The sequence below is a fragment of the Triticum urartu genome, chromosome 3, assembly GCF_003073215.2.
Source record: "Triticum urartu cultivar G1812 chromosome 3, Tu2.1, whole genome shotgun sequence".
NCBI lineage: Eukaryota > Viridiplantae > Streptophyta > Magnoliopsida > Poales > Poaceae > Triticum > Triticum urartu.
The window spans coordinates 686,744,884-686,800,950 of NC_053024.1; the positions used below are offsets into that span (position 1 = coordinate 686,744,884).

General features: G+C 45.7%; 2 protein-coding genes across 2 annotated transcripts; both read left to right on the top strand.

The window, feature by feature from the left end:
• Window positions 1-12,544: 12,544 nt before the first annotated feature.
• LOC125545928 (50S ribosomal protein L27, chloroplastic-like) lies at window positions 12,545-14,721 on the top strand. Its single transcript, XM_048709983.1, has 3 exons — window positions 12,545-12,889; window positions 14,245-14,346; window positions 14,428-14,721. Exons 1-3 carry the CDS (start codon window positions 12,611-12,613, stop codon window positions 14,602-14,604), a joined length of 558 nt encoding a protein of 185 aa, XP_048565940.1. The 5' UTR covers window positions 12,545-12,610; the 3' UTR covers window positions 14,605-14,721.
• A 4,021-nt stretch (window positions 14,722-18,742) lies between these two features.
• LOC125545929 lies at window positions 18,743-19,734 on the top strand. Its single transcript, XM_048709984.1, has one exon. The coding sequence runs from the start codon at window positions 18,837-18,839 to the stop codon at window positions 19,407-19,409; it is 573 nt and encodes a 190-aa protein (XP_048565941.1). The 5' UTR covers window positions 18,743-18,836; the 3' UTR covers window positions 19,410-19,734.
• The last annotated feature ends 36,333 nt before the right edge of the window (window positions 19,735-56,067 follow it).

Below are 56,067 nucleotides of genomic sequence, written 5' to 3' on the forward strand. Positions count from 1 at the left end.
TGCTCTGCAGGGTGGCACTACTTTCGAGTATCTATTCGATCGTTTCCTGATTATTCAGCGCTTCAATTGTTTGGTTGTGTTTGCTATGTCCTTGCCCCACATGAACACACCAAACTGACTGCTCAGTCCGTTGTGTGTGTCTTCTTATGATACAACGATGAGCATAAGGGTATTGCTATTGGGAACATGTAGGTCATCTGATGCCTATTTCTCGGGATATAACTTCTGATGAGTCTCGTCCCTACTAGCCTCGTCCATCTTCCTCGATGTTTTCAGCGAAGTATTTCCATAATTTTCCCGACACTCCTATCACTCCTGTTGGGCCCAAATCCATTCGCCGTACTGCTCCTGGTTCTCCGATTATTGCAGATCCAATGCCATCATCCCTATGATTTCCTCACCTCGCTTATCATGGGATTCTACAACATCATCACCGAAGGCTTCCTTGTTGTCTCCATCACCTTAGTTTATCCCGATGATTCCAGCACGTGTTCCTCCATCTTTTCCTCACTTTTATACACATCGTCCGCATGTTGTGGATGTGTCTACTGATGCGCCATCTTATCGTAAGGTTGTTTATCCCGAATGGCTGCATGTGATGGCATCGAAGATTGATGCTCTTGCCCGCATCGGCATGTGGAATCTCATTTCCCTCCTTGTGCTCGTCTCATCACTTGTAAGTGGGTCTACAAGATTAAGACTGGTGATTCTCTTGAGCGTTACAAAGCTTGTCTAGTGGTGAGAACATGGTCATGACTACGATGAGACATTTGCTCCTATATGGCCCACATGACCACTCTTTGCACACTTCTCAATGTGGCTTCTGTTCATCAATGGTTTGTCTCTCTTGATGTCAAAAATGCCTACACGTAGCCACCACCTGGGTTCTCTTTCTGATGGCATGGTTTGTCATCTTCATCACTCTCTATATGGACATAAGCAAACCCCTCGTGCCTAGTTTGAGTGCTTCCCCTCAGTTGTGCTTGCGGCTGGTTTTTGGAGAGTGCTCATGATCCTGCACTTTCGGTCCACCATTCAACTTCTGGTCGAACACTTCTACATGTCGATCATCACTAGCAACGACTCAAGTACATTGCCTTTGTGAAGCCTCGTCATAGTGAATTTCTTATGTATGATCTTGGTCCTCTTCGCTACTTCCTTAGACTGAGGTTTCTTCTACCTCTAATGGCTTCTTTATTTCCCGCACTTCGGTCCACCATTCAACTTGTGGCCGAACACTTCTACATGTCGATCATCACTGGCGATGAAGTACATTGCCTTTGTGAGGGCTCATTAAAGTGAATTTCTTATGCATGATCTTGGTCCTCTTCGCTACTTCCTTGAGATCGCACTATTGAGACTCCTATGAAGTCAACATCCACCTTTGTGTCCACCTCCGCTCCCTGCCTGTCTGGATGGACATCTTTTACCTTGCTGCGGATTGCTATGGGCCCTGTCTCAATCCCACATCCCGTGTTTCCTTGTTGTGCGACACCATAACCTCATGATCGAGCACAACCAATGGTGAGTAGGAGCTCGGACAGTCGACGCGTACCTGGATTATGCACGGAACGAGCCGAGGGCAGGCGCTACCTAAAGCCGGGGCCAAGGGCGCATAGTAGGAGAACCTGGGGTGCTTAATAAACTGCGTTCCCACAACCCGCAAGCAAGAGAAGAACACCAATCCGGATCGACAGGGTACAGAGAGTGCACAGGCACGTGGGATGCTGGATCAAGTCCCTCTTCTGCCACCGCCGCCAGTCTCTGCCTCTGTTGCCTTGTCTACCAATTATTTTCAGCAGTGGCGTCATCGCCTCGGGTCAGTTGTGATCTCTCATCCTTAGTTTGACGTGGTCTGCTTGGATTCGTACCCGACGATGTCTCTAAACCGTCAAGGTTGTCGGCTTGGTAAACAGGCCCAATTACCTTGTACTCATAGCAAGACAGTGTCTCAGCCACCTTTCGACCTTCTTCACTCTGATGTCGGTGGTCCATCTCCCTTTGCCTCCAAAGGAAGTCATTACTTGGATATATATATACTTTATTTCTTCTCGTAGTGAGGTTTATCTAAAGCATTTTGTTGCCATGCTTCATACTCAATTCTATACGTCTATTCGTGTGTTCTGTGATGAGTCTAGTGGAGAGTATATCTCCCAAGCTGTTGCCTGGAATCCTTGTTGAGCAGGGTACTCTTGCATTCGGTTCTCTTATCCATGTGCACATGCTCAGAATGGCGCGGCTGAGCACAAGCATCGTCAACTTCTTGAGACGGCTCGTCCGTTGATGGTCACTACCTCTCTTCCCTCGCACTTTTGGGCCGAGTCTGTCTCCACTTCCATCTATCTCATCAACCTTCAGCAAGTGCTCTGCAGGGTGGCACTACTTTCGAGTATCTATTCGATCGTTTCCTGATTATTCAGCGCTTCAATTGTTTGGTTGTGTTTGCTATGTCCTTGCCCCACGTGAACGCACCAAACTGACTGCTCAGTCCGTTGCATGTGTCTTCTTAGGATACAACGATGAGCATAAGGGATATCGCTATTGGGAACATGTAGGTCATCTGATGCCTATTTCTTGGGATATAACTTCTGATGAGTCTCGTCCCTACCAGCCTCGTCCATCTTCCTCGATGTTTTCAGTGAAGTATTTCCATAATTTTCCCGGCGCTCCTATCACTCCTGTTGGGCCCAAATCCATTCGTCGTACTGCTCTTGCTTCTCCGATTATTGCAGATCCAATGCTATCATCTCCTATGATTTCCTCACCTCGCTTATCATGGGATTCTACAGCATCATCACCGATGGCTTCCTTGTTGTCTCCATCACCTTAGTTTATCCCGATGATTCCAGCACGTATTCCTCCATCTTTTCCTGACTTTTATACACATCGTCCACATGTTGTGGATGTGTTTACTGATGAGCCATCTTATCGTAAGGTTGTTTATCCCGGATGGCTGCATGTGATGGCATCGAAGATTGATGCTCTTGCCAGCATCGACACGTGGAATCTCATTTCCCTCCTTGTGCTCGTCTCATCACTTGAAAGTGGGTCTACAAGATTAAGACTGGTGATTCTCTTGAGCGTTACAAAGCTTGTCTAGTGGTGAGAACATGGTCATGACTACGATGAGACATTTGCTCCTATATGGCCCACATGACCACTCTTCGCACACTTCTCAATGTGGCTTCTGTTCGTCAATGGTTTGTCTCTCTTGATGTCAAAAATGCCTACACGTAGCCACCACCTAGGTTCTCTTCCTGATGGCATGGTTTGTCATCTTCATCACTCTCTATATGGACATAAGCAAACCCCTCGTGCCTAGTTTGAGTGCTTCCCCTCAGTTGTGATTGCGGCTTGTTTTTGGAGAGTGCTCATGATCCTGCACTTTCGGTCCACCATTCAACTTCTGGTCGAACACTTCTACATGTCGATCATCACTGGCAACGACTCAAGTACATTGCCTTTGTGAAGGCTCATCATAGTGAATTTCTTATGTATGATCTTGGTCCTCTTCGCTACTTCCTTGAGATTTGAGGTTTCTTCTACCTCTAATGGCTTCTTTATTTCCTGCACTTTCGGTCCACCATTCAACTTGTGGTCGAACACTTCAACATGTCGATCATTACTGGCGATGATTGTAAGTACATTGCCTTTGTGAAGGCTCATCATAGTGAATTTCTTATTTCTTCGTCATAGTTCTTCGTCCTCTTCGCTACTTCCTTAAGATCTTCTTGCTTGTGCTGCTCATGCTGCTCTTACTGATGAGTGCACTATTAAGACTCCTATGAAGTCAACATCCACCTTTGTGTCAACCTCCGCTCCCTATCAGTCTGGATGAGCATCCTTTGCCTTGCTACGGGTTGCTATGGCTCTGTCTCAATCCCACATCCCGTGTTCCCTTGTTGTGCGACACCATAACCACACGCTCGAGCACCACCAATGGTGAGCAGGAGCTTGGACAGTCGACGCGTACCTGGATTATGCACGGGACGAGCCGAGGACAGGCGCTACCTAAAGCCGGGGCCAAGGGTGCACAGTAGGAGAACCTGGGGTGCTTAATCAAGTGCGTGTCCCGGAACCCGAAAACAAGAGAAGAACACCAATCCAGATCGGCAGGGTGCGAAGAGTGCACAGGCACGTGGGATGCTGGATCAAGTCCCTCTGCTGCCACCACCGCCAGTCACTGCCTTTGTTGCCTTGTCTACCAATTATTTCGAGCAGTGGCATCATTGCCTTGGGTCACTTGTGATCTCTCATCCTTAATTTGGCATGGTCTTCTTGGATTCGTATCCGACGATGACTCTAAACCGTCAAGGTTGTCGGCTTGGTAATCATGTCCAATTACCTTATACTCATAGGCAGACAGTGTCTCAGCCACCTTTCGACCTTGTTCACTCTGATGTCGGTGGTCCTTCTCCCTTTGCCTCCAAAGGAGGTCATCACTGGTGACCTCTCTCGACACACCTCTTCTCGTAGTGAGGTCTTATCTATAAGTGTTCTGCTACCATGGTTCATACTCGGTTCTATACGCATATTCCCGTGTTCCGTGATCTCTCTGGTGGAGAGTATATCTCCCAAGTTGTTGTGTGGAATCCTTGTTGATCAGGGTACTCTTATTCGGTTCTCTTATCCAGGTGACATGCTTAGAATGGCATGGCTGAGCACAAGGATCGCCACCTTCTTGAGAAGACTCGTCTGTTGATGGCCACTGCCTCTCTTCCCTCACACTTTTGGGCCGAGGTTGTCTCCACTTCCATCCATCACATCAACCTTCAGCAATCACTGCTATGCAGAGTGGTGCTACTTTTGAGCATCTATATCCTTTCATGATTATTCGGCGCTTCAATTGTTTGGTTGTGTTGCTATGTCCTCCTTGCCCCACGTGAACGCAACAAACTAACTACTCAGTCCGTTGCGTGTCTTTTTAGGATACAATGATGAGCATAAGGGATATCACTGTTGGTCTTCGGATGCCTATTTCTCGGAATATAACTTCTGATGAGTCTCGTCCCTACCAGCCTCGTCCATCTTCCTCAACATGTTCAGTGGAGTCTTTCCACAATTTTCCCAACACTACTATCACTCATGTTGAGCCCTTATCCATTCGTCGTACTGCTCCTGCTTCTCCGATTATTGCAGATCCAACGCCATCATCTCCTATGATTTCCTCACCTCGCTTATCACAGGATTCTACAGCATCATCACCGGTGACTTCCTTATCCGCATCACCTTAGTTTATCCCGATGATTCCAACTCATATTCTTACATCTTTTCCTCACTTTTATACACATTGTCCGCATGTTGTGGATGCGTCTACTGATGTGCCATCTTCCCCATCTCGGCCTACTTATGGCTTGCTTCCTTGTCTGCTTCCACCTGTTGACCGCCTTGGTCTTCCAGCGCTGGCGCTATTGTTCTTGAGCCGACTTCTTATCGTGATGATGTTCATACCAAGTGGCACATTGCGATGGCAGAGGAGATTGCTGCTCTTGAGCGCATCGGCAAGTGGGATATTGTTTCTCTTCCCCGTGTTCGTCCCATCACTTGGTGGGTCTAGACTCGCTCTGATGGTTCTCTTGAGCGTTACAAAGCTGTTATGACTCGCTTTGATGGTTCTCTTGGGCGTTACAAAGCTCGTCTTGTGGCTCGTAGCTTTCAGCTAGAGCATGGTCCTGATTATGAGTCCTGATTACTATGAGGCTTTTTGCTCGTGCAGACCATATGACCACTGCTCGCACACTTCTCTTGTGGCCTCTATTGGCCACGGGTCTATCTCGGCTTGATGTTAAGAATGCCTTTCTTAATGGTGAACTACATGAGGAGGATTACATGCAACCACCACTTGGGTATTATGCTCCTGACGACATGCTTCGTCGTCTTCATCGCTCTCTCTATGGCTTTAAGCAAGCCCCTCAAGCCTAGTTTGAGTGTTCTGCCTCTAGGGTGATTGCCGCTGGTTTTCAGCGAGTGCTCATGATCCTACGTTGTTTGTCCACCTTTCTGCTCTTGGTAGGAGTCCTCTATATGTTGATGATATGATCATCGCCGGCAAAGACCCTGAGTATATTGCCTTTGTGACGGCACATTTTAGTAAGGAGTTTCCTATGTCTGATCTTGGCCCTGCTACTTTCTTGGGTTTCAGGTCTCTTCTTTCTCAAAATTAATACTTGCCCTTGTTGCTCTTACTGATGAGCGCACTGTTGAGACTCTCATGGAGCTCAATGTTCACCTCGGTGCTACTGATGGTGACCCTTTGTCTGATCTAACGCTTTATCGTCATCTTGTTGGGAGTCTTGTCTATCTGGCTGCCACTCGCCTAGAAGAAGAAACAGACTGCAGTGCCCCCATTCTAGTGCACCTCCTCCTACAGCGTAATCGTTGCCAAGATTGTGGCAAACTCGCTAGAGTTGATGCCTCTCACACGATGTTGCGAGAGCCTTCAGCTTATCAAGTGGCATGAACGGCCTAAGGGGACATGCCGCCAAGGCTGCTAGCATTCCCTGTCTTGAATCGTGAAGTGTTTGGGAGTGAGACTAGGAGAAATACGGAAAAGGAGACGATGACTAGCGTATTAGGGGAATGAGGCCTAAACAGAAGTGTCGAGATAAGTTATAGGCCCGCTGCCAGAATGGTAGGTGTATTCTTCTCCAAAGTGGGCCACACCTTTGATGCAAGACATGACTGAGTGGGATATAGTCATATATCAAACCCAAATGATAATCTTGTCTTTCAGGCAAACTCTAACCCCTTCTTGCAAATAATAATTTGACCCAAACACTAAAAATAGCTTTGACCCAAACACCTGGATATACTTTATTTCTTCTCGTAGTGAGGTCTTATCTATAAGCGTTTTGCTGTCATGGTTCATACTCTGTTCTCTACGCCTATTCGTGTGTTCTTTGATGACTTTGGTGGAGAGTATATCTCCCAAGTTGTTGCGTATCCTTGATGAGCAAGATACTCTTGCATTTGTTCTCTTATCCAGGTGCACATGCTCATAATGGCATGGTTGAGCGTAAGCGTCGTCACCTTCTTGAGACGGCTCGTCCGTTGATGGCCACTGCCTCTCTTCCCTTGCACTTTTGGGCCGAGGCTGTCTCCACTTCCATCTATCTCATCAACCTTCAGCAATCCACTGCTCTGAAGGGTGGCGCTACTTTCGAGCATCTATTCGATCGTTTCCTGATTATTTGGCGCTTCAATTATTTGGTTGTGTTTTGCTATGTCCTTCTTGCCCCCACGTGAATGCACCAAACTGACTGCTCAGTTCGTTGCGTGTGTCTTCTTAGGATACAACGATGAGCATAAGGGATATCACTATTGGGATCATGTTGGTCTTCGCATACCTATTTCTCAGGGGATGACTTTTGATGAGTCTCGTCCCTATAACCCACGTCCATCTTCCTCGACCATTTCAATGGAGTATATCTCTTTCCACAATTTTCCCGACACTCCTACCAGTCCTATTGAGCCATTATGCATTTGATGTACTGCTCCTGCTTCCCTGATTATTGTAGAACCAACGCCATCATCTCCTATGATTTTCTCACCTCGCTTATCACATGATTCTACACCTTGTGGCTTCCTTGCCTCCATCACCTAAGTTTATTCCGATCATTCCTACTCATACTCTTTCATCTTTTTTCCTAACTTATGTCTTATATACACGGCATCTGCGTGTTGTGGATGCGTCTACTGATGTGCCATGTTCCCCGTCTCCGCCTACTTATGGCTTGCATATTCTAATGCTTTGGCCTGTTAACCACCTTGGTCTTCCAAGTGTTGGCGTTGTTGTTCTTGAGCCGACTTCTTATAGTGATGTTGTTCAAACCAGATGGCATATTGCGATGGCAGAGGAGACTGTTGCTCTTGAGCGCATCGGCACGGGGGGTATTGTTTTTGCTCCTCCTCGTGTTCGTCCCATCACTTGGTGGGTCTACAAGTTTAAGACTCACTCTGATGGTTCTCTTGAGCCTTACAAAGTTCGTCTTGTGGCTCGTGGCTTTCAGAAAGAGCATGGTCCTGATTACAATGAGACTTTTTCTCTCGCAAACCGTCTGACCATTGTCGCACACTTCTTATTGTGGCCTCTGTTCGCCACTAGTCTATGTCCCAGCTTGATGTTAAGAATGCCTCCATTGGTCTGTGTATCGGCTTGTTATTAAGAAAGCCTTTCTTAATGGTGAGCTGCATGAGGAGGTTTACATGCAGCAACCACCTGGGTATCATGCTTTGTCATCTTCATCCCTCTCCCTATAGCTTTAAGCAATCCCCTCGCGCCTGGTTTGAGCATTTTGCCTCTATGGTGGCTGCCGCTGGTTTCAACAAGTGCTCGTGATCCTACGTTGTTTGTCCACTTTTCTGCTCTTGGTAGGACTCTTCTTCTATATGTTGATGACATGATCATCACCAGGCGAAGACCGTGAGTATATTACCTTTGTGTAGGCACGTCTTAGCTACCAATTTCTTAAGTCTTATCTTGGCCCTCCTCGCTAAATTCTTGGGATTGAGGTCCCTTCTTGCTAAAAAATAATCCATGATCTTCTTACTCGTGCTGCTCTTACTGATGAGCGCACTCTTGAGACTCCCATGGAGCTTGATGTTCACCTCCCTGCTAATGATGTTGACCCATTGTCTGATCCAACGCTTTATCGATATTTTGTTGGGAGTCTTGTCTATATGCCAGTCACTCGCCCGGAAGAAGAAACAGACTACAGTGCCCCTGTTCGAGTGCACCTCCTCCCGCGGCGTCATTGCTCCACTTTGCTACTCTACCCTCCACTATATACTCAACGGCATTGTCGTCGTGGCTAGGATGGTGGCAAACTCGCCAGTGCCGATGCCTTTCACATGAGCCTTCATCCTCTCAAGTGGCATGAACGACCGAAGGGGACAATGCCATGGTTGTTGGTATTCCCTCTGTCGGATCGTGAAGTGTTTGGGAGTGAGACTAAGAGAAATACGGAAAAGGAGACGATGACTAGCGTATTTGAGGAATGGGTAATTACATGAAGTGCTTATAATGCATGAGATGGACATGGACCATGTCACTCCGTTATCAAACCAAGCAAGAAAATAAGGATAATAGGAGTAAATGGCCCGAGGTTAAGCCTTTAAAGCTTCTAGGAGAATGTAAACAGTATTTGTGTTAATGTTGCATACCTCCTCAACATAAAGAGGTTTGGATCATGAACTGCATCTATTTTCTCAGTTGGCTGGTACACCTGAAAAATAAGGCAATGACTGATAATGCATACAAAGGTCAACCGGATTATTGTGAAGTATGTGCATCATCTTAATGAAAACTGGATTCATAAAGAGAGACGGAACTTTGAAGAAGTTTAATGAAATCACGAACCATGATAAGATAATTTGTACTTTCCTTGCAGATAGCCAAAACCACATATTTTACAGATGGATATCCATGGTTACAATTAATATTTAATTCATTTTTATTACACGGACTGCAAAATAAGTGGGGTTTGTAGCCCCATCATGGGGTAGTACCACCCAGGCAAGGACTAGTGCACTGCCTTCCTAATTCCTGCCAACATACTGCCATCAGCAGTCTCATTGCATTCGTTTATAAGGGTGTACCATATTCCAGCCACTGCAACCTACTAAACTAAAGACATGCATCATGGTACAAGTTGACTTCCGTGATAATACAATCTATTGTTTCCGAACCAAGATTTCAATAGTAAAAATCTATTCTAGAGGAATTACAACTTCCATGCCACAACAGAGATAACAAGTACCTTCCATATCTTGTTATTGTTGACCTGAAATAGCTAAGTCCAGCATCACCTTGTGATAACTCAACCTAAAAAAAGGAAAAATTGAAAAATTCAAGATCAAATTGGCAGAACATAAAAAACCCTTTCAGAAAAATAAAAAAACCCTAACAGTATTTACAGTGAATTCAACTTTGATTTTAAGTTGCCAATCAAATCAGAAAACGTACTGCCTTTTGGCAATCATATAATGTGAAACAGCGCCTGATAAACAAAGGTTATTGCAGGACATGTTTACAGACACATAAAAGCGGCTGCAAGCACAAAATTTGGTGCAAACAACCTCATTGTGTGTAGCTTGGTGAAAAGCAACTCAATGTTATCGGACCTTGCAGTTCTGGCAAAGGAATGTCAGTGTCTCATAATAAAAAATGTCAGACATCTGCAAGTAAAAAGGAAGCTCAAGATGATCAATACTCCCATGCAATGTAGTAGTAAATAAATAGGAAAACATTAAAAAAAAGGTGCCTGACCTGGTTGCTGTAAATGCGGGATGTGCTTTGTAAGGCGAAGTTTTGAAGGATCATCCATACCAAGATGCTGTGCAACTTTCTCAACAACATATATGTGGAACGTTTTGATCTACAAGTATGAAAGTAAAATCAGTTATCAGTACTTTTTTATGTGAGAAGTCAATGTGTTAAATGAAGGTTCAGAGATTCCTGACACATACAGTTCTAGAGAGTTATCAAGCAATCTGAAATGCAAAACCTATAGATAGCAGCAATCATTTTTTTCTCAGTAAAAAAAAACCATTATACAACAACTGTAATGAGCTTTTGAAAATAAGTAAAATAAAACAGCCTCGTGTATATATGACAATCACTATTGAAGGAACATCAAACACCAGACTAGCACACAACTACAAGTGGCACACAAATTAAGAGATCACACAGAATTAAGAATCGCCTATCTTCCCTGAATCAACTAGATTAAAAACGTAATGTTCCACTCCTCTGCTCTACTACTACGAATCATAGTAAGGGCCCGTTCAGAAGCAGTCCACGAGCTGGCTTCCGAAAATCGCTCCGAGAAGCCGCACCAAACGGCTCCACTTCGAGAATCTGGCTCCGCGGAGACGAGGATTCGGCAGTGCAAAAATCACGGAGACGAGAAGCTGCCCTGGTGCACTGCCGAACGGCTCATTTCGGAAGCCAGCGAGCTTTCGAACGGGGCCTAAATAGTATGATTAACATTAATAAAGGGAAAGGTTTGAAATACTATCTTGGTAAAACAAAATGCCATCCATTTTGTGACAAGAAACTTATTCTACAGTATCACCCTGCACAGAAAAGCACCGTCTTTTTTGCAATTCGGGGAGCATGTCAGTCTCAACTGGAGCTGGATTTCCAACATACAACTTCCTTGCCCCACTTGAAGCTGCTACACTAGCTTGGTAAAACAAAAAGTCTTCCATTTTGTGACTATACCTGGCCATACCTCGGGCCGGGCCGGGCCTAGCCAAGCCCGACGAAAAAAACCCAGGCCCGAGCCCAGCCCGGCCCGGCCATCGGGCCTGTTTTCTGGGCTCGATCCCGGCCCGAACACGTAAAAGCCCGTCAGGCTTCGGGCCGGCCCAGCCCGACCTTCAGAGAAATGCAAAAACGACGGGCCCAGGCCGGGCCGGCCCGGCCTTCGGGCTCAAAATCTAGGCCCGAGCCTGGCCTGGGGGCAGCGTCGGGCTGGGCCGGGTCGGGATTTTTCGGGCCGGGCCAGCCGGGCCGGGCTTTCCATGGCCAGGTATATTTGTGACAAGAAACTTATTCTACAGCATCACCCTGCACAAAAAAGCAGAGTCTGTTTTGCAATGTGGGGAGCATGCCGGTCTCAATTGGAGCTGGATTTCCAACATACAACTTCCTTGGCCCACCTGAAGCTGCTACACTACACTTGAAGAAGCGCCACCGGTTGACCAAGAAGCAGGATTTAGGTTGGATCGGGCGGTCCAGATTGCATACCTATTGGTTCAGATGCGTTCAGGCGGCGCCGGCGGCTTTGGGGCTTGCCGCTGAGCTGGCTCCGGTGATCCTTGCTCCTCGGGAAGGCGTCCAAGAGATTTGCCTTGAGTCGGCGATTCCGTTTCTATCCTGGGAGACGTCGGTGGTGTTCTCTGGCGTCGGCTGGGCTCTGTCGAAGCTGTGGCGGCGCCGACGAGTACTCCAGCTCGATTTGGAGCTCGGATTCGAGAGGTTCGGCTTGACCGGCGGTTCCGTTGCTCTCCTTGGAAACGGCGGTGGTGATCTCTGGCGTCGGCTGGGCTCGGCCGGAGCTGTGGCGGTGGCGGCGGCAGCGGCACCGCAAGAAATTGGAGCTGTGGCGGTGGCGGCGGCAGCGGCACCGCAAGAAATTGGAGCTCGGATTCGACGGGTTTCGAGGGCTGCGGACTCGGGTCGAGGTGCGGTGGAGCGCCTCCATTCATGCAGGGATCGAGAGGCGGCGCGGGGCTACACGGCGAGGCGGTGCTCGGGCCGGACTCCGCCATGGAGGTGGACACCGGCTCGGGGTCGGGGATGACATGCCGGTCCGGGCGTCAGCGGGAGAGGGGGTATGGTTCAATGACGGGTGGGATCAAGGGCTGGCGTCATTGCTGACGTGCGCGCTTGGGGACGGACTCGGTCTTGCTGGCCAGGGCCTGCTGGGTTGCAGCTGCGCGCGCAGCGCTCTTCACACCAGGCTCAAACTTAGCGAGCAGCCCAGTACATTCAGCCCACTGACGGCCCACGACCCCACCCTTATCACCTCATCTTCTTTCCCCTGCGCAGAGTGTCTGCTGCCGTTGCTGGCTTGCTGCTGCTGCGTTTCTCCGAGCGACAGAAATGGCGTTCACGCTGGTGGGAGCCTTCAAGGGCCTGTCCCTCGCGTCCTCCTCCTCCTTCCTCCGCGGCGACCGCGCCGCGCTCCCCGGCGGCACCACCGGGGGCGTGGGCGTGGCGACGCTGCCGGCGCGCGGGCTGACCATCCAGATGGCGCACAAGAAGGGGGCCGGAAGCACCAAGAACGGCAGGGACTCCAAGGGCCAGCGCCTCGGGGTCAAGATTTACGGCGACCAGCTCGCCAAGCCCGGCGCCATCATCATCCGCCAGCGCGGCACCAAGGTCTCCCTCTCTGCTCCTGTCTGTCTGTACGCCCCGTCCATTCTCCCTCCCGCTTGCTCTCGGCTCCTGTCAGTGAGTAAGGCGCTTCTGACTGGTGCACAATGGGGAATTCCGGTGAAATGCTAGTGTACATAACTAAAAACTAAATACTGTGCGGTACTAGTACTTCGGGATACGAAATTGATTTTCAGTGCTAGGGGATTTGTGGAGATTGGATTGTGGTGAGGCAAGACTGTGTATACTACAGGTCAGGGAATGACAGGGCTTAGATTAGGTGTGCTTGTCATCGTCGTTGCGGCGCTCAGCGGTTCCTGCTGGCTCTGGCATTGTCCACATTTTCAGTTTTTTCTGTCAGACAAAAGTACGAACCTACTTGTTCAGAGTATAATGTTTGGTCCCTGTTTTAGCTGTATACTACTGCAAGCATCATCCATTCATTTCAAAAGGAACTCACACCTGTGATCTGTAGTCACTAGTCAGCTAATCATTTTGCAGGTAGCAGCTTAGAAGCTGCTATATTCATGTTATCTTGGTTGAATGCTTACTTCATACTCCCTCCGTTCCAAAATAGATGACTCAACTTTGTTAAGTTAGTACAAAGTTGAGCCATCTATTTTGGAACAGAGGGAGTACTTGTGAATGGCATGAGTGCATGACTATGTGGTGGTAAATTGGCAATGACCATGTTGTGAGTGGCATGACTATTCATTCGTTTAGATAAAACCATGGCGATGACCATGTTGTAAAGAGACTTTAATTGCTACTCCCTCCGCTCAAGCTGGGACACTTTCTTCCGATCGGAGGGAGTATGTCACTCTTTACATGGCCACATGTAGTACAAGCTTGCAAGTATGGTGGCCTCTAGTTATGCTCTTTCAGAAGCCGTGGGTACCGATATCCACCAAGTCTAAATTCTGAAAGGGCAGACAATAGTACTTTCGGAGCGCATAGTACTCCTGTAATAAATTGGCTTTATGCATCATCGATGCAGAGCCGGGGCAATAAAGCTTCCACTTTCTAGAAAAAGGAATTACTACACTCTTCAGAAGCAATGGGCACTGATATCTACCAAGTCTAAATTCTGCAAGGGCAGAAAAAAAGGGAGTACTTTCTGTGTACATAGTAATTTTATCTGTTCCGAGTGATCATTCAGTGTGCAAATGCAATTTCCTTCCCAACTTTTGTGCTATTTACCTGAACCGTGAGTTTAACATGACTTTCGGTCTTTTGAGACCATGCACTATTCATAAAGTAGGTTCACATTGGTGTACGAAAAGTGCACATTTTATAAGCCGCAACCAAACGTGTCTCCATGTTTTGCGTTTTCTTATTTGCATGTATGCTGAACTTTTCAGGTTTATCCTGGAAATAATGTTGGAATGGGCAAGGATCACACCCTCTTTTCCTTGATTGATGGACTTGTCAAGTTTGAGAAATATGGACCGGACAGGAAAAAGGTCAGAGTCACTAGTTACTGGATCTAGTTGGGTTTCAGCGGAATACCAGATATATGAATATGCTGTTATTTTCTTTTACAGGTAAGCGTCTACCCATATGAGAAACAGCCTGAGAACCCAAACAGTTACAGAGCAAGGAAGAGAGAGAACTTCCGCTTGCAGCGCGAACGCTTGAAGGCCAGAGCAGAGGGAACTTATGAACCAGAATTGGTATTGGCAGCTGCAGATGCAAGTGTTGAGGTCAATGCAGACTGCTGATAGGTTTACTGTAATGTATTTCTCTTTTTACAAAATCCATGCTTGACAAATCTTTCTCAAATGTAAATCATCAACTGCAAGATGAATGCAAGTTCAGCACTCCAGCTTCATTTTAAATTTTAGCTGTGTCCTGTCTATATTGTGTTTTCGGGATATTACACTTCCGGGAACAGTTAGGCCAACTTCCCACAAACTCCACGTAATATTGTGATGGTGCCAATGAATCCAAACAATCATTACTGGGGTGTGTTATCTGGTTAAGGTCGTATTAGGAGTGACTTTCCAGAGGCTCCCTTTGCAGAAAAGTTTCTTTTGGTGTGTAGGGATCTAAACGGTTTTAGTCTAGTTGGTGCATGCAAGACAACCAGATTCCCTGCATTTATGTCTATTATGGCTACCTTGAGAAACATAAATTTCTGATAAAGTAAATTGATTTGTCAATATTTAGAGATGGTAACATTACATTTGGTGAAAACAAAAAGGCAAAAATAGTAGTAGCAGACACTAGTTCTGCTAAGTATTAGAGAGAAAACAAGGAAGTTTAGGTTTTGTTTTATGGAACCTTATGGATTAGGTGCTAATTATCTATCCAACAAAGAAATATAGTAAGGGTGCATTTCTTTAGTATTTTGGCCTCTCTTTTGTGTCTCATAGGGCAGCAAATACGCCACACACCTAATTATTAGAGATAAAACAAGGAAGTTTAGGTTTTGTTTTATGGAACCTTATGGATTAGGTGCTGATTATCTGCCCAACAAGAAATATAGAAAGGGGCATTTCTATAGTGTTTTGGCCCCTCTTTTGTGTCTCATGGTTTAGTCTATCAGCCATGCTCAAGCAAAGCATGGAGGGGCATGATAGAGCTCAGGTGGGCTTTTTGTCAAATAAAATTGGCCTACCAAAGGGTAGATGGGACCCTTTTGTTGCCTTCTCGACTCTAAGGCCACAAGTCTTCATCAAAGAAACAACACAAAGAAAAGGAAAGGGCAATGGAATCAAGAAGCATGATCCTTGTTTACTCTCTCTTCTCTGTGCCATCCTATAACCCAGGAGCTAGCAGCAATGGTGAACGATGGTGCCAAGACAAGCATTATTGAGAGCCCACCATGTTTTTCGACAAGCTTTGTGCAAGTTGGATGATGGAGAGGGACACAAAGTATGTCAATTACTGGATCTTTTTGCTCTTTCAGTGTCCCCATATGCTTCTCGCGTGTGGAATCTTGAAAAGGAATCAGTATTGGCATTGCATGGTACCAATAAGTCTAAAATCATGTGTCGTGGTCTCTTTTGACACCCAAAGATTACCATGCTGACAGGGCCTATTAACACAGTATTGGGAGCCATCTGACACATTTTAAGTCACAGTTTGTTTTCCCAGTTACATATGCCGATGATAATGATGCAACTTGCAGAATAAAATACTGCTTCATTACCCTCACCCTTGGCATCAAAGTTCATTAAAGTAATGCAACAATATGATCTGTTGCCATACATTGGGTCAATAACCTTAGGAAACCAATAACTTTAGATGAGTTAAGCATGTGCAGTGTCTGAAATGGCTGTACTGCAGATTCACCGAGCCCTTGGTGCCATCTCTTTATCTCTTGTCACATTTCTAGGACCTTTCAAATGTTCTTTTCATGATGGTTGATTTCTAGAATGCATATCCATCAGTGATTTTGCGTGATCTACTTTGTTGAGTAGATTATTACTGAGATCTAAGCGTATTATCCATATATTTTTTCTCATAAATATCAGAATTGACCTGGCAAGCATGAGTTTTTCTACTATGATTCTGTAAACCAAATTCATGAAAATGGTTGTCTGTTCACGGTGTAGAAGACAGTGTTGACCTGCTCGATGCAACTTTATTGAATTAATTTCAGTCATTTCTTGCTGACAGTAATACATAGTGGGCATAAAAACTAAAACCCATACATATTTTTTGCAAGAATCCCATTTGCATAATTCCATTTGTTTGCTGTATAGAGCTGCTTAACACTGGATTTTAGTGTAAAACTACAAATAAGGAATGAGATGAAGAATTCCTTGATGTGCCCCTGTCTATTTTCTTGTAACTACCTTAGTCCCCCTAGATAATGTATATAACAAAGTGTAGATACGGGCTTGCAGCCTTGCACCAATAGCTAAAGCACTTGAAGAATCATCTGTTAGGTGCAGATCCTGCGTCTGAAGCTCGTGAGATCTCAAGGATCTTCTAATTGGGGGATGGAACTTCTCTGCATTGTTGAAAGAGCCTTGTTCATCTAAAGAGAGCGGGCAAAGCTAATAACCAAGAAAGCACTTCCAACCTTCACCCCATGAATGGACTTCAAGAGAGAACTTTGTGTTTCAGGGTAGGAGGGCACCAATGGAATCATCCAGCCATCACCCATGCAGCCATGCTTACCTCAAGTTCTTCCTTTTCACACAGACTCCACACTCCACACCACATAATAGTAAAGCTAATATGGATCCACCAACTGCTAATAATAATCTTTTGTCAAGCATTGGGCTCCTTTCATCTGCTCAATTATGAGAGTAAAGCGCATTTTGCTGGTGTGGAGACCATAATTCCAGAACCATTCCTGTCTTGCAATGCATGGCATATTGCCATGACAGGCAAATTGCAGGGACAAACAAACACCTTTGTGGTGCCTACTTGGTGGCTTGCCCAATGCCCAAGAGTCAAGACTGATCAGTCACACTGGCACACTTGCACTCAATTAACAGGCACCTCACCAGTCTTGTTAAAGAGAGAAGCTGGGTCCTTGGGGGAAGGAGATAATGGGCACTACTGCACTGCACTAGTGTTTGTTGGACTGGACTGAAGTGAGCCTAACCCCATCTTTCCTTAGCCATCAAGTCTTCGGTTATTTGACGCAAGCGGTAGTTGCAACTTGCAGACTGTTTTGGTATAAGACGACAAGTTTGTGTTGGATGTTCCGTGTTCGAACGATGCGACGGTCATAGATAGAAGACATCCTTTCTATGAAATTAGGAGAGTATACAGTTCTTAATCCTCACCTCCTCAGTTTACCTTTGATTTGATATAGAAACACAAGATCTCAGGATCTAACTTGAACCCCCGTGTTGCATTAGTTTACTAGAGGAAAACATGGAACATGGTTACTGAAAGGCTACTATATGATTCAGATGGTCCTAGTGCAAACATATTCGGGTAGAAACTTTTTAGCGTCGTAGACTGTTGTGTATTAATCTTGGCTTCTTGCTTAACCGGTCTTTTGTTTCTTTAGGCCACCAGTTAATTGAAAGCCATTGCCCTTTTATCACATGATGATCCCTTTCGGTCAGAGTTTACTACGCAACTTGGTACTATTTATGCGACTCGGTACGATCGTCTGCTTTCATAGCAAATTCACTAAAGTTGCTAATTACCAACTTGTTGGGTTTGAGTTCCAGACTGGAAGTACAGTTGAGCACTTGGTCATGGCAACATGACCTCCTGACACAAGGACCTCTTCTAGAGAATCCAAACCAACAACTTCATGTGCACTTGCACCAACTGTACGTCTGTACCACCAGGGTCTAGTTTCTAGAATGCATACCACATGAGCAGAAAGTTTCAGCAACCCTTGCCACTACTGGTTCTGAAGGTGAATCATCCATCCTCTACCATGAGTTCATAACTGCCAGAGAGGTCATACTTGCCAACTATTGGTACATGACATAGCTGTGGCCTGTGAAGCTTATCCATGTCCATTTAAGTGATTAATTCTACATGTTTTGTGACAGCTTGTTACTGTAGATCATCTGCAGTGAGCAAGAGCTTGAATACATGGAGTTTTGGAGGCATCCAAAGTTGTATAAATCCAGGTCACCAAAAGTCCAGGGATCAGGATCATGAGAGAGCAAAGGGGGCCAAAAGCAGAGCAAGGGAGGGAAAGGAAAAGAGAGGGGCAAGAGAAGGCAGACAGCCACCATATATCTTTTTTGACAGAGAAATGCCCCCACCCACAACACACCAATTTCATTCATTTGTTTATGAAATCCCAAAGTGCAAAAGCATCATGCATCTCTACCACCAGTAGGATAGAGATCTATGTCCCTGCATGGTTGGTTGGCCCCTCTCTTCTGCCTTTCCATGGCCAGCCCCCCTCTCAAGCCACATATAAAACCCTTCACCACCCTGCCTCCCCCTCAGGCCTCCACACCAGCTTCTTCAGCTGCATACATTTTCCATTGCAGGAGCTTGACTGCTGTCCAAAGAAATGGACCCCATCAGCATAGAGAAGATCAGGGCCATGAGGAAGTACAGGAGGAACAGGAAGCAGCAGCGGCTGCTCCCTGCCCTGGCACCTTACCTGGTGGCCACCTGTGGCGTCCTCTGCCTGCTGCTCACCAGCCCTGCCTGGTTCCCCAGGCTGTGCTCTCTCCTCGTCTCCTTCATCCTCACCACCCTCCCGGACCTGGCCACCGCCTTCCTGCTCAGCCCCAAGTGCCTCTTCGTCGTCGGCAACCTCATCGTCGCCTTCCTCATCGCCCAGTCTAGGCTATCTCCGAAGAGCCAGCTCGCTTCCGATGTGGATGTCGACGACGTCCACGAGGAGTACGTGAAGAGGAGCGTCGCACCGATGACCGCTAAGGCGACAGCTACCACGGTGGTGTTCACCGATCATGGCACCTCGGTTGAAGGAGTTTGGGAGGGAGAGAAGGAGAAGGAGGAGGAGGAGGGGGAGGAGCAGGGAGAGGAGGAGCTGGAGAAGAGAGTGGATGACTTCATTGCTAGGGTGAAGAGGCAGAGGAAGCTCGAAGGCAAGAGTTTCTTTGACACCGATCGATAGGTGACCATGCATGATCTGATTTGCCCTGGAGCTGGAAGATGCAACGTGCAAGAGAAGATTACGTCCAAATTAAGGATATGTAATGCTTTGTGCTACCATCCTTGCTTTTTATGTCTTGTTATTAATTAGGGTCAGTGGAAGAAGAAGAGGAGGAGGAAGAAGAACCGGTTCCAGTGTCTTCTCTTCTCACGATGTAGCTGGTTAATTCTGAGGCGTAGCAAATGCCCAGGGATTAGGCGGAGAGGAGGAGAGACAAGGAATGTGTGTGTGATCTTTGAAAAAGTTGAGAGAAAAAGAAGTGATGATGCCTATTGTCTTTCAGTTATCTTGCTTTGTGTCTAGCTGGTGGCATGATGCCATGATAATTTGTAGTGCTTAGAGAATCTGATGGTCACAAAGCTGCCGGGATGACACAGGACGCACGCAAAAGCTCAGTGGCATGTATGAAGTGATCAAGTGTAAACTAGAGGTTGACACATGCATGAATGTACTTTCAGATCAGCTGCTAAATGACCGGTCGCCCTTTCACAGTAAATAATCCGGAAAATTAGTGATGGAAATAATGGTTCTATTGTACTACCAGCAAGAATTAAAAGTAGAGTCATGGTTTCATACTTCCATTGATAATATTAGTAGTCACATTATCCTGCCAGCAAGAAGTAAAGGAGGAGACATAAATAAATGGCGCAGTTGTTGATCCAAAGCTTTTTTTTCTCTTTCTTTACTGATAAAATAAGAAGATCACACGCAATGCTGATTGTTCAGCCATCATAATAATAATAGCTATATTATCCTGCCAGCAAGAACTAAAAGAGGAGACATGAAAAGGTGACGCAGGTGTTGATCCAAAGGCTTTCTCCCTTTTCATTTCAAATGTCAACAGTAAAATAATAAGATCACACGCAATGCTGAATGTGCAGGCATCATAATAGTGGCAAAAAAGACTACCGACTGCCTGCATATCAGCATATCTGCATATGCACATGCAGCTTTTTTTCTTGGGATTTATCAATGGCGCAAGACCAAAAGATGCAGTGGGTTTTGAGTTAAATATAAATACGGAGGGTACTATTCTGAGTGGTGGTTTTATCACGAGTGATGGGACCCCAACCACTTGTAGATGCTGCCGGGGAGCGCTTTTCCGGCTGCTGATTCGGACAGGCGATAGTACTGCACAATATATCGAAAGTGATGTTCTAATCCTGAGCTCAGGTGTACAATAAAAACAGAAAAGGTTCAAAAAATGAAATCTTTTTTGTGTGAAACTTTGACAAATGTTTTCTTAGCTTGTAAAATTTAATCACCAGATGACATTCGTGTAAAATGTGAAACCTGGCAGTTCGTTCTTGCGAAGATCTGTGTCCCTGCATGGTTGGTTGGCCCCTCTCTTCTGCCTTTCCATGGCCAGCATCCCCCCTCATTGCGGCCATAGCTTCTTGAGCCTCATCAGGTCTCTTGTGTGCAGTCCATTGCAAGAGCTTGACTACTCAACTGCAGTCCAAAAAATGGACCCCGTCAGCATAGAGAAGATCAGCTGCTCCCCGCAAAAAAACATAGAGAAGATCAGGGGCATGAGGAAGTACAGGAGGAACAAGAAGCAGCATCAGCTGCTCCCTACCCTCGCACCGTACCTGATGCCCACCTGTGGCTTCCTCTGCCTGCTGCTCACCAGCCCTGCCTGGTTCCCGGACGCAGATTTTTTTGAGCACCTAAACCCCGGCCCTGCTAGGCTGACCCTTCAATGTCGCTTTAAGATCTATGCCATCAACTAACTTTCTACATGAAATTATCTCCCTTTTGTTTCTCTCATATAGAACATGTCTTGAAGTTCAAACCTTTGCAGTGCGGCAAAGCTTGTGGCAAAGCTTTCTAACTATAATCTAGGATAAATCTTTCAGAATCTTTGGTCTGACATAAATACTAAAAATAATTTTTTTAATCAAACAAAACTTATTTTGTATATTTATGTTTGACCAAAAAATCTAAAAGTGTTATCCTAGATTCTAGTTAGAAAGCTTTGTCGTTCTACAAAGGTTTGACTTCAAGACATGTTCTATATGAGAGGAACAAAAAAAGAAATGTATTTACACGAATCGCCATGCGGGGAATGGATGGCTAGATAAGAAGGGCCTGAGAGCAGGTGCTCTAAAACATGTTTTTGCCTGGTTCCTAGGCTCTGCTTGCTCCTCGTCACCTTCCTCCCCAGTCCTCACCACCCTCCCTGACCTGGCCACGGCCTTCCTACTCAGCCCCAAGTGCCTCTTCGTCGCCGACAACCTCATCGTCGCCTTCCTCATCGCCCAGTCTAGGCTAGCTCTGAAGAGCCAGCCCGCTTCCATCATGGATGTCGACAACATCCACGAGGAGTACGTGAAGAGGAGTGCCATGCCGATGACCACAAAGACGACTACTACCATGGTGGCGTTCTCTAATCAGTGTGCTTCGGTTGAAGCAGTTTGGGAGGGAGAGAAGGAAAGGGAAAAAGAGGAGGAGGAGGAGGAGCGCGGGGGGGGGGGGGGGGAAAAAGGGGGGGGGGGGGGGGGGGGGGGGGGGGGGGGGGGAGCTAGAGAAGAGGGTGGATGACTTCATTGCTAGGGTGAAGAGGCAGAGGAAGCTCGAAGGTAAGAGCTTCTTCGACACCGATCGATAGGCGACCATGCACGATCAACCTTGCTTAACCTCCTTGGAGCTGCAAGATGCAACATGCAAGAGAAGATTATGTCCGAATTAAGGATATGTAATGCTTTGTGCTACCATGCTTGCTTAATTATGTCTTGTTATTAATTAGGGTCAGAGGTAAGAGGAAGAAGAAGAGAAGGAAGAAGAATCGGTTCCAGTGTCTTCTCTTCTCACATTGTAGCTGGTTAATTCTGGGGTGTAAGAGTACCCAGGGATTAGGCAGAGAGGAGAGACAAGGAATGTGTGTGTGATCTTTGAAAAAGTTGAGAGAAAAAGAAGTGATGCTTGCTGTCTTTCAGTTATCTTGCTTTGTGTCTAGCTGGTGGCATGATGCCATGATTATTCTAGTGCTTAGAGAATCTGGTGGTCACAAAGCTGACGGGATGACACAGGACGCAAAAGCTCAATGGCATGTATGAAGTGATCAAGTGTAAACTAGGAGTAAATTGCACAGAAGTAGCACAATTAGGGCATTGGAAGCAGATTGGTACCAAGATTGGTAATTTTTACGTGTTAGTACCAAGTTTGAGGCGAGACGTTGCAAAAGAGGCTAAAAGTGTGTTTTATACGTATTGATAGGGAGTCTGACCGGTTGGGCCCGCCCGTCAGGTGCCACGCTGGCCAGTGAGCGCGTGCCCACGCGCTGACTCGGACGAGCCCCGGGTCGCACCGTTTAGGCGCGGCTGGTGCGTTTGAGCCAAACCCCACTCACCCACCCACCCCCCCGCTCTGCTCTGCCTTCTTCTTCCTTCTCTCTGCCTCGCCGCCGCCTACGCCCGCCCCCGCCGGCCGCCACACGACGCCGCCGCAGCCATGGTTTTGGAGGACGAGAGCAGCGATGACAACTCAAGCCTCCCGTACATGCACTCCAAAACCTCCACCGATGGGCTCAACCAGGTCAGTTACTCCATTGGAGCTAGGGTTAGGGTTAGGTTTAGAAAATTAGGGGATTTTTCTGTGTAGGTGGTCTTTATTGTGAGGATTTCGTTTGCTTTGCTTTGTCCTCGTCCTCCGCACATGATGGCAACTTGGATTTTGCTTGGGCGGGTGCCTTTCTCACTTGAGGACCCGGATTACAAGGGTCTTGAGCTAGATCTGATAGTGATGTGCGAGAAGCATGGGAAGCCATCAGAGAGGCTTGTTGCATTTGAAGGAACATTGACTGGGAGAAGGTTCTTAGCATGTGCAGAGTTGGTAATTTTCTTGCCTTATTGATTATGCACAGGATGTGTTCATTGAAAGTGACAGAGTCTTGTTTGCCTAGTGTTATTCAGTTATGTCTATGGTAATTTTGTTAGTCATATATGCCCTACTGTAGTGCTCATTGTAGGAATGCTGAATATTAAGTTCAGTGGAGTGCATTTTTGCTAAGTATAGGCTCAAGCATGCTCTGTTGTGTGCACATGCTATTTATTTATACTTGTATGCAGTGTTGCTTAGTACTCACATTAGCCCCTCCATTAGCTGATGTGTTACTCCTAATAAGTAACTATTGCTTACTGCTAACAGTAGGTACTATCAATAGCTAGTTTGTTGCTACAGGCTAATGTAGTGTATTTAGCTAGGCTAATGTAGTCTGGTTTGATAACTCTTCATTAAGTGATGTCTATGTTCCATTTGTTAGTGATATATGGCAAAGTAGTTCACTGGTAGAGTGGTAGTGCACATTGTAAGATTCCATTATATTAATGGCCAATTCTAAGTTGGTTATTATGCTAAGTTGAATGGAGTGTTACTCTGCTAAATATATACTGATCACCCATTGTAGGATTACATTAAGTTATTTTACAATGTGCTCCTGTTGCTTAGCACATGGTTGTGCAAATTCAATGTTGGTCAATACCAACATTAGCTACTGCCATGAACTAACTGTTGCTTACTACCCACAGTAGTTGTATTGTACTAAATTTTGCCCTTGTTATTTTTCCAGGAAGGTCAGAATTGTGGGTTTGTTTAGTGGGTTGATGAGCAGTGGCCCCCAACAATGGAGAATGCATTGTTGAAGCTTTGGTCAATGGTTGAAGAGAGCAAGTCTGTAGGGTGAATGATAATCTTGAAAGTGCTTTAACTATTCACCACTTGACAGAAGAAAAGAACAAGCTGGATGCAGACTATGACAAGTTAGTGAAAGATGTGCATCAACTTGCGGATATGCAGGAGGAGAGGGTTGTGGATTTCAGTTATCTGTAGTCCAACATCACATATCAGCACCAATGCAGAGCTGAATTGGTGGCTGGTATGAAGGCAGAAATGGCAAAGAAAGATGCAATTACGGAGAAGCTTCAACAGAAGTATGAACTCCTGTGCAACCTGACAAGTGCTCAAGCAACTGTCATCCAGAACTTGAAGTTGAAGAATATGAAAGAGAAGGAATTGCTTAGTGAGGCTAGGATGAGTTTGGAGTTGAAGAATACATAGTTCACAAATTTTGAGGAGAAGCTCACCCAAGAGAAGCTAGAGATGAATTTTTAGGTTGCTGATGTGCTGAAGCTCAAGGAAAACCATAATGAAGAGAAGTACAAGCAAGAGCTTAAGATTTGTAAGCTCGTGAAGGCAGAGGAGAATCTTAAGGAGAAGATCAAGGGGATCCAGGCCATCTTATAGAACTGAACAAGATGAAGTGAGATTAGTGGGCATTGCAGACCTTTCAGGAAGGATGGTTGTGCAATGACCTAGTAACTTAGAATTATGGTTGTGTAATGTATGGTTCTAGTAATTGTAAACTCTGGTTGTTTCTTTACCTAGTAGTTATGATATTCATCCTTTTGTGAGAAAATGATGGATTGTGCATTTGAACTGCACTATGTATTGTGAACAATGGTTGTGTATGCCTATAATGTGTTGAACTGTAGTAAGTATTGTTTGCTTATGTTATACTGATGCTGAAAATGGTCGCTAGTTTGTTGTAGAAATATTGATGCTTAAATTCTTAAATGCATTTGCAAAAGGAATAGTTTTTATGCTTAAATGCTTCCTCATCGTTCTTTTATTATGTTGCCACCCAAAACCCTAATTGATTCTTTTAGGTGGTTTCATCGACCCCGAGCCACCCTAGACCCTAAATGATAGGTTTAGGTGTTTTTGTCGACCTCGAGCCACCAAAACCCTAATTGATAGGTTTAGGTGGTTTTATCGACCCCGAGCCACCCTAGACCCTAGATGATAGGTTTAGGTGTTTTTGTCGACCCCAAGCCACCCAAACCCTAATTGATAGGTTTAGGTGGTTTCGTCGACCCCGAGCCACCCTAGAGCCTAATTGATAGGTTTAGGTGTTTTCGTCGACCCCGAACCACCAAAACCCTAATTGATAGGTTTAGGTGCTTTCGTCGACCCCGAGCCACCCTAGAGCCTAGATGATAGGTTTAAGTGTTTTCATCGACCCAGAGCCACCAAAACCTTAATTGATAGGTTTAGGTGGTTTCGTCGACCCCGAGCGACCCTAGAGCCTAATTGATAGGTTTAGGTGTTTTCGTCGACCCCGAGGCACCAAAACCCTAATTGATAGGTTTAGGTGGTTTCGTCGACCCCGAGCCACCCTAGAGCCTAGATGATAGGTTTAGGTGGTTTCGTCGACCCCGAGCCACCCTAGACCCTAGATGATAGGTTTAGGTGTTTTTGTCGACCCCGAGCCACCAAAACCCTAATTGATAGGTTTAGGTGGTTTCATCGACCCCGATCCACCAAAACCCTAATTGATAGGTTTAGGTGGTTTCGTCGACCCCGAGCCACCCTAGAGCCTAGATGATGGGTTTAGGTGTTTTTGTCGACCCCGAGCCACCAAAACCCTAATTGATAGGTTTAGGTGGTTTCGTCGACCCCAAGCCACCCTAGAGCCTAATTGATAGGTTTAGGTGTTTTCGTCGACCCCGAGCCACCAAAACCCTAATTGATAGGTTTAGGTGGTTTCGTCGACCCCGAGCCACCCTAGAGCCTAATTGATAGGTTTAGGTGTTTTCGTCGACCCCGAGCCACCAAAACCCTAATTGATAGGTTTAGGGGGTTTCGTCGACCCCGAGCCACCAAAACCCTAATTGATAGGTTTAGGTGGTTTCGTCGACCCCGAGCCACCCTAGAGCCTAATTTGATAGGTTTAGGTGGTTTCGTCGACCCCGAGCCACCCTAGAGCCTAATTGATAGGTTTAGGTGGTTTTGTCGACCCCGAGCCACCCTAGAGCCTAGATGAGAGGTTAGGTGTTTTCGTCGACCCCGAGCCACCAAAACCCTAATTGATAGGTTTAGGTGGTTGATACGTCCATTTTGCATCATGCTTTCATATCGATATTTATTGCATTATGGGCTGTTATTACACATTATGTCACAATACTTATGCCTTTTCTCTCTTATTTTACAAGGTTTACATGAAGAGGGAGAATGCCGGCAGCTGGAATTCTGGGTTGGAAAAGGAGCAAATATTAGAGACCTATTCTGCACAACTCCAAAAGTCCTGAAACTCCACGAAAGTCAGTTTTGGAATATATTAAAAATATTGGGCTAAGAAAGCACCAGAGGGGGGCCACCCACTATCCACGAGGGTGGAGGGCGCACCCTACCCCCTTGGGCATGCCCCCTACCTCGTGGGCCACCTGGAAGCCCCCCGATGCCCATCTTCTGGTATAAGGTGTCTTTTGGCCTGGAAAAAGTTAGAAGGAAGCTTTTGGGACAAAGCGCCACCATCTCAAGGCGGAACCAATCTAGGGCTCCGGCGAAGCTGTTCTGCCAGGGAAACATCCCTCCGGGAGGGGGAAATCTGAAGGAAATATGCCCTAGAGGCAATAATAAAGTTATTATTTATTTCCTTATTTCATGATAAATGTTTATTATTCATGCTAGAATTGTATTAACCGAAAACATGATACATGTGTGAATACATAGACAAACAGAGTGTCACTAGTATGCCTCTACTTGACTAGCTTGTTGATCAAAGATGGTTATGTTTCCTAGCCATAGACATGAGTTGTCATTTGATTAACGGGATCACATCATTAGGAGAATGATGTGATTGACTTGACCCATTCTGTTAGCTTAGCACTCGATCGTTTAGTATGTTGCTATTGCTTTCTTCATGACTTATACATGTTCCTATGACTATGAGATTATGCAACTCCCGTTTACCGGAGGAACACTTTGTGTGCTACCAAACGTCACAATGTAACTGGGTGATTATAAAGGTGCTCTATAGGTGTCTCCAAAGGTACATGTTGGGTTGGCGTATTTCGAGATTAGGATTTGTCACTTCGATTGTCGGAGAGGTATCTCTGGGCCCTCTCGGTAATGCATATCACTTAAGCCTTGCAAGCAATGCAACTAATGAGTTAGTTGCGAGATGATGTATTACGGAACAAGTAAAGAGACTTGCCGGTAACGAGATTTAACTAGGTATTAAGATACCAACGATCGAATCTCGGGCAAGTAACATACCGATGACAAAGGGAACAGCGTATGTTGTTATGCGGTTTGACCAATAAAGATCTTCGTAGAATATGTGGGAGCCAATATGAGCATCCAGGTTCCGCTATTGGTTATTGACCGGAGACGTGTCTCGGTCATGTCTACATTGTTCTCGAACCCGTAGGGTCCGCACGCTTAAAGTTTCGATGACAGTTATATTATGAGTTTATGAGTTTTGATGTACCGAAGGAGTTCGGAGTCCCGGATGAGATCGGGGACATGACGAGGAGTCTCGAAATGGTCTAGACGTAAAGATCGATATATTGGACGACTATATTCAGACATCGGAAAGGTTCCGAGTGATTCGGGTATTTATCGGAGTACCGAAGAGTTACGGGAATTCGCCGGGGAGTATATGGGCCTTATTGGGCCATACGGGAATAGAGGAGAGAGGCCAAAAGGAAGGAGGCGCGCGGCCCCCCTCTGGTCCGAATTGGACAAGGGGTGCAGCCCCCTTTTCCTTCTTCCTCTCCTCCTCTTTCCTTCTCTCCTACTCCAACAAGGAAAGGAGGACTCCCCCCTTGGTGCGCCCTCCTCCTAGGCCGGCCGCCTCCCCCCTTGCTCCTTTATATACAGGGGCAGGGGGCACCCCATGGACACAACAATTGATCATTGATCTCTTAGCCGTGTGCGGTGCCCCCCTCCACCATAATTGTTGGGGATATTACTACTGGGCGTAAACCGGCCTACCTGGGCCGGATTAACTTCATCAGTAGTTCAAAGGTGTTAAAGCCCAAAGAGGCAGATAAAGGCCCAGGGCCCGTAGTCAGTTTAAAACCTGTAGCCGTATACCGGCGTTTGTACGTATACTTGTACTATAAGTTAGGAACAAGGAGAGATCAACCCGGATACGAGTATGAACCGGTGTTGGGACTCTCTGAACCGACAGGCGTCACCCGTATATATAAGGGGGCGACCCAGCGGCGGTTCAGGGGAGACAGACAACAACTCGAGACGTAGGCGAAGCTGGTTTGCTCCCTAGTCATCGAAACCCCATCAATTACATCACAACTAGACGTAGGATTTTACCTTCATCGAAGGGCCGAACTAGTATAAACTCTCTTACATCCTTGTGTCCGCTTTAACCCCTTCAAGCTAACCCGTCGCGATGGCTCGACGACTAAGTCCTTTCTCTAGGACATCTGCCGTGACAAAACCACGACAGTTGGCACCCACCGTGGGGCTATCGCACGATGGTTTCCGGTTCTTGGAGGGCCGCTTTGAAGGACTCGAGGGCTACGTTGTAGGCCGGATGACTAAGAGTCATCGCGGCAGGCTCTACATCGACGACGCAGGCTGGGGCCCCGAGGCCGGCTCAATTGAGTATGGGTACCGGGTCCCCTTTGGTAGCATTCATGTTTTCATTGGCAAGATCGGTGAACTGGGCCCTGAGCCGGACATCTGCACCGACCTCGTCGAGACGGCTCAGCGTGCGCAATCCGCCCGGGTTAAACCGGCCATGAAGCGTGCCTTCGTGGGAGTCATCCATGGAGGAAGTTATGAGGACGGATCGGAATTTTGCGGGGCGACTGTTGTTTGTTCCGGTGATGAATCTTCGACCGGAGAAATCGAATCTCTTTATCAGCTACAAGATGGCCGGATTGGGAGCTGTTCCGATGGCGACAGTATTCCGGACCCCTCTGATCTGCCCAACCGGGTTGGAATATTCATGGCCGGAACACAAGCAGCGCTTCATTCTTCGACAGCGGCGGCAACGATTTCCGGTTCAGCAGCAGCGACGGCTGCCGGGGCAGGAGGCCCTGTGCGCCCGCCGGCTCAGGTTCTATCAGAACTATTTGATGCGTTGGCTGTGCTTATGGCGGAAGTTAATCCGCCAGATCAGGACGTTCACAATACGGAGATTGCAAAGGTAAAGGAATAGATCACCCAGGCCAAGGCGGATCTGGCGGCTGAGGACAACAGGATGGCCGCAGAGCGGGCCGCTTTAGACGCACAGGCCTACAGGCTTATGTTGGACCAGAGCACGTCGCATGAAGTCATGAGGAGGAAGCACCGATCCCGCCTACCTCCGGTTTTCGAGGCTAGAGACCTTTTCAACACTCCAGGACCAAGAGCCGGCAATCCGCTGGAGGGGAACCGGGCAGAAGCCCCTGGGACCGGTGCACCGGTTCAGCCTCGTCAGATGGACCCGCCTCGTCAAAACACCGTTATACCTCAGGATGCTTTAACACCTCCGGGTCACTACTCCAATCCAATGGACAATCTTGTTGCTGCTGCTGCACGGCTGGAGGCCATTCCAATTGAAGGTGACTCGCCGCAGGCGGTAGAGACGCGACGGGTCAAGGAACTTCTGAGGACAGCTTTGGCCCAACAGGAAGCATACTCGTACAGCTGCGACCGGATCCACTCGACCCCCCGTCCAAGCCGGAGCTATAGCAGACATATGGATGAACTAGCAGTGTCGAGCAATGAACGACGTGGAGCACCCCGTGGCAACAACCCGACGGGTGGTGCTGATGACGCTCAGGAAGTGGTGAACCGGGCCCGAGCGCGCAGGGAGGCCGAGTTAGCCGCACAACATCAGGCTCGGCAGCTCACGCCGGTTCATCCAGCCATCTCGATCGAACCTGGTGTTACTTCTAGTTCTTTGGGGGTACCTTGCCTTATCCCCGCTTTATGCAATGTGCGCCTGCCCAAGGATTTCAAAGGCCCGCGCAAGGTACCAAATTACACGGCGGATCAACCTCCAGAGACATGGGTGGAGAGCTATGAGATGGCCATGGAGATGCTTGATGTGGATGACACGGCGTGTGCGAAATACTTCACCATGATGCTTGAAGGAACGGCCCGTACGTGGTTAAAAAGCTTGCCAGCTAATTCTATCAGTTCATGGGCCCAATTACGAGCCCGGTTTATCAGCAATTTCAAGGATACCTGTAAACAGCCTATGTCGATAGTGGACTTAGCTGCATGTGTCCAGGAGGAAGGAGAATCAACAACTCATCGGGTGCGCCGGGTTTCACAAGTGTTGCACTCCTCAGACCGCATCAACGCTGACACCGCAGTATTAACCCTAGAAGGCAACTGCCGGTTTGGTCCCCTGAAGTTGAAATTAGGACGGATGAAACGTCATTGCACCGACATGGGGACCCTCATGGCCGCTTTGGTGAAATATGCTGATTCTGATAGTACCAAGGATCCCGAATCTGATGATGACAAGAGAGGGAAAGGGAAGAAGAACAGCAGCTCCAAAGGTCAGCAGCATCACTGGGTAGGCAATGGCGGAGGAGGCAAGCGTAAAGCGGATGGTAACATGGACTTTGTGGCTAATACCAACGCACAGAACAATGGCCAGCGACGCAAGGGTAGGCCGAAAAATCGTAGTGGGGCACCCAACCCCAACCCAAACCGCCTAAACTATCTGCTAAGCCAGCCCTGTCCAAGACATGGGACGAAGGAGGAACCAGCAAACCACCTTTGGAAGGATTGCTTTATTATGCAGGAGTTCAAGAATTCTAATAATTTCTGGTATGATCACGAATCTGGCGATGGCTCAGGGTCCGGGCCGGGTTACGGTGGAGGAAGTTCCGGTTCAGGATTTAATGGTAATCCAGGCGGACATAGTGGTCAAAATAGTCGGAACAACCAGGGTGGTTACAACCAACAATAGCAACAGTCAGGTTACCAGAGCAACCCGAAGCAGTTGAGTGGTGGGCAGTACCATGTCTTTACCACTAGCTTGGACAAGCGAGACCGGAAGGTTCAGAGGCGGGCAGTCAACTCTGTTGAACCAGCCATACACCGTTATCTACATTGGTCTGAACAGCCAATCATATGGAGCAGAGAGGATCACCCACCCCAGGTCGATAATCCGGGTCAGTTGGCTCTGGTGGTGGCGCCTCAGGTGGGAGGTTATAAGTTCACCAAGGTGCTCATGGATGGAGGGAGCAGTATTAACATCCTGTACTATGAGACCTTCCGTCGTATGGGACTAACAGATAAGAATCTCAAACCGTCTAATGCAGTATTCCACGGTGTAGTACCTGGCAGATCAGCATATCCCATTGGTAAGATAGCTCTGGAAGTGGCCTTTGGGGATGATCATGATTCCAGGTCGGAGACATTGATGTTTGAAGTGGTGAAAATCCAAAGTCCATATCATGCCCTGTTTGGGCGACCGGCATACGCCAAGTTTATGGCTCGGCCCTGTTATGTGTATTTGCAGCTCAAGATGCCGGGTCACAAGGGGACAATAACGGTTCACGGAAGCCGCAAAATCGCTTTGGAATGCGAGAAAGGAGATGCGGCTTATGCAGAATCGGTTTGTGCCACCGAGGAGTTGAAGTACTATAAAGACAATGTTGATCCGGCGGACATGACTCCGTTGAAGAAGTCAACTACGGAGCATGATCCGGCCCTGAAGTTCAAATCGGCAGCAGAAACTAAGCTTGTTGACTTCGTACCTGGCGATTCGTCCAAGCAGTTCAGCATCAGTGCCAACTTGGATCCGAAATAGGAAAGCACGCTCATCGAGTTCATCTGTGAGAATCGGGACATTTTCACATGGAAGCCGTCTGACATGCCAGGTGTACCGAGAAAACTCGCTGAGCACACACTTAATGTGGATCCTAAATATAAACCGGTGAAACAGTTCCTCCGCCGGTTTAACGAAGAAAGACGCAAGGCGATTGGAGAAGAGGTAGCCATGCTCTTAGCAGCTGGCTTTATTATTGAAGTTTTTCACCCTGAGTGGCTTGCCAATCCGGTGCTGGTCCTCAAGAAAAACGGCACCTGGCGCATGTGTGTGGATTACACAGATCTTAATAAAGCTTGTCCAGCAGATCCTTTTGCCCTTCCCCGTATTGATCAAATTATTGATGCTACGGCGGGTTGTGAGCATTTAAGTTTTTTGGATGCGTATTCTGGCTATCATCATATCAAAATGGCAGTTAAGGACCAGGAGAAAACAGCATTTATAACTCCCTTTGGAGCCTTCTGCTATGTGTCTATGCCCTTCGGGCTCAAGAGTGCCCAGGCAACTTACCAACGGTGTGTACAAAATTGTCTTCACAAGCAGATTGGCCGTAATGTACATGCTTACGTGGATGATATCGTGGTTAAATCCAGGGAGAAGGAGACTCTGATTGATGATCTGAAAGAAACCTTTGATAACCTGAGAACATACAAGATGATGCTTAATCCGGACAAGTATGTCTTTGGTGTACCGGCGGGCAAGCTGTTGGGTTTTCTAGTGTCCAACAGGGGAATTGAGGCTAATCCGGAGAAGATCACGGCTATCACCTCCCTGGCTAAACTGAAGTGTATCAACGATGTTCAACGCCTGGCAGGCCGGATTGCTGCGCTAAGCCGGTTTATCAGTCGCCTGGGTGAGAAGGCAATCCCTTTGTATGAGATGTTGAAAAAGACGGATCAGTTTGTCTGGAGTTCTGCTGCTGATGAAGCATTTGAGGACTTAAAGCGGAAATTGGCCAATCCACCTGTGCTCGCTGCTCCCGTTGACAAGGAGCCGTTACTGCTATATGTTGCTGCTAATGTTCGGGCGGTCAGCATAGCTATTGTGGTGGAGCGAAAGGAGGCAGGTAAGGAGCATCCGGTTTCAACGTCCGGTCTATTATATCAGCGAGGTGCTCATTGAGTCCAAGCAAAGGTATCCGCATTGGCAGAAGCTGGTGTATGGAGTTTTTATGGCAAGCCGGAAGCTTAAACAATATTTCCAAGGGCACTCAATTACGGTGGTCAGTTCTGCTCCTTTGGGAGATATCATCCAGAACCGGGAAGCAACTGGCCGGATTGCAAAGTGGGCCATAGAGCTGGGGCCGTACGGTTTGAAGTATGTGCCTCGGACAGCGGTTAAGTCTCAAGCACTTGTTGATTTCATCAATGATTGGACGGAAATGCAAGCACCTGAAGAAAAGCCGGATCATACGTATTGGACCATCCATTTTGACGGATCCAGGCAGTTGGAAGGCTCGGGGGCTGGAGTATCGTATTAACTTCCCCACGAGGTGATAAGTTTTGTTATGTTCTCCGTTTAATGTTCCCTTGTACTAACAATGCAGCTGAGTATGAAGCCTTGCTCCATGGTCTCCGGATGGCTAAGGAGATGAATCTAAGTCGAGTTAAGTGCTTCGGTGACTCGGACCTTGTGGCTCAGCAAGTGTCTGGCACTTGGGACTCCAAGGACCCACTCATGGCAGCATATCGTCGTGAGGTGGATACTGTCGCAGGTTATTTCAAAGGCTATCAGGTGGACCACGTGGACCGGCGGAAAAATGAAGCGGCAGACGCTTTAAGCCGGCTGGGCTCTCAGCGCAAACCGGTCCCACCCAATGTTTTTCTGGATGTGCTGCACAACCCGTCGGTCAAGATCCCTGGTGAAGAGGATTTGGCTATTCCTGATCCGGAGGCTCAATTGGTGGCGGCTCTTCATGTTATTCCGGATTGGACGCTTCCTTACCTGGCGTACAAGAACCGGGGTGAGTTGCCAGAGGATGAGATTCTAGCCCGGCAGATAATCCGGCGATCCAAGTCCATGGCTATCATCAACGGCGAGTTGCATCATTGCAGTATATCAGGAGCTTTTCAACGCTGCGTGTCTCCTGAAGAAGGCCGTGAAATTTTGCGTGAGATCCACGAAGGAGATTGTGGTCACCACGCCGGTTCAAAGTCTCTGGTGGCTAAAGCGTTTCGCCATGGTTTTTATTGGTTAACTGCTCATGCTGATGCGGAGGATCTGGTCAGACGATGTGATGGTTGCCAAAGGTTTTCAAGGCGTGCTCATGTACCGGCTCAAGAATTGAGAATGATTCCAATTACTTGGCCGTTTGCGACTTGGGGGCTGGATATGGTTGGGCCTTTCAAAAGGTCCAAAGATAAGAAGACCCACCTCCTGGTGGCGGTTGACAAGTTTACAAAGTGGGTGGAGGCAGAACCTGTTAGCAAGTGTGATGCGGCCACGGCGGTTCAGTTCATCAAAAAGGTGATTTTCGGTTTGGCTTTCCGCACAGTATTATCACAGATAATGGTACCAATTTGTCCAAAGGTGCTATGAAGGAGTTCTGCGAACGGGAGCACATCCGGCTCGACGTTTCATCAGTGGCACATCCACAGTCCAATGGTCAAGCAGAAAGAGCTAATCAAGAGATCTTGAGAGGCATCAAGCCCCGGCTCATGGTTCCTTTGCAGAGAACGCCGGGTTGTTGGGTAGAAGAATTACCATCTGTGTTATGGAGCATCAATACAACACCCAACAGATCAACAGGATACACACCGTTCTTCATGGTTTATGGAGCGGAGGCGGTTCTCCCCAGTGATATCCGCATGATTCACCTCGTCATGATCACCTCGTGTCACGGCTTATATTGAAGCGGACAACGAGACAGCACGGCAAGATGCTTTGGACCGGTTGGATGAAGAGCGTGACATCGCAGCCGCCCGATCGGCGATTTACCAGCAGGATCTTCGTCGTTATCACAGTCGCCGGTCAGAACCAGAACCTTTCAGGAAGGAGATTTGGTGCTTCGGCTCATCCAAGATCAGACTGATATGCATAAGCTATCCCCACCTTGGGAGGGGCCTTTCGTGGTCAGCAAGAATCTGCACAACGGGTCGTACTATCTGATCGATATTCGAGAGCATAAGGACTCACGTACATCAGAGGAGGAGACTAACAGGCCGTGGAATATAGCTCATCTTCGGCCTTACTATACCTGAGCCATTGGCTATACTTATGTACATATTACGACAATGTATATATTATGATTAAATATAATAAACCGGAACCTCAGCTAAAGCGGGGTATCTGTTCTTTTACATCATGTGAGGTTACACGGAGTTGCTCTAAAGCGGCCTCCGGTTTACCCCTTGAGTTCGCTTTGCTAAAAGCATCGTGTTATATCACTTGGAGGATTGGTCGTGTCCGAACCAATACCATGCCTCTTGATAGGCGAAAGCCACCAGATCACTTGGGGACTTGGTCATGTCTGAACCAGTCATGCCTCTTGATCGGCCTAAGGCCACAGAATCACTTGGGGGCTTGGTCGAACCCGAACCATGACCACGCCATTTGGTCGGCATAAATGCCACGGTTTCATTTGGGGACCTGGCTGACTAGAACCATAGTTACACCTAACGGGAGCTTGGTCGTGTTTGGCCATGGTAACGCCATTTGATCAGCTTAAATAAAACTTTTCTTTTGCTTCACACTTTTCTTTGAAGGGGTTTTTTGCTTTTCATTGTGTTTCTTAAACCGACAATTTTTTTTTCAATTGACGGAACACAGTTCACGTCAATCCGGAGGACTATTTGACCGGTTTGATCGTGTTGTTAACATCCTCTTATGGAGTAACACGGTTTTATTATAACCCGGCACGGTTTACATGGTAAACCAGCGTCATATATATATACAGGAGCTGTTATCTCCTCCAACAGTGTGGGTTTGCAAAACTCCGCTTCAAGATTGGCCAAGCCAACTTCACGCTCAATGACGGCAGGTATTATGTATCTCAAAAATTTGATCATATACTTAAAATTTTGTTTTGATTTCATATATGCAGACATCATATTCCGCCTGACGGTACAACCGCGGTGGCACTTGACGAATTTTTCATTTCAGAAAGTGTTTTGGAAAGTTCATTACCACAGGAAGAACAAATTATGCACGAAGGCATATCAACATCAAAGGTATCAGCTAGCCTATTACAAGGCAACATGGTGCCCATAATAATATAATTGTTTTTCGCAAAGGAGAGGCAGTTTAAAACCGGCTTCCGGTTCAAGCTTGGTCACCAGCCTGGCCTGATGGTTGTGGGTCATCCTGCGCCGCTTCAGCCTCCGTCCCTACCCAGTGGCTGGAAATCCACAGTTGTCCAGTCGATTCCCATTAATGCTTGAAAAACAGCTTCATCGTGGATCAGCAAGGACGGGTCAATATCGGGAGCGTAAGTATGCTTACGGATTGGAGGAATCAGATTTTCCGATTCATGGATTGGCGCAGCTATTCGCTTGTTCTGACTGTCATATTGCGCTTGATAACGAGACAAGTCTGCTTCCTCAGCCAACTGACAAGCTAGTGGACGCACCTCCCGGTTTATTGCTCGCAGATCCGCTTCACCGAATTCTGACGTCTTCCTTCAAGCTGGGATAGCCCTGAGCCGCTTCAATAGGATCAAAATCCGGCACCCAGGCTTTTGCCCGGATTAAAGCATTGATTGCACCGGTTCGAGCAGCAGATTTCTTCAGCTCTTCAACCGGCAGGAAGCACGACAGTTTCATCAGAGTATCTTGAATCAAAGTGGGCGCCGGTTTGTTATGAGATGCGGTACAGATGATCCGCTGGGCACCAGTATACAATTGTTCAACCAATGTATAGGCGGCTTTTTAGTTTCTTCCGCACATCTGACCCCAAGTGACCAATGCGTGTCCCTGAAATACCATAAAGGGTTAATAAACCGGCGACTCTGTCAGAAGGCAGAGCCAATTCAGAAGGCAAACTGGCTTACCAAAGATAGCAGCAGTCATGGCATGCACGTGCCGCTTTATGCTGGTCAGTTCATCCACTGGTTTTAGTGCAGCCTCAGGCATCCTCTGCTCGTTTGATCAAAGCGGATTTTTCAGTGGCCCAGTCCGCCCGTTTCTTCTTGAAGTTCTCCTTAAGTTGTTCCATGGCGCTTAAAGCACTGGCCAATTCCTCTTTTGCTTTGGAGGTTTCAGCCTGTTGGGTTTTCAGGTTTTCTTGAAGATCGATGACTTGGTTTTCTTTCGTCTTCAGCTCCGCCTGCATGCATACAGATATATGTTTCAACAAATCGGTAGAAGGATTCAAGTACCAACCACATAACAAGTTATGCGCTTAGCACTTGGGGGCTAATGCATTATTCGATCTTCATCTTTCAATTGTTTACAAAGTCCCAAGATCAATACAAGTATTCAACTTGGCACTTGGGGGCTAATGGCTATTTGATCATATATATTCTGATGCGGCAGTTTCAATTACTTAAAGTACCGGTTTAACTACGCTAAGTTGAACCGGCCCTTGGGGGCTACATCAGCAAATTTCAAAGCATCAAGATTTATATTATTAAGTCCCGGTTTGAAAGAATATTTCAAACCGGCCCTTGGGGGCTAGGAGAGTCAGCAAGAATGGAAGCATACAAGCAGGAAGGAGCATATGGAAGTTACCTCATATTTATCTTTCATCATATTAACCAGACCGGCTTCGTAGTCACGGCTGGTATACAGCCGGTTCAGATAGCCGGAATGGATATCTTGGGCGTTCAGAGCAGCGTAAGTCGTCAGATCAGCGTTCCACTTGCCTTTGCCAAAGGCAGCAAATTCTTCCTTGGCAGAATGTTTGGATAAAGCGACAGGATTGCTTGGCTCAGTATGGCCAGTGCCAGTAATGACAACCTCATCATTTGGTACCGCCGGTTTGCACTGGAGCTGTTGGCTTGTCAGTAGGTTTTGCTGGACCGGTGGAGCTTTCAATCCGGATGGAACCTGTGGGCTGATGGGTAGGACCTGAGGTTCAGTAGGTCTCTCTTCAGCAATAAGATCATCATCTTGCTGCGGTGGATCGTTGGGAATATCCTCAGGAATAGCCGCTTCAGCATTGGGTGTCTTGTCGCTTCAAGAACGACATCTTCTTCGGCCGCTTTGTCCAGGCGGGCCTTCTTGCTTGGCCTAGGTTTGGCCCTGAGAAGAATAACAATCAAATACAGAATATGTTCTAAGGCAATGTACTGCAAACATCACAATAAGTATAGCTTACCCAAGCACCGTTTTGAGCGGTGGGAGCTGAGTAGCCGATGACTCGCCAGAAGATGAGTGGGAAGTAACCTGATAATCGGAGTCAGACGGATTAAGAGGTTGACGAAAGCAGCCCGCTTTAGGACAAGCACTGACAAGCAAATTAGAGACCTCGATGGCGTTTCCGAACCGGACTGTTCGGTAAACCGGCGGAGGTAACTACCTGGCCGCTGTGCCGGGTGGTGCGGCGAGCTTCGTGTTGTTGGGTCTTCATAAGAAGTTTAGGATCCAAATAAGCAAGAGGATGAGAAAATTTAACTTTCCGGTTTGCCTGACGGATTTTTTGTGAAGGCAAAGTTTCTGAATCGGAAGAGAGAATAATTACCTCTGCAACATCCGCGTGGCTGGCTTCGGCATCATCCTGACAAATATCATCATCAATAAGACGCATGAAAAATAAACCAAGTGAGTCAAGATCTACCTCAAAGTCCGGATTATCCACCTCATCGTCAAGGGCCGGATTAGAAGATGCAGTGGTTCTTTTCCTGTGGGCAGTCTTCTTCACAACTTTAGTCTTTTGCCGGGTTGCTCTTTCCGATTTGTCTGCTTTTTCTGGTTTCTCCTGCGGCAGTTTTTTGCTCCAAAACGGATCATCGCCCTGATTATGCAGACACTGATATTAAAAAACAATGACCAGACATATCAATAACAGATTCAGCAAAGAGAAAAATCAAAGTCTTACAGCTGGCGGTTTGTTGGTGGCACAGAAGGGAAGCAGGCCGGTTCTAGCGCAGACGTGTTCCGGTTCATTCAGTATCTTATGCAGAGCCTCTGTGATTTCTTCACTGGAGAGCTGGAGTTTTGAATGTCGCAGTGGGTCATCAACACTGTCAGTATACTCGCACATCAAACCGGAGCGCTGACTAAGAGGCAGTATGCTCCATGATATCCAACAGCGAGCAAGGTCAACCCCTGTTAAACCGTTGGCCATAAAAGCTCTGAGCTTTGATAGCTGAGGAGCATATTTACTTCTCTCCTGTGCAGTCAATCTTTGTGGAAAAGGGTGTGTGTTGTTGAGCCGCTCCGGTCGAAAGCCGGGCAAGGGATTTTCACCAGCAGGGGAGGTGTCTTTGCAGTAGAACCATGTCTGATTCCATTCTTTGGGGTGGCTATGCAGTTTGGCGTGAGGGTATGTGACCTCTTTCCTTTTCTGAATCGCCACGCCACCCAACTCCGTATTGGAGCCATCAGTAAACTCAGTACGACGGTTTAGATGGAATAGGTCTCTGAACAGTTCCACTGTGGGCTCCTCTTGAAAGAACGCTTCACAGAGCACTTGGAAGTGACACATATTTGTAACAGAGTTGGGGCCAGTATCTTGTGGATGGAGCTGGAAATTGGCTAAAACATCCCGGTAAAATTTAGAACCGGGCGGCTTAAAGCCCCGGGCTAGGTGATCTACGAAAACAACAACCTCCCCTTCTCGAGGTGTGGGAGGGCATTCTTTGCCAGGAGCCCTCCAATGGATGGTATCTTTGCTGCCTAAAGCACCAATCAGGACTAAATCGTCCAGTTCAGCCTCTGTGACGCGAGAAGGAACCCAATTGCACTGATACACTTGCTTGGCCATGATGGAATCTACAAGGTAAAAGATCCCGGTTCAAAAATGCATTGATTAAAGTGCACTGGTATGTACAATGTTAAACCGGAGACAGCTCTATCTAAACCGGAGTTTCATGAAGCAACCAACATCTGGCGGTTCAACAAGGGGACTAATGGCATATACCGGTTTGGAAAATTTTCTATAAGGTTAAACCGCCTGATCTAAACATTGAAGCAATTGAGATTGCGGATGGTTAAGTATGCAGAAACAGGTTTCACAAGGTCTTGTTACGGCGTTGGATGTGAAGCAAGTTCAGAAAATAAGAAAAATAGTCGAAGATCAAAGCAGAACAGTATTGAATCAATGGGTAGAAGTATATGTGAGATCTATGGTTTTGGGCAGGAAACTAGCGGCGGATACTAAAAGTTACCGCTACACAAAGCAAGGGTTTACATGTGCATCCAGGAGCTAGTACATGAGTATGAACAAGTGATGAACACCGCAAGAACACAAAGCCCTAGATCAGATCTATGTTGAGAAGAGCAGAAGACCTACCAGAGCAGAGGGAGACGCGGAAGGTTGCCGCGGTTTTTCTGGTGCGTTCAGGTTAATGCAGCGGCCAAGGATGATGCAGAAGACGACGGCGGCGGCGGAGCTCTGAGACTGGTGACGCGAGGAAGACGAAGAGGAAGGGCACGAAGGGGAGAAAAGAAATGACCCTTCGGACCTATTTATAAGGCGAAGGACATGTGTCAGGCGCGTGAATCAAGGGACCGCAGATTTTGGAAGTGGAGCTGTCACCTTGATCATTGCGAATCTATTAAACAAGAAGATATCATGGATGTTTTCTTTATGACAGATGACGTCACGCCGGTTTACAGCAAATAGAGAAGATGACATCACGGCGGTTCAACAACTACAAGAAGATGTTGAAGACGAAGATTTTTGCTAAGGATTGACATGAACCTGTTCAAATCAATCTGGGGCCTAATGTTGGGGATATTACTGCTGGGCGTAAACCGGCCTACCTGGGCCGGATTAACTTCATCAGTAGTTCAAAGGTGTTAAAGCCCAAAGAGGCAGATAAAGGCCCAGGGCCCGTAGTCGGTTTAAAACCTGTACCCGTATACCGGCGTTTGTACGTATACTTGTACTATAAGTTAGGAACAAGGAGAGATCAACCCGGATACGAGTATGAACCGGTGTTGGGACTCTCTGAACTGACAGGCATCACCCGTATATATAAGGGGGCGACCCGGCGGCGGTTCAGGGGAGACAGACAACAACTCGAGACGTAGGCGAAGCTGGTTTGCTCCCTAGTCATCGAAACCCCATCAATTCCATCACAACTAGACGTAGGCTTTTACCTTCATCGAAGGGGCCGAACTAGTATAAACTCTCTTGCGTCCTTGTGTCCGCTTTAACCCCTTCAAGCTAACCCGTCACGATGGCTCCACGACTAAGTCCTTTCTCTAGGACATCTGCCGTGACAAAACCACGACAATAATCCTTGATAATATTGTAGTGGTGCTTAGGCGAAGCCCTGCGACAGTAGAACATCAAGATCGTCACCACGCCGTCGTGCTGACAGAACTCTTCCCCGACATTCTGCTGGATCGGAGTCCGGGGATCGTCATCGAGCTGAACGTGTGCTAGAACTCGGAGGTGCCGTAGTTTCGGTGCTTGATCGGTCGGGCCGTGAAGACGTACGACTACATCAACCGTGTTGTGCTAACGCTTCCGCTTTCGGTCTACGAGGGTACGTGGACAACACTCTCCCCTCTCATTGCTATGCATCACCATAATCTTGCGTGTGCGTAGGAATTTTTTTGAAATTACTACGTTCTCCAACAGTGGCATCCGAGCCTAGGTTTTATGCGTTGATGTTGTGCACGAGTAGAACACAAGTGAGTTGTGGGCGATATAAGTCATACTGCTTACGAACATGTCATACTTTGGTTCGGCCGTATTGTTGGATGAAGCGGCCCGGACCGACATTACGCATATGCTTACGCGAGACTGGTTCTACCGACGTGCTTTGCACACAGGTGGCTGGCGGGTGTCAGTTTCTCCAACTTTAGTTGAACCAAGTGTGGCTACGCCCGGTCCTTGCGAAGGTTAAAATAGCACCAACTTGACAAACTATCGTTGTGGTTTTGATGCGTAGGTAAGAACGGTTCTTGCTAAAGCCTGTAGGAGCCACGTAAAACTTGCAACAACAAAGTAGAGGACGTCTAACTTGTTTTTGCAGGGCATGTTGTGATATGGTCAAGACATGATGCTAAATTTTATTATATGAGATGATCATGTTTTGTAACCGAGTTATCAGCAACTGGCAGGAGCCATATGGTTGTCGCTTTATTGTATGCAATGCAATTGCGCTGTAATGCTTTACTTTATCACTAAGCGGTAGCGATAGTCATGGAAGCATAAGATTGGCGAGACGACAACGATGCTACGATGGTGATCAAGGTGTCGCGCCGTTGATGATGGTGATCATGACGGTGCTTCGGAGATGGAGATCATAAGCATAAGATGATGATGGCCATATCATATCACTTATATTGATTGCATGTGATGTTTATCTTTTATGCATCTTATCTTGCTTTGATTGACGGTAGCATTATAAGATGATCTCTCACTAAATTTCAAGATAAAAGTGTTCTCCCTGAGTATGCACCATTGCCAAAGTTCATCGTGCCCAGACACCACGTGATGATCGGGTGTGATAAGCTCTACGTCCATCTACAACGGGTGCAAGCCAGTTTTGCACACGCAGAATACTCAGGTTAAACTTGACGAGCCTAGCATATGCAGATATGGCCTCGGAACACTGAGACCAAAAGGTCGAGTGTGAATCATATAGTAGATATGATCAACATATTGATGTTCACCATTGAAAGCTACTCCATTTCACATGATGGTCGGTTATGGTTTAGTTGATTTGGATCACGTGATCACTTAGAAGATTAGAGGGATGTCTTTCTAAGTGGGAGTTCTTAAGTAATATGATTAATTGAACTTAAATTTATCATGAACTTAGTCCTGGTAGTATTAGCATATCTATGTTGTAGATCAATAGCTCGCGTTGTTGCTTCCCTATGTTTATTTTGATATGTTCCTAGAGAAAAACTAAGTTGAAAGATGTTAGTAGCAATGATGCGGATTGGATCCGTGATCTGAGGTTTATCCTCATTGCTGTACAGAAGAATTATGTCCTTGATGCACCGCTAGGTGACAGACCTATTGCAGGAGCAGATGCAGACGTTATGAACGTTTAGCTAGCTCAGTATGATGACTACTTGATAGTTTAGTGCACCATGCTTAACGGCTTAGAATCAGGACTTCAAAGACGTTTTGAACGTCATGGACCATATGAGATGTTCCAGGAGTTGAAGTTTATATTTCAAGCAAATACCCGAGTTGAGAGATATGAAATCTCCAACAAGTTCTATAGCTAAAAGATGGAGGAGAATAGCTCAAGCAGTGAGCATGTGCTCAGATTGTCTGGGTACTACAATCGCTTGAATCAAGTGGGAGTTAATCTTCCAGATAAGATAGTGATTGACAAAATTCTCTAGTCACCATCACCAAGTTAGTTGAACTTCGTGATGAACTATAATATGCAAGGGATAACAGAAATGATTCCCAAGCTCTTCGTGATGCTGAAATCGACGAAGGTAGAAATCAGGAAAACCATCAAGTGTTGATAGTTAACAAGACCACTAGTTTCAAGAAAAAGGGAAAAGGGAAGAAGGGGAACTTCAAGAAGAATGGCTAGCTAGTTGCTGCTCAAGTGAAGAAGCCCAAGTCTGGACCTAAGCCTGAGACTGAGTGCTTCTACTGCAAAGGAACTGTTCACTGGAAGCGGAACTGCCCCAAGTATTTGGTGGATAAGAAGGATGGCAAAGTGAACAAAGGTATATTTGATATACATGTTATTGATGTATACTTTACTAGTGTTTATAGCAACCCCTAAGTATTTGATACTAGTTCTGTTGCTATGATTAGTAACTCAAAACGGGAGTTGCAGAATAAACAGAGACTAGTTAAGGGTGAAGTGATGATGTGTGTTGGAAGTGGTTCCAAGATTGATATGATCATCATCGCAGACTCCCTATACTTTCGGGATTAGTGTTGAACCTAAATAAGTGTTATTTGGTGTTTGCATTGAGCATGAATATGATTTGATCATGTTTATTGCAATACAATTATTCATTTAAGTTAGAGAACAATTGTTGTTCTGTTTACATGAATAAAACCTTCTATGGTCATACACACCAACGAAAATGGTTTGTTGGATCTCGATCGTAGTGATACACATATTCATAATATTGAAGCTAAAAGATGCAAAGTTAATAATGATAGTGCAACTTGTTTGTGGCACTGCCGTTTAGGTCATATTGGTGTAAATTGCATGAAGAAACTCCATGCTGATGGGATTTTGGAATCACTTGATTATGAATCACTTGATGCTTGCGAACCATGCCTTATGGGCAAGATGACTAAAACTCCGTTCTATGGAACAATGGAGCAAGCAACTGGCTTATTGGAAATAATACATATTGATGTATGCGTTCCGATGAGTGTTAAAGCTCGCGGCGGGTATCGTTATTTTCTGACCTTCACAGATGATTTGAGCAGATATGGGTATATCTACTTGATGAAACATAACTCTGAAACATTTGAACAGTTCAAAGAATTTCAGAGTGAAGTGGAAAATCATCGTGACAAGAAAAAAAGGTTTCTATGATCTGATCGCGGAGACGGATATTTGAGTTACGAGTTTGGTCTTCAACTAAAACAATGTGGAATAGTTTCACAAATTCGTGCCACCTGGAACACCATAGCATAATGGTGTGTTCGAACATCATAACCGTACTTTATTAGATATGGTGTGATCTATGATGTCTCTTACCGATCTACCACTATCGTTTTGGGGTTATGCATTAGAGACAGCTGCATTCACGTTAAATAGGGCACCATCTAAATCCGTTGAGACGACACCGTGTGAACTATGGTTTGGCAAGAAACCTAAGCTGTCGTTTCTTAAAGTTTGAGGTTGCGATGCTTATGTGAAAAAGTTTCAACCTGATAAGCTCAAACCCAAATCGCAGAAGTGCGTCTTCATAGGATACTCAAAGGAGACAATTGGGTACACCTTCTATCACAGATCCGAAGGCAAGACATTCGTTGCTAAGAATGGATCCTTTCTAGAGAAGGAGTTTCTCTCGAAAGAAGTGAGTGGGAGGAAAGTAGAACTTGATGAGGTAACTGTACCTGCTCCCTTATTGGAAAGTAGTACATCACAGAAACCGGTTTCTGTGACACCTGCACCAATTAGTGAGGAAGCTAATGATGATGATCATGTAACTTCAGATCAAGTTACTACCGAACCTCGTAGGTAAACCAAAGTGAGATCCGCACCAGAGTGGTACGATAATCCTGTTCTGAAGGTCATGTTACTTGACCATGACGAACCTACGAACTATGAGGAAGCGATGGTGAGCCCAGATTCCGCAAAATGGCTTGAGGCCATGAAATCTGAGATGAGATCCATGTATGAGAACAAAGTATGGACTTTGATTGACTTGCCCAATGATCGGTGAGCCATTGAGATTAAATGGATCTTCAAGAGGAAGACAGACGTTGATAGTAGTGTTACTATCTACAAAGCTAGAATTGTCGCAAAAGGTTTTCGACAAGTTCAAGGTGTTGACTATGATGAGAGTTTCTCACTCGTATCTATGCTTAAGTCTGTCCGAATCATGTTAGCAATTGCCGCATTTTAAGAAATCTGGCAAATGGATAACAAAACTGCAATCCTTAATGGATTTATTAAAGAAGAGTTGTATATGATGCAACCAGAAGGTTTTGTCAATCCTGAAGGTGCTAACAAAATGTGCAAGCTCCAGCAATCCATCTGTGGACTGGTGCAAGCATCTCGGAGTTGGAATATATGCTTTGATGAGTTGATCAAAGCATATAGTTTTATACAGACTTTCGGTGAAGCCTGTATTTACAAGAAAGTGAGTGGGAGCACTACAACATTTCTGATAAGTATATGTGAATGACATATTGTTGATCGGAAATAATGTAGAATTATTCTGCAAAACATAAAGGAGTGTTTGAAAGGAGTTTTTCAAAGAAAGACCTTGGTGAAGCTGCTTACATATTGAGCATCAAGATCTATAGAGATAGATCAAGACGCTTGATAAGTTTTTTCAATGAGTACATACCTTGACAAGATTTTGAAGTAGCTCAAAATGGAACAGTCAAAGAAAGAGTTCTTGCCTGTGTAACAAGGTGTGAAATTGAGTAAGACTCAAAGCCCGACCACGGCAAAAGATAGAAAGAGAGTGAAAGTCATTCCCTATGCCTCAGCCATAGGTTCTATAAAGTATGCCATGTTGTGTACCAGATCTATTGTATACCCTACACTGATTTTGGCAAGGGAGTACAATAGTGATCTAGGAGTAGATCACTGGACAGCGGTCAAAATTATCCTTACTGGAAAAAGGATATTTTCTCGATTATGGAGGTGACAAAAAGGTTTGTCGTAAAGGGTTATGTCGATGCAAATTTTGACACTGATCCAGATGACTCTAAGTCTCAATCTGGATACATATTGAAAGTGGGAGCAATTATCTAGAGTAGCTCCGTGCAGAGCATTATAGACATAGAAATTTGCAAAATACTTACGGATCTGAATGTGACAGACCCGTTGGCTAAAATTATCTCACAAGCAAAACATGATCACACCTTAGTACTCTTTGGGTGTTAATCACATAGCGATGTGAACTAGATTACTAACTCTAGTAAACCCTTTGGGTGTTGCTTACATGTCGATGTGAACTATGGGTGTTAACCACATAAAGATGTGAACTATTAATGTTAAATCACATGGCGATGTGAACTAGATTATTGACTCTAGTGCAAGTGGGAGACTGAAGGAAATATGCCCTAGAGGCAATAATAAAGTTATTATTTATTTCCTTATTTCATGATAAATGTTTATTATTCATGCTAGAATTGTATTAACCGGAAACATGATACATGTGTGAATACATAGACAAACAGAGTGTCACTAGTATGCCTCTACTTGACTAGCTCGTTGATCAAAGATGGTTATGTTTCCTAGCCATAGACATGAGTTGTCATTTGATTAACGGGATCACATCATTAGGAGAATGATGTCATTGACTTGACCCATTCTGTTAGCTTAGCACTCGATCGTTTAGTATGTTGCTATTGCTTTCTTCATGACTTATACATGTTCCTATGACTATGAGATTATGCAACTCCCGTTTACCGGAGGAACACTTTTTATGCTACCAAACGTCACAACGTAACTGGGTGATTATAAAGGTGCTCTACAGGTGTCTCCAAAGGTACATGTTGGGTTGGCGTATTTCGAGATTAGGATTTGTCACTTTGATTGTCGGAGAGGTATCTCTAGGCCCTCTCGGTAATGCACATCACTTAAGCCTTGCAAGCAATGCAACTAATGAGTTAGTTGCGAGATGATGTATTACGGAACGAGTAAAGAGACTTGCCGGTAACAAGATTGAACTAGGTATTAAGATACCGACGATCGAATCTCGAGCAAGTAACATACCGATGACAAAGCGAACAACGTATGTTGTTATGCGGTTTGACAGGTAAAGATCTTCGTAGAATATGTGGGAGCCAATATGAGCATCCAGGTTCCGCTATTGGTTATTGACCAGAGACGTGTCTCGGTCATGTCTACATTGTTCTCGAACCCGTAGGGTCTGCACGCTCAAAGTTTCGATGACAGTTATATTATGAGTTTTGATGTACCGAAGGATTTCGGAGTCCCGGATGAGATCGGGGACATGACGAGGAGTCTCGAAATGGTCGAAACGTAAAGATCGATATATTGGACGACTATATTCGTACATCAGAAAGGTTCCGAGTGATTCGGGTATTTATCGGAGTACCAGAGAGTTACGGGAATTCGTCGGGCAGTATATGGGCCTTATTGGGCCATACGGGAATAGAGGAGAGAGGCCAAAAGGAAGGAGGCGCGTGGCCCCCCTCTGGTCCGAATTGGACAAGGGGTGCAGCCCCCTTTTCCTTCTTCCTCTCCTCCTCTTTCCTTCTCTCCTACTCCAACAAGGAAAGGAGGAGTCCTACTCCCGGTGGGAGTAGGACTCCCCCCTTGGTGCGCCCTCCTCCTAGGCCGGCCGCCTCCCCCCTTGCTCCTTTATATACAGGGGCAGGGGCACCCCATGGACACAACAATTGATCATTGATCTCTTAGTCATGTGTGGTGCCCCCTCCACCATAATCCTCGATAATATTGTAGTGGTGCTTAGGCGAAGCCCTGCGACAGTAGAACATCAAGATCGTCACCATGCCTTCATGCTGACAGAACTCTTCCCCGACATTCTGCTGGATCGGAGTCCGGGGATCGTCATCGAGCTGAACGTGTGTTAGAACTCGGAGGTGCCGTAGTTTCGGTGCTTGATCGGTCGGGCCATGAAGACGTACGACTACATCAACCGCATTGTGCAAACGCTTCCGCTTTCGGTCTACGAGGGTACGTGGACGACACTCTCCCCTCTCGTTGCTATGCATCACCATGATCTTGCGTGTGCGTAGGAATTTTTTTGAAATTACTACGTTCTTCAACAAAATCATCACCATCGTCATCACCATCGACCCTCTCATCAGGAGGGGGTCAATATCCATTAACATCTTCACCTGCACCATCTCCTCACAAACCATAGTTCATCTCTTGTATCCGATCTTTGTCTCAAAACCTCAGATTGGTACTTGTGGGTTGCTAGTAGTGTTGATTACTCCTTGTAGTTGGTGCTAGTTGGTTTATTCGGTGGAAGATTATATGTTAAGATCCTTTATGCACATTAATCCCCCTCTGATTATGAACATGAATATGATTTTTGAGTAGTTATGTTTGTTCCTGAGGACATGGGAGAAGTCTTGTTATAAGTAGTCATGTGAATTTGGTATTCGTTCGATATTTTGATGAGATGTATGTTGTCTTTCCTTTAGTGGTGTTATGTGAATGTCGACTACATGACACTTCATCATTGTTTGGGCCTAGGGGAAAGCATTGGGAAGTAATAAGTAGATGACGGGTTGCTAGAGTAACAGAAGCTTAAACCCTAGTTTATGCGTTGCTTCGTAAGGGGTTGATTTGGATCCATATGTTTCATGCTATGGTTAGGTTTACCTTAATTCTTCTTTTGTAGTTGCGGATGCTTGTCCAAGGAAGGGTAGTTGTTGGGGAACGTAGTAATTTTAAAAAAAATCCTACGCACACGCAGGATCATGGTGATGCATAGCAACAAGAGGGGAGAGTGTTGTCTACGTACCCTCGTAGACTGTTTGCGGAAGAGTTATAACAAAGTGGTTGATGTAGTCGTACGTCTTCACGATCCAACCGATCCATGTACCGAAAGCACGGCACCTCTGAGTTCTGCACACGTTTGGCTCGGTGACGTCCTCGCCTTCTCGATCCAGCAAGAGGGGCGAAGTAGTAGATGAGTTCCCGCAGCACGACGGCGTGGTGACGGTGTTGGTGAAGAACAATCTCCGCAGGGCTTTGAATAAGCACTACGAAAACTATGACGGAGGATAAACTAGAGGCGACGGGGTAGCCCGCACACGGCTTGGTGTTTCTTGATCTGTCTTGGGTGCTAGCCCTGCCCCTCTTTATATGTTGAGCCTTGGGGTCGAAACTTGGAGTAAAAGCCTCCACAAAGTCGGTTTCACCCGAAATGCAAGAGTCCTTCTCGGACTCCAGGGCCAGATGCAGGGTTCCCGGCGTCTGGACCCAGACGCCAGGGTTCCCGGCGTCTGGCCCCTGGACTCCGCAAAACTTCCTTTTGCGCTTTCCAAAAACCTCGTGGGCTTTCCCCTTTGGCCCAGATAAAGTGTTCTCATGCCCAAACATTTCGGGAAACATCCGGAACCCCTTCCGGAGATCAAACACTACTATCCACATATCAATCTTTAATTCCGGACCATTCCAGAGTTCCTCGTCATATCCGTGATCTCATCCAAAACTCGGTCACCAACATACATAATTCATAGTACTATATCATCAATGAACGTTAAGCGTGCGGACCCTACGGGTTCGAGAACTATGTAGACATGACCGAGACACCTCTCTGGTCAATAACCAATAGTGGGACCTAGATGCCCATATTGGCTCCTACATATTCTACGAAGATCTTTATCGGTCAGACCGCATAACAACATACGTTGTTCCCTTTGTCATCGGTATGTTACTTGCCCGAGATTCGATCATCGGTATCTCAATACCTAGTTCAATCTCGTTACCGGCAAGTCTCTTTACTCGTTTCGTAATACATCATCCCGCAACTAACTCATTAGTTGCAATGCTTGCGAGGCTTATAGTGATGTGCATTATCGAGTGGTCCCAGAGATACCTCGCCGACAATTGGAGTGACAAATCCTAATCTCGAAATACGCCAACCCAACAAGTACCTTTGGAGACACCTGTTGAGCACCTTTATAATCACCCAGTTACATTGTGACGTTTGGTGGCACACAAAGTGTTCCTCCGGTAAACGGGAGTTGCATAATCTCATAGTCATAGGAACATGTATAAGTCATGAAGAAAGCAATAGCAACAAACTAAACGATCAAGTGCTAAGCTAACGGAATGGGTCAAGTCAATCACATCATTCTCCTAATGATGTGATCTCGTTAATCAAATGACAACTCATGTCTATGGTTAGGAAACTTAACCATCTTTGATCATCGAGCTAGTCAAGTAGAGGCATACTAGTGACACTCCGTTTGTCTATGTATTCACACATGTATTATGTTTCCAGTTAATACAATTCTAGCATGAATAATAAACATTTATAATGAAATAAGGAAATAAATAATAACTTTATTATTGCCTCTAGGGCATATTTCCTTTAGTAGTACCCAAGCACCGGTCCACTAATAACCCACAAGTATAGGGGATCAATTGTAGCCTCTTTCGATAAGTAAGAGTGTCGAACCCAACGAGGAGCTAAAGGTAGAACAAATATTCCCTCAAGTTTTAGTGACCACCGATACAACTCTACGCATGCTTGACGTTCACTTTACCTAGAACAAGTATGACACTAAAAGTACTTTGTAGGTGTAACGGGATAGGTTTGCAAGAATATAAAGAGCACGTAAATACAAGCTAGGGGCTGTTTAGGTAAAGACGCAATAATGTTAGTATAGAGAGTGTGGAAAAGTGGTGGTAGCAGTTGCGAAATTGTCCCTAAGCAATTGACTACTTTACTAGACCGATATCAAGTTTTATGTGGGAGAGGCCAGTGCTAGCATGTCATCCCTCACATGGAATTCTATGCACTTATGATTGGAACTATTAGCAAGCATCCGCAACTACTAACGTTCATTAAGGTAAAACCCAACTATAGCATTAAGATATATTGGTCCCCCTTCAACCCCGTATGCATCGATTTCTATGCTAGGTTGAAGCTTCTGTCACTCTTGCCCTCCAATGCATAGTCCTATCAACATACAACTAACCCTATGGACACGCGCGTGCTCATATGATGGGCACCAAAGGACAGCAACATAACCACAAGCAAATTAAACCAATCATAGCAATTCACCAATTACCGATAGGACAACGAGAATCTACTCAGACATCATAGGATGGCAACACATCATTGGATAATAATATGAAGCATAAAGCACCATGTTCAAGAAGAGGGTACAACGGGTTGCGGGAGAGTGGACCGCTGTAGATAGAAGGGGGAAGGTGATGAAGATGTTGGTGAAGATGATGGATGCGTTGGTGTAGATTGCGGTGACACGATGATGGCACCGGCGGTGTTCTAGCGTCACCGGGAGAGAGGGGGAGAGAGACCCCCTTCTTCTTATTATTTCTTGACCTTCTCCCTAGATGGGAGAAGGGTTTCCCCTCTGGTCCATGTCCTCCATGGCGGCGGAAGGGCAAGAGCCCCTTGCTACCTCTTGAGCACTGCATTGGTTTTCCCTTGAAGAGGAAAGGGTGATGCAGCAAAGTAGCGTAAGTATTTCCCTTAGTTTTGAGAACCAAGGTATCAATCATGTAGGAGACTACACGCAAGTCCCTCGTACCTACACAAACAAATAAGAACCTCGCAACCAATGCGATAAAAGGGGTTGTCAATCCCTTCACGGTCACTTACGAGAGTGAGATCTGATAGAGATAGTAATAATAAGATAAATATTTTTGGTATTTTTATGATATAGATTGAAAGTAAAGATTGCAAAATAAACGGTGCCAGAAATAGCTAATTGACAGGAGATTAATATAATAGAGAATAGACCCGGGGGCCATAGGTTTCACTAGTGGCTTCTCTCAAGATAGCATAAGTATTACGGTGGGTGAACAAATTACTGTCGAGCAATTGATAGAAAAGTGAATAATTATGAGAATATCTAGGCATGATCATGTATATAGGCATCACGTCTGCGACAAGTAGACCAAAACGATTCTGCATCTACTACTACTCCACACATCGACCGCTATCCAGCATGCATCTAGAGTATTAAGTTCATAAGAACAGAGTAATGCATTAGGCAAGATGACATGATGTAGAGGGATACACTCAAGCAATATGATATAAACCCCATCTTTCTATCCTCGATGGCAACAATACAATACGTGCCTTGCAGCCCCTGTTGTCACTAGGAAAGGACACCGCAAGATTGAACCCAAAGCTAAGCACTTCTCCCATTGCAAGAAAGATCAATCTAGTAGGCCAAACCAAACTGATAATTCGAAGAGACTTGCAAAGATAACCAATCATACATAAAAGATTTTAGAGAAGAATCAAATATTGTTCATAGATAAACTTGATCATAAACCCACAATTCATCGGATCTCGACAAACACACCGCAAAAAGAATTACATCGAATAGATCTCCAAGAAGATCGAGGAGAACATTGTATTGAGATCCAAAGAGAGAGAAGAATCCATCTAGCTAATAACTATGGACCCGAAGGTCTGAAGTAAACTACTCACACATCATCTAAGAGGCTACGGTGTTGATGTAGAAGCCCTTCGTGATTGATTCCCCCTCCGGCGGAGCTCCAAAAAAGGCCCCAAAATGGGATCTCTTGGGTACAGAAGGTTGCGGAAGTGGAAATAGGGTTTCATGGTGCTCCTAGATGTTTTCGGGGTATATGGATATATATATAGGAGGAAGAAGTAGGTCGGTGGAGCCACGAGGGGCCCACGAGGGTGGAGGGCGTGCCCAGGGGGTAGGCACGCCCCTGCCTCGTGGCCTCCTTGTTGATTTCTTGACGTCCACTCCAAGTCCTCTGGATCACGTTTGTTCCAAAAATAACCCTCTCAAAGGTTTCATTCCGTTTGGATTCCGTTTGATATTCCTTTTCTGCGAAACACTGAAATAGGAAAAAACAACAATTTGCATTGGGCCTTGGGTTAGTAGGTTAGTCCTAAAAATAATATAAAAGTGTATAAATAAGCCCATTAACATCCAAAAGAGATAATATAATAGCATGGAACAATAAAAAATTATAGATATGTTGGAGACGTATCAAGCATCCCCAAGCTTAATTCCTGCTCGTCCTCGAGTAGGTAAATGATAAAAATAGAAATTTTGATGTGGAATGCTACCTAGCATATTTCTCAATGTAATTTTCTTTATTGTGGCATGAATGTTCAGATCCGAAAGATTCAAGACAAAATTTTAATATTGACATAAAAATAGTAATACTTCAAGCATACTAACAAAGTAATCATGTCTTCTCAAAATATCATGGCCAAAGAAAGTTATCCCTACGAAATCATATAGTCTGGCTATGCTCTATCTTCACTACACAAAGTATTTAATCATGCACAACCCCAATGACAAGCCAAGCAATTGTTTCATACTTTGGCGTTCTCAAACTTTTTCAATCCCTAGAAAAGTGAATAATTATGAGAATATCTAGGTATGATCATGTATATAGGCATCACGTCTGAGACAAGTAGACCGAAACGATTCTGCATCTACTACTATTACTCCACTCATCGACCGCTATCCAGCATGCATCTAGAGTATTAAGTTAAAAACAGAGTAACGCCTTAAGCAAAATGACATGATGTAGAGAGATAAATTCATGCAATATGAAATAAACCCCATGTTGTTATCCTCGATGGCAACGATGCAATACGTGCCTTGTTGCCCCTTCTGTCACTGGGAAAAGACACCGCAAGATCGAACCCAAAGCTAAGCACTTCTCCCATGGCAAGAACTAACAATCTAGTTGGCCAAACCAAACGGATAATTCAAAGAGACTTGCAAAGATAACCAATCATACATAAAAGAATTCAGAGAAGATTCAAATATTATTCATAGATAGACTTGATCATAAACCCACAATTCATCGGTCTCAACAAACACACCGCAAAAAGAAGATTACATCGAATAGATCTCCACAAGAGAGGGGGAGAACTTTGTATTGAGATTCAAAGAGAGAGAAGAAGCCATCTAGCTACTAACTATGGACCCGAAGGTCTGAGGAAACTACTCACACTTCATCGGAGAGGCTAGGATGATGTAGAAGCCCTCCGTGATGACGGCCCTCTTCTGGCGGAGCTCCGGAACAGGCCCCAAGATGGGATCTCGTGGATACAGAAAGTTGCGACGGTGGAATTAGGTTTTTGGCTCCTGTCCTGATCGTTTGGGGGTACGTGTGTATATATAGGAGGAAGAAGTACGCCGAAGGAGCAACGAGGGGCCCAAGAGGTAGGGGGCGCGCCCTAGGAGGGGGCGCCCCCACCCTCGTGACCGCCTCTTTTGTTCCTTGGAGCAGGGTCCAAGTCTCCTGGATCACTTTCGGTGAGAAAATCACGTTCCCGAAGATTTTATTCCGTTTGGACTCCGTTTGATATACTGTTTATCCGAAACACTGAAATAGGCAAAAAATAGCAATTCTGGGCTGGGCCTCCGGTTAATAGGTTAGTCCCAAAAATAATATAAAAGTGGAAAATAAAGCCCAATATAGTCCAAAACAGTAGATAATATAGCATGGAGCAATAAAAAATTATAGATACGTTGGAGACGTATCAGGCATCCCCAAGCTTAATTCCTGCTCGTCCTCGAGTAGGTAAATGATAAAAAGAGAATTTTTGATGCGGAGTGCTACTTGGCATAATTTCAATGCAAATCTTCTTAATTGTGGTATGAATATTTAGATTAGAAAGATTCAAGACAAAATTTTATATTGACATAAAAATAATAATACTGCAAGCATACTAACAAAGCAATTATGTCTTCTCAAAATAACATGGCCAAAGAAAGTTATCCCTACAAAATCATATAGTGTGGCTATGCTCCATCTTCACCACACAAAGTATTTAAATCATGCACAACCCCGATGACAAGCCAAGCAATTGTTTCATACTCTAACTTTTTCAAAACTTTTTCAATCTTCACGCAATACATGAGCGTGAGCCATGGATATAACACTATAGGTGGAATAGAATGGTGGTTGTGGAGAAGACAAAAAGGAGGGGAAGATAGTCTCACATCAACTAGGCGTATCAACGGGCTATGGAGATGCCCATCAATAGATATCAATGTGAGTGAGTAGGGATTGCCATGCAACGGATGCACTAGAGCTATAAATGTATGAAAGCTCAACAAAAGAAACTAGTGGGTGTGCATCCAACTTGCTTGCTCACGAAGACCTAGGGCAATTTTGAGGAAGCCCATCATTGGAATATACAAGCCAAGTTCTATAATGTAAAATTCCCACTAGTATATGAAAGTGACGACATATGAGACTCTCTATATGAAGAACATGGTGCTACTTTGAAGCACATTATATGAGACTCGCTATATCATGGTGCTACTTTGAAGCACAAGTGTGGAAAAAAGGATAGTAGCATTGCCCCTTTTTTTGGGCCTTCCTTTTTTTTATTTGGCATTTTTTTGGGACAATGCTCTATTGAATGATGATCATCACACTTTTATTTATTTACAACTCAATGATTACAACTTGATTCTAAAACAAAGTATGACTCTATATGGATGCCTCCGGTGGTGTACCGGGATATGCAATGAACCAAGAGTGACAAGTATAAAGAAATTATGAACGGTGGCTTTGCCACAAATACTATGTCAACTACATGATCATGCTAAGCAATATGACAATGATGAATGTGTCATGAT

What these genes read in the sequence shown, in the direction of transcription:
- LOC125545928 (XM_048709983.1), top strand. Translation starts at nt 12,611, where the DNA reads ATGGCGTTCACGCTGGTGGGAGCCTTCAAGGGCCTGTCCCTCGCGTCC. An exon ending in TCCGCCAGCGCGGCACCAAG is followed by an intron (nt 12,890 to 14,244) that starts GTCTCCCTCTCT and finishes TGAACTTTTCAG; the next exon opens with GTTTATCCTGGAAATAATGT. An exon ending in ATGGACCGGACAGGAAAAAG is followed by an intron (nt 14,347 to 14,427) that starts GTCAGAGTCACT and finishes TTTCTTTTACAG; the next exon opens with GTAAGCGTCTACCCATATGA.
- LOC125545929 (XM_048709984.1), top strand. Translation starts at nt 18,837, where the DNA reads ATGGACCCCATCAGCATAGAGAAGATCAGGGCCATGAGGAAGTACAGG.